Source organism: Staurois parvus, unplaced genomic scaffold, assembly GCF_062004578.1.
Source record: "Staurois parvus isolate SC_StPar_1 unplaced genomic scaffold, SC_StPar_1.0 ptg000243l, whole genome shotgun sequence".
NCBI classification, from domain to species: domain Eukaryota; kingdom Metazoa; phylum Chordata; class Amphibia; order Anura; family Ranidae; genus Staurois; species Staurois parvus.
Window position 1 is genome coordinate 15,989,923 of NW_028318039.1, and position 72,089 is coordinate 16,062,011.

The 72,089-nt window shown below is 44.7% G+C and overlaps 1 protein-coding gene across 1 annotated transcript; it reads left to right on the forward strand.

Moving 5' to 3' along the window:
- The first annotated feature begins 3,889 nt into the window (after positions 1-3,889).
- Positions 3,890-53,214, forward strand: CLDN10 (claudin 10). Its single transcript, XM_089680493.1, has 5 exons — positions 3,890-4,103; positions 23,564-23,725; positions 29,158-29,239; positions 41,824-41,931; positions 53,031-53,214. Exons 1-5 carry the CDS (start codon positions 3,890-3,892, stop codon positions 53,155-53,157), a joined length of 693 nt encoding a protein of 230 aa, XP_089536619.1. The 3' UTR covers positions 53,158-53,214.
- The last annotated feature ends 18,875 nt before the right edge of the window (positions 53,215-72,089 follow it).

Below are 72,089 nucleotides of genomic sequence, written 5' to 3' on the forward strand. Positions count from 1 at the left end.
AACTTTACAAGCTTCCAGGGGCACTTCTCCTGTTTTCAGTACTACAGCTCTGCCCCACATGTGATCACTCAGCTCCTGCACACTCTGCCAAATGAATGATCTGTGTAAGATAAAGGTACACAATGATCAATCACTGGCTGTGTTTTTTAGTGAGAAGAGATAATGATATATAGACTGATAATGATTGCATATGAGTACAGATGTGAGCAGGAGCAATCTCCTGGAGGGGGAGGACAGTTGCAGGGTGTGTGCTAACAAGGTCAACTGGTGAACTACTTTTTCTTTAGTTTTTTTACGTCCCAAATACCTAATTTAAGGATGGAGCAGGAAGTAATGGAGAAGTTTTCTATGAACATGCTGTAGGCTGAGGTAAGGCCTGTCTTAAAAGACACACAAAGTTTTTTATTCTCTGCACCAGTGTTACATTAATGGTATATTGGTACATAGGGGAGCTGGGATAAAAAAAAAAAAAAGAAAAGTGTATTCAGCCTTTAATCCAGGAGTCTTCTCTTCAGAACAAATGAGAAATCAACTCTGAGAGCATTGGTCACCTCATATAAAAAACTACATTGTAAACGTGAGAAGCATAATTGGAAAATCTCACTTTGTATAATGGTTGGGCATCATTATTTATGAACCATTGCAGTATGTATCAGGATCATCTCCAAGAGAGAAAACAACAAGAAAGGTAGCTTCCTAAAAGAAATAATTTACTAAAATTCCTTCTAAATTGGCTGAATAGAATATTTTCGATCCAAAATTCCTAAAGAATATGAAACACAACAACCATGTTTCTGTAATTAGATGCTCAGGGTTAATGCTCTTACCCCTGTTTTAGTATGATTACATTTGTATTATTAATGCAGCTTTAGAAACCAACAGAAATCATCTTTGTGGCATCAAATAAACTACAGTCACAATCTAGCCAATCTCCAGCTGAAACTGCAATTATCTGTAAGTATATCCTAGTGTTAGCAGTATTTCTGCTATAGGGCGGCCGGGAAGCGGTTAACATATAATGCAAGAAGCCTAGCTTCTAAATATTTAACCTTTAGTTAAAGCCAGCCATAGATGGTGCAAATTTCAGCTGGTTCAACAGGGAATCGGCCGACATTTTAACCATCTATGGGCAGACTGATTGTTGATCTATCAATCGAATTGGGTACAACCAAGATTTCTACATGCGATTATCACTAGCGGCTATAGCGAATAACAAACAATGTGTTCTCCCGTCTTAGATGGCTCCCTGAACGGCCAGCTTTTTATCGGACCAGCTGCTGTACACACGGGCTGGATGTCGACTGGTTTCTCTACAACCGGCCGACATTTGGCTCGTGTGTACTAGCCTGCAGACAGTCTTCAAATGTAGTTTACAAATGATAATGATAAGAGCTGCATACACAGTACAGATAGGGTTAATTATAGCAAACAGCTGCCCAGCCCCCTCATAAATAAAAGAACTATGTAGGCTTTTACAGTCCTGGAACAGAATTTCCAGAACAGAATATCTAAAAAAGTAAGCTGCAATTTTTATTCTATTTTAGTAAGTTATACTTTATGAATAAGAACGTGTAGAAAATTCAAACCAAAGGAAGTTCTTTCTTATCAATGCCAGCACTTACCAGCAGGGAGCAGTTACAGCATAGGGAACCCACTACTATGTTATAACATGAATCAATTGGAAGAATTTTTTTTTCAATGAACACATATTTTATACAACATACATCCTTTAATTAACCTTTTTGCCACTCCTTTATGGATTTAATTGCATATGTAGTTTTTAGTCTAAGTATAGATCTACTGTATATTTGTCCAAAGCATGTCTGAACCCACTTACAATTTACTGATTCACTGGGGTCTATTTTATTATCAGCTTCTAACCTTAACTTGTTCAATTAAGCATTGGCAATAAAACCTGGAAGCTCATTGTTTTCTATGCAGAAGTGAGCATGATTTTGCATTCTCCAGCTTAAGGGTTGGTTCACACTATAGAAACGCAGTCCATATGCAGTCCAGATGTGTTTTTGCATGTGCATTTTTAACACGTTTTTTGGCACATTCCGGTGCATTTTTTATGCGTTCTTGAAGCGTTCCAGTGCGTTTTTTATGCATTCCAGTTCATTTTTTCCCCTATTTTTATTCAATTTAAATAGGTACATGTGCATTCCAGTGTGTTTTTGGTGCATTCCAGTGCATTTTTTATGCGTTTTATCGCATTCCAGTACAGTTCTGTGCAGAAAAAATGCAGCATGTTCTACTTTTTCTTCTGCAACTGGAATGCAGTGGAACTGCAAGCACCGATGTGAATTATTGCATTGACAACCATATAACCTACTTTCTGTGCGTTTTGGATGCAGTAAAAAAGCAACTGAAACGCATGTAATGTGAACTGGCCCTTAGTAAATAAACCACCATACCTCTACTGGAGGTCTATTCCAAGTATCAACAACTCTTTTGGTAAAATAATATTTTCTAAGATTAGTTTCAAACTTTTGTTCTGCAGCTAGTTTGAAATATTGTCCTGTGTTCTTGATCTTAGCTTCTACTCTACACTTGAGCACAGGTTAGAGTGTCTATACACTGAGTTTTCTAACAAGTGATGTTTACACTCCAATGTCTAACACCCCTGTCACACCGGGTGCGACTTGCCATGCCATGCGAGTTGCAAATCGCATGGCAAGTCACACCCTACTGTCTGCAATTGGTTGGAGCTGCACCAATTTCTAAAGTAGTGCAAGTCACACCTCAAGTCGGAATGTCATCCAACTTTGAAATTGTGCGACTTCACTGGAAGTGACCGGGGTGTAACTGTACATTGGCTAGGTGCCATCCTTAAAATAAAAATGTGATTTTTCCTGATGTTTTTTAGTCTATTAGACCGCTGTTAGGAATTTTACATGTGCATCTCATGTAGAACAAAATAACTACAAATTCACACTATCTTTAAAATGTGACTGTAATAAACCTGTAGAAATAAAAAAAAGAGTAACTGTACTGTCATAGTGCATAATACTCAAAAGGATTAGAATGTATATGCAATTTCATACATAATCACCTCATTACAGGTTCCCACCAATGCCTAAGTAGTAGGATGTGTCAATCCAGCTCTGCCAGAGAGTATTTATTTCAAATATATTGGTGTATGTTATTTACCAGCAGTATTTTTTTCTTTTCACTTATATTGTGGGATCTTCTATGAGGGCAACTACTTGTTAGACTCCACATCATCTGTGCCCTTAAATGGACCACCATGGCTGAGAACTCTGTAAGCAAACAATGGAGTTGATTTGCTAAAACTGGAGAGTGCAGAATCTGGAGCAGCTGTGCATAGAAACCAATCAGCTTCCAGGTTTTATTGTCAAAGCTTAACTGAACAAGATAGAAGCTGATTGGCTACCATGCACAGCTGCACCAGATTTTGCACTCTCCAGTTCTAGTAAACCAACCTCAATTAATCATTAGATTGTATTTTGCTGTAAAAGCTTCCTTGGTTTAAATATTTATTAAGAAAATATCGATTCTTAATGAGAAAGTTACATATGTACACAAAATGTAATACATGAATGGTTTATAAATTCACAGAGATAAACTTAACTGAATGTATTATTATATGAAAAGCTTATTACTAATACAGGTAAAGTCACTAATGAATTTTGAACAGTGTTAGCCTGTATTACCTAGGTGAAACACCCCCTACTGGGATGTACTTTGCTCTTCTGCATGGCTGGCTACCTCTAGTAAAGAAAACTATGTTTTACAAGCATCTGATGTTTTTGTAGCAGATGTAATTTAATCAAGTTGCTTATAATGCAGAGCACCTGCTTTTTATCTTTATTCATGCAATATTGCTGTTTATGGCTTACTTGATACTATTTCAAAAAGATTAAAAATGTCCGGAATGCAGATTTTTGCTTTGATATTTTGCATTTCTGGCATTGGGGCTGTAATTGGGGCTGTTGTTTCTAATGAATGGAAAGTGACCAGCAGAGCCACCTCTGTGATTACAGCCACTTGGGTTTTCCAGGGGCTGTGGATGAACTGTGCAGGGAATGCCCTTGGTTCATACCACTGCCGACCCCACCTAACCATCTTCCGTGTAGAAGGTAAGCAGAACTTCACTGTTTCCATTTCCTTCTTTTTGGTTAATGCGGTCCTTTGTTACTTGACTAATACTTAAATTAGAGTTCTATTTTTGTATTTTGACTTTTAACTGCATGTAAATTTTAAACCAAATATGTCATATATGTAACAAAAGAGTATAGTAAAGTAGAAATCAAATTAAGTACCCGGTCACACTGGATGCAAATTGGCATGTGATTTGCATGCCATGCTTCTTGCAAATCGCATGGCAAGTCGCATCTTATTGTCCGCAATTACAGCGGGCATATCGGTGCTGTTCCAACGTGGTCAGAGTACAACAATTTCTAAAGTAGTACATGCACTACTTTTGGTTCAATTTGCATAGACATCTGTGTCAGATGTCTTGCAAATCACACCTGAAATCGGCATGTCATCCAACTTTGAAACGTGCGACTTCACATTAAGTCGCACGATTTCAAAGTCGGGTATGGTGTGACCGGGGTGTAACTCTTTCTGTAAATGCTGATGCCTTCCATTTTAGTAAAAAGTAATGTAGAGCTAGCAACTTTCAATGCTGTTCTGTGCCTGGACAATGAAAAAAAAAATAAAACTGATTGCACAAAGAATGAATAGTGTTTTATTTTATTGCATTATAATAAATTATTACCTGAAACTGGGCACATGCCATTTAATTTAGTGAGCTGCTAAATGTGTACATTCTAAGGTGCCATTGGATATTCCACTGAAAAGTATCTTTAAGTACAGTTAAACTCTATTATACATGTCTTCAGTTTATATATATCTAGTATTGCTGGGGAAAGTGAGCAATTGACATAAAAAAATCATATGTCTTGTAGAGTTCTGAAAAACATAGTAAACTATATAATATAAGCTGTATTTTCTAAAATGAAAGTACCTTTTTAAGTAAACGGTTTATTGTTTTATTCAGATTATTCATAAAAGAGAACTGTTATATAACTAAGTTTTGTCTTACCTAACTACTTTAAAATAATATATTATCAAAAGAAGATTCTATATAATTCAGCAAATATGGTTTTGTGAAGTCTGTCAATGTTCAGATTATTCTTTCAACATAAATATGAAGTTCATAGTAGGTGCTGCCATGTTGAATTAGTATACGCAATGTGTAAGCAATGTTAATGAGCAAAGGTAAAGCAGCATTGAATATCCTGCCTGCAAACAGTTTTTATGCAGCTTTCTGCCAAGGTGTTACGGATTTAAAGACTGTTGATTTTCCACTGCTAATTGTTAAAAAATGAGTCAATTTCAGAAGCAATTTTGAAAGTATCTAGTTTATCTCTACAAAGCTGTGATCTTGCATTCCATGCAAGCAGTTCCCTTTACATTTATATCCTCTTTGCCTTTTTTCTGTGTTTGTTTTTTTATATTGGAGTTTACAATATACGTAAAAGACAGGTTGTATAAAAAAGTGAGATAGGTCAGCTGGATACTGTACAGACATATTATTTCCACGTGTAGGCTTATCATTTAACTTTTGTTTTGTTTTTTATTTTGTTTTTTAATATGCAGTTAGGGTCCCCTTTTTATCATTTACCTTTTCTGGTCCTCTGCAGTTATGAGAATTAATTATTCATGTTGCTTATAAAGCAGACACTGACATATGTTGACAGATATGTTGACTTTTAAGCCTTTTCAGTGCAATGGCAGCAAAAAAACGAAAATGTTTTACAAACACAAACATTACTAACGCCACCGTGATGAAGCTTTCTACTTTAGCTTCCCTTTTTGAGAATAATTGATCTGCATGTTCAGAAGTAAAAGCAGATGATGTGTCCAAAATTACCTGTTTAAATATACACTTATTCCTTTAAGAAAATAGATCCTCCCCCTGCAGTCTATCCTATACAACCCCTGGACTTTGATAACCCACAAGACTTGGTTACTAATGGTATCATCCAACGACATAATCTTTGCTCAGCGCACGAGCACTTCACTACTATTCAAAAACAATTTAAACTTCCTTGTTCAGAATATTTAAATATATAATTGTATGCATGAGCAAACTCTGATAATCTTTAATTTATTATACTGAGCTTTTCTCTGTATTACTTGTATTTACTGTAGCTGGTATAACCTCAATAAAACTTAGTGAACTGAAAATTGATCTTGTGCTGATATTAATGAGGTCACAAAAATCTGTGTAACAAGAGAAAAAAAAAGATTGCATTTTATAAAGGATGCAAAAATTTGATTCTAATGAAACTGTAGCAAAATGTTGGTTTCACTTCTTTAAAATTTGTTTGTTTGGATACTTTTATGTGAGAGTTAAAAAATACTAGCAATAAACAATAGAACTAACTAACATTTTCTTTTCTCCAACTGTATATATATATATATATTGGAAGGACAATGTTAGGCCATGAGCATTCAAGAAGATTACATTAGAAATGTGGAGGAGCAAAAACCAATACTGAAGAATACCGACAAACTTGAGGGCTTTTACCTGCTTAGTGAGCTGGCAGTTCTGGTGGGCAGAGCAATGTTTTATGATGATTATTTAGGCAGTTGGGTTACTGAAGCTAAAGGGAATGACAAAAAGATCTTAGAAAAAGGAAGACTGCATTCAAACAAATTTACCAAGTTGAGTTCAGATGGCAAAAACATTAAAGACAGATCTAGATTTTACTGAGTAGAGTAGCCCATCACATAATAAGGGTTGTAGTGCAGTAAGACCTAGACAGGGGTGTGAATTAAGGATTTTGTGAACTGTAAGGTGGGTAGAATAATTTTTCCTGAGGGATGTCATAACTGAATGATTTGCCAGGGTTTGGCATGTGATGGACAAGCTAGACTAGAATTAGAAGTGGCTTGGTATGACCATGTTGTCTTGGTGAATCCTGGAGTCGATGACAGATTTCATGGAAGGTGAGGGATCCTTAGAATCATTTTATAAATTTAGGCTGTAAGGAAGGACCTCAAAGGTTGTATTCTCTAAAATACTTCCTGCGCTGTGTCCAACACATTAAAGACAGCAGAAGCTATGAGAGCTAAATTAATGGCCTAAATCCCATTGTAAGATGGAATGAATGTGGCCAGTTATAAGAGTGCTTAAATTAGGTTGGAAGGCATCTTAATAGAGTAAATAGTTAAGACCGGGCCAAGCACTAATGTAGAGGTTGCAAGTTGAAACAGATAGAAGTTATGGCAAGGGATAAAGATAGATCCTTATGTTATAAATACATAATGAGGTTTAACCACTTCTCGTCTTCCTTATAGCAGAAGTACTGCTACAGGGTGGCACAGGTGTGCAAAATCGTGTATTATATATGATTATGCCATTCAGTCACTGGGTCCCGGCCGGTAATTGCCAAGCATCTCCAACAGGGGGGAGAACTGTTTGTAAACAAAACAGTTCTCTCCCCTGTCAGCTCCTGCACACTGCTTTGCATGGCTGTGCACAGCCATACAAAGCAGTGTGCTTACAGTGAAGCACACAGACACCACCCCCTAGTAAAACACTCCCTACACAGTCAACCCTTTGATCACCCCACAAGTTATCCACTTCCTGTCCAGTGCAATTAGTACAGTGTCAGTGCTTTATATTAGCACTGATCACTGTATTGGTGTCACTGGGGATGTCAGTGACACCATGTCAGTTCCCCCCAGTGTCAGAATGCTGCCGCAGTCCCACTATAAGTCGCTAATCGCCGCCATTACTAGTAAAAATGAAAAAAATCCCAGTGTATATATACCTCCATTTGTAAACACTAGACCTTTCATGTAAACCAATTAATTTACACGTATTGGGATTTTTGTTGGCAAAGACGTAGCAGAATACATTTTGGCCTAAATTTATGATGAAATTTGATTTTTTTACATTTTTTTGCTGGACATGTGTAATTGCAAAAAGTCAAAAATATTTCTTGTCAAAATTGTCTGTCTTTTTTTTTTATAGCGCAAAAAATAAAAATCACACAGGTGATCAAGTGCCACCAAAAGAAAGCTCCATTTGTGGGAAAAATGGACGTAAATTTAATTTTGGTGCAGCGTTGCATGACCACACAATTGTTAGGTTGGTTAGGAAGGGGGGGTAAATCCTCTGGAGGGCAAGCAAAGTATATTTCAACTCCATATGCAAAATATAAAGGCTGTTTAAATGATCTAGTCTCAAATGCTAGAGTTCTGGCAAACCAAACTTGAAATACCTAAGTTTTGCTGTTGGAAGAACATTGTGATTTCTTTGGTATTGCAGACTCTTGGCTTGATTCTTCATAGAGGTGTTAATATGGCTATGCTCTCTTTCATAGAGACATGGTAAACAGAAATGTTGGTAGGATCTGTCTCTTTTTGATAAGTGATATAAAATTAAGTTTAAAAAAAGATTGTGTCCAATGGATAGTGTGATGATGCTTAGGCGTTATAGGTGGAGTTACATATTGGTGTACATACTGCAAAATTAATTATTGCAGTATATTACAAAATCTCTAATGTTTGTGAGGAGTTAGGGACTTGCACAAATCTAAAGTGCTGCACTAGCTGGGATAGTGGAAGTGATGAACGATTTAAAGTGGTAGTAAACCGGACCTATAAAAAAAAAATATCCCCTGCAAGGTAATGTCATAATGTGCTAGTATGCATCACATACTAGCACACTATGAAGGACTTACCTTCAAACAAATTCATCCAGTGGCGAGCTGTCACCACTGCAGAGGCTTCCATCTTTGCCCGGTCTTCCTTCTGGGTTCACGAGCTCCAGCTGTATGGCTGGCCAAACCAGGATGATGTCACAGGGTATGCTGTTCCTTCAGGGAGCATGCGCCAGCTCTCAAAATGAGCGAATATCTCCTGAATGGTGCATATTTCGGAGATATTCATTTTACCTACAGGTACTGTAAGCTTACCTGTAGGTAAAAGTTTACAAAGAGTTTGCTACCGCTTTAAACTATCCTAAAGTTGACTGCTGGAATGACACTGCTAGGAGAGCTAAAAAAAAGTGAAAACAACTGAACGACTTATTATAAAAATTAACTTAAATGAAAATTTGGATACATTACTAACCAGTTGACATCATACACCTGTTAAGCGTCACTTGATGTTCCCTGAGACATCCTCCACATGTTGGAGAGAGTGTGGTATGATAGCAATGCATGCCATATTTGATGGGAGTGTCTGCTTATACAACCATATTGGTCCTCTGTTATATGGCTGATACAGGCTATTCAAGGCTCAGCGGTGTCAAAGGAACCTGTAGGCCATTGTAGCACCTTTGTCTTAAGCAGGGCTGCTAGTAAATTTAGTTATGCTGGGTTGTATGCAACCTGATTGATTTATAGTCTTTGATCATGTGGGTTTTCTCCTAAGCCTGGTTTAGCTGTGGTTCCTCCGTTCTGTCAGTAGGTGACACTGTTACCTTTGGCACAAGTATGACAGATTACAGTAGAACCGTATTATGAATATGTATACTTTCCTCAGCTAATCAATAGGCATTTCATTACCACTGAGCATGCTGGGGGAAAGTATAAATATTTGGGGAGGTCAGGTGATTGGTGTTTCCCAACTCAGACCCAGGTCTGGTGTGGATGAGTGAGGAACTGCTCTAATGGTTAGGCCTGAAGCCTAGGACCTAGCCATGTGGTCGGGGCTCTGCTAGAGAGAGAGCCTGTTTATTACTTGGAAGCATGAAGGAAAGGATGGAGACCTGAGATGTAGTACCAGAAGTGGCTCTGCCAAAGACCAGGGAACTGTGGAGAGCCTGGGAACGCGTCAAGATGGCCTCATCTAAAGAATTCCTGCATGTCCTTGTGAATGTTTTTGTTGCTATGTGAGACAGATGTTGCTATTGAAGTACAGATTTCTGACCACAGCTTAAAGGCCCTTTCCCTGTACTGCTGTCTACTCCAATTTCATTTGTCTAAGGAGTCTTTCTGCCTGCTGTTTTTGATCTAGGGTGTCCTGTGCCCTAACCCTCTCTCCATGCATTTTCTACCATTGAGCAATAAAACTCATTTTGTGCATTCTAAAAGTGACTGGCTACCATTTTTGTACACTGTCCACCACCCACTATGCCTAGCAACCTGCACCCTGGGGTGAAATGTCAGCCCTCCCTGTCTTTGGGGTAACCACCATGCTCCCAGAGGTCAGGGGGGGCGCTACATTATTATGAAGATCCATTACGCTGCATTTATTAAATGCGGCCAAAACACTTATCCTTTCCTGTTGGAAACAAAAGACCATTCATTCACTGAAGCAATGGTTTCAAAACATAGATCAGATATGCTTAATGGAAGAACAGGTTCCAATCTACCTTTTCGTTTACTAAAATATGAGCCTTCTGGTTGGTTTTCAAATCCACACTCTATTTAGAAAAATGACCTGTGCAACACCCTGAATTAGATGAGTTTGTATTGTACAACATCTATTATTAGTACTGCTCTGGTTTACTTGTTAAGCTAGGACCAGACTCCCTATATCCCCCTCACCGCTCATTTTTTCTTATTTATGTTCTTTCAATCTATCCTCTCGTGGCTTCCTGGACCTTATATGTTCTTAACTACTTACCTTTTTACGAGAAGAGTGTACCAGTTATTATTGTGCCAAATGCCACTAAATATTGTTTGTAAATACTAGAGATGAGCGAATCGAACCAGGCGAACCGGAATTCGAGTCGAATTTCAGGAAACATTCGATTCGCGTCAAATCCGAAATTTTGCCTACTTCGGGTGCGCGAATCGAACATTTCCCGATCAGCCGGCAAAAGTGAGCTCCGCTATTTCTGACAGTTCTCTGACAGAAGGAACACATGTTTAGCGGTTGAAACATTGTATCTATTAGTTTACATTTAGGATACAGATGTTTCAACCGCTGTACATGTGAAGAAGCTGTGAGAGAACTGTCAGAAATAGAGGAACTCTGCACATACACTTTTTGCCGGCTTGGAATTATTCTTATTTTCATCCTACTTCTTCTTCTTCATCCTCATCCTCAGAAGAAGAGGATGAGGATGAGGATGAAGAAGAAGAAGAAGAAGTAGGATGAAAAGAAGAATAATTCCAAGCCGGCAAAAAGTGTATGTGCAGAGTTCCTCTATTTCTGACAGTTCTCTGACAGCTTCTTCACATGTACAGCGGTTGAAACATCTGTATCCTAAATGGAAACAAATAGATACAATGTTTCAACCGCTGTATGGAAGGACAGTCCCAGAACTGTCATTAATAGTCTATTTCTGACAGTTCTATGACATTCCCTCCATACAGCGGTTGAAACCGCTGTATGGAGTGAATGTCCCAGAACTGTCAGAAATAGACAGAAACTGTCACAGAACTGTCCTTCTTCTCATCCTTCTCCTTCTTCTCATCCTTCTTCTCATCCTTCTCCTTCTTCTCATCCTTCTCCTTCTTCTCATCCTTCTCCTTCTTCTCATCCTTCTCCTTCTTCTCATCCTTCTCCTTCTTCTCATCCTTCTTCTCATCCTTCTTCTCATCCTTCTTCTCATCCTTCTTCTCATCCTTCTTCTCATCCTTCTTCTCATCCTTCTTCTCATCCTTCTTCTCATCCTTCTCCTTCTTCTCATCCTTCTCCTTCTCCTTCTTCTCATCCTTCTCCTTCTTCTCATCCTTCTCCTTCTCCTTCTTCTCATCTTTCTCCTTCTCCTTCTTCTCATCCTTCTCCTTCTTCTCATCCTTCTCCTTCTTCTCATCCTTCTCCTTCTCCTTCTCATCCTTCTCCTTCTCCTTCTTCTCATCCTTCTCCTTCTTCTCATCCTTCTCCTTCTTCTCATCCTTCTCCTTCTTCTCATCCTTCTCCTTCTCCTTCTTCTCATCCTTCTCCTTCTTCTCATCCTTCTCCTTCTTCTCATCCTTCTCCTTCTCCTTCTTCTCATCCTTCTCCTTCTCCTTCTTCTCATCCTTCTCCTTCTCCTTCTCCTTCTTCTCATCCTTCTTCTCATCCTTCTCCTTCTTCTCATCCTACTTCTCATCCTTCTCCTTCTTCTCATCCTTCTCCTCATCCTTCTCCTTCTTCTCATCCTTCTCCTTCTTCTCATCCTACTTCTCATCCTTCTCCTTCTTCTCATCCTTCTCCTTCTTCTCATCCTTCTCCTTCTTCTCATCCTTCTCCTTCTTCTCATCCTTCTCCTTCTTCTCATCCTTCTCCTTCTCCTTCTTCTCATCCTTCTCCTTCTTCTCATCCTTCTCCTTCTTCTCATCCTTCTTCTCATCCTTCTCCTTCTTCTCATCCTTCTCCTTCTTCTCATCCTTCTTCTCATCCTTCTCCTTCTTCTCATCCTTCTCCTTCTTCTCATCCTTCTTCTCATCCTTCTCCTTCTTCTCATCCTTCTCCTTCTTCTTCTCATCCTTCTCCTTCTCCTTCTTCTCATCCTTCTCCTTCTCCTTCTTCTCATCCTTCTCCTTCTCCTTCTTCTCATCCTTCTCCTTCTCCTTCTCCTTCCTCATCTCCAAAGGCATTTAAATTAAAGGTACAGTGTTCTGCACTAATTTAAAGGCTCTCTGAAGCCTAGAAACCCTTTTAATAAGTTAACTTCGTAGCGAAGAAATTCGCATCGAATCGAATTTCATACTGGAATTCGCCGAATCAGCCGAATCGAATTTTTGAGAAATTCGCTCATCTCTAATAAATACCACTGTTCTACAAATAATATTGTAAACAAACCTTGTTGAAAAACTTGAAGGTACTTTCTGTATAGGAAAACATTTTTATTAATGAATAAAAATGTATTAAATAAAGAAACATTTGGGTAAGGACATAAATAACATAATTAAATACTTCAGTTCCTACACGTATACCTCCCCTAGGGACCAGAAGAATTTTTAAATTTCTGCTATGGGCCTGTTTATTCTACAATAACATTGTTATTACTGAATAACCAATTAATGCATACTGTACATACAGATTGTTTTTTATGCAATCCATAGACAAAAACATTACAAAAATTATTTTTTTTTCTACATTGGTCAAGTTAGCTGGTCAAGTTAGCTAAAAAAGAAAAAAAATAGTGTTATATATTTTATTCTATAATGTGTCTTGTTTAAAATGACACTAATTTTTTGATTCTGGTACAAAGCATTGCAAAGTTTTTTTAACTAATGAAATAAAGCTTTTCTTTTCAATTTTGCACTTTTTTAATGTGACACTAAAAATGAACAAAGGAAAAAATAGCAATGAAAAAGAGAATATATTAATGGTTAGAACAAAACTAATGAAAGGAAATTCAGCAGGAAAATAATTGCTTAGAGCAGAAGGGGAAGAAGGGGTTAATTAGGGCTCATTAGAGTGTATATAAACCCAAAAACAAATATTTAATATATTGTAGCTTACCAATCATTGAATCTGGTGGCATTGTTCAAACTTGAATTTCTTTATTTTTATCTGGTGATGGGCCAGTAAAACACCTCCTGTCTTAGGCCTCGTTCACACCAGTGTGCAGAGGCGTCAGTTTTTCTGCACACATTCTGCAAGGGCACAACAAAATCAATTGTTTTCTATGTGCTTTGTTCACACCATAACACTAGTATCGCATGCAGTTTTTTCTGCGCAGGAATCTGAAATGTGTATTAAAATGCTTGTAAAGGCTCAAAGTTTTTTACCTTCATGTATTCTATGTATGAAGGTAAAAAACTTTCTCTGTGCAGCATCCCCCCAGCCCCCCTAATACTAACCTAAGCCTCTCAATCCAGCGATGTGCACTGGAGTCTCAGCAATCCGGGACTCCCTCTCCACATTAGCTGAGACAGCAGCGAGAGCCATTGGCTGCCACTGCTGTCAATCACAGCCAGTGAGCCAATGAAAAGAGAGAAGGGGGGGCTGAGCCATGGCTCCATATGTGAATGGACACAAGGAGCAGCGGGTGCCCCCATAGCAAGCTGCTTGCTGTGGGGGCACCTGAAAGAAGGGAGGGGCCAGGAGCGTTGGCAGGGGACCTGAAAATAACCACTGCACACAGCAGGTAAGTATAGACATGTTTGTTATTAAAAAAAATGCAAGCCTTTAGAATCACATTAAACTCATTGAAGCATGCATGAAAACTGATGTAAACTGATGTCTCTGCAAGTGTAATCTGAACACCAGTTTGCATCAGTTTTCATGCACGTATGGTCTCAATGAGGCCTTAGATTGGCTACATTCACTCTTTCACTTTATCTGTGGAGGTGTAATGTAGCCACCCTTGGACAGCAGCATTTTCAATCAGTGAAGAAGGTAGTGTTAGATGGAATAGTAGATCTAGATGAACTTTACTTAAGTGACTAACAATTTAAAGCTGAATGTCACCTAACACTTATTAAGCAGTAATAGCAACAGGTTTTTTTGGGGGGAGGGGGGGAATAAAGGTACATAAATGAAAAAAGCTGAGCATTGTAAGAATTCCTGTCAGTGTTAAATGGTTTGTCTCAGCCTCTAACTGCCACGTTGCTGGACAGCTTGGTCTGTTAAAATGAGTTGGAAAAGAGCAAATTATTTTGCAGGAGGGCTCAGTAAAATGTGTTAATGCTAGTGACATATGGTATCTTATATGTCATTTTTTTTATTTTTGGCATAGTTACACTATAAGGTTTATTTACTTGTCAGGTTGCTTTATCTGACATCATATGCAGATAAAGCTCATTCTTTGATTTACAGATTAACAAAATCAAGTACAAAAGTAACAATACTACTTTATCGCCTATCTGAACAGTGTTTATAAACACTGTGGGTTATTTACTAAAACTGAAAAGTGCAAAATCTCATGCAACTCTGCATAGAAACCAATGAGCATCCAGGTTTTATTGACAATGCTTAACTGGACAAGCTGAAGATAGAAGCTGATTTGCTACCATGTACAGCTGCAGCAGATTGTGAGTGCATCCCTCCACTGTGTCAGACGGTCCATTGTTTGAAAGCAGCATCTGTAAGAGCTTTTGTATTTACAGAGCAATTGTGGGGAGGGGAGTGGGGTGTGCAGTGGGGCACATTAGTGCACTCTGATTAAGTTTTTGCTATACACATTCAAAATGCACAACTTTTGAGGTTGTAAAAAACATTTTTTTCCTTTATATATAGTTTATAAACAATCAGCCCAAAAAAGGAATAATGCACCTGGACCACACCCACAACTCTTCTAGGCTCATCAATTTGCAAGAATGTTCATTTGTTTCTCTACTTATTAGTGGGGTCAAATTGATGTTTATGGACTTCATGCGTCAGGTGGTAATACCTGTTTTTTATATAAAGCTTGTATTATTTCCATAGTGGTGTGCCTCTTTATACTTATGGTTAATGTTGTATGATGTTTACCGTAGTTCCTGTGTTCCTAATTACTTTGATTAGATTACTGGTTAATTCCCCAGGAAGGAAACAACCTCAGTTCACAGAGGCACTGTTCAAGGTGGAGGCATTGCTAACTTTATTCTCATCCCACTCTGGCACTTATTGTTTATTTTATTATTTATTTATTTCAGGTACTTATATAGCGCACTTTACGCAGCGCTTTACATATATTGTACATTCACATCAGTCCCTAACCTTCAAGGGGTGTACAATTGTACAATTGTTAGGTCCCTAACTTACATTCATACATACACATACTAGGGCCAATTTAGACAGGATCCAATTAACCTGCCAGCATGTCTTTGGAGTGTGGGAGGAAACCGGAGTACCCGGAGAAAACCCACGCAGACACAGGGAGAACATGCAAACTCCAGGCAGTTGTTGCCGTGGTTGGGATTCGAACCATCGACCCTAGTACTGCCAGGCGGAAGTGCTAACCACTCATATGCTACATATGTTTCTAGACATATCATTAACCAGTTCCCTACCACGCTATAGCTGAAGGACGGCTACAGCGTGGTTGTCTGGTTCTGGGATGACGTCTATGGACGTCATTCCAGTACACGCCCCCTGAACGCCCATAGCGGCGCGCACCCTGTGCCGCCAGTGATCGCTGTGTCCTACGGACACAGCTGATCACGGGATATGGTAAACGGACAATCACGGTGGCCTTTTACCACGTGATCAGCTGTGTTCAATGACACAGCAGATCACTGGGTAAATACAGTTGCTGGTTATCGGCTGCACTTTCCTCAATCTGTCACAGCGTGAGGAAAGTATTGCCGATAACCGGCAATTGTCAGAGAAGTGATTGGTGCCCTGATGATCAGTGCCCAACAGTGCCGCACACCTGTGCCATCCACCTATGCCCAGCAGTGCTGCCCACCTGTACCCATCAGTGCCACCCACATGTGCCCTGCAGTGCCACCCACCTGTGCCCTGCAGTGCCACCCACCTGTGCCTATTAGTGCCACCCACCTGTGCCCTGCAATGCCACCCACCTGTGCCCAGCAGTGCCACCCATCAATGCTGCCCAGCTGTGCCACCAATCAGTACTGCCCAGCAGTGCCGCCCATCAGTGCTCAGCAGTGCCGCCCATCAGTGCTGCCTATCAGTGCAGCATCATCAGTGCCAGCTCATCAGTGCTGTCTATCAATGCTGCCTATCAGTGTCTCCTATCAGTGCCTGCTGTCAGTGCCCATCAGTGCTGCCTATCAGTGCCCATCAGTGCTGCCTATCAGTGCAGCCACATCAATGCACATCAATGAAGGAGAAAAATTACCTGTTTGCAAACTTTTATAATAGAAACAAAGTTTTTTTTTTGCTCTTTATTTGCTTATAGCACAAAAAAATAAAACGCCCAGTGGCCAGTAAATACCACCAAAAGAAAGCTCTATTTGTGTGAAAAAAAATGATAAAAATTTCATATGGGTAGAGTGTGCACGCAATTGTCATTCAAAGTGCGACAGCGCTGAAAGCTGAAAATTGGCCTGGGCAGGAAGGGAGTACAAGTGCCCAGTAGGCAAGTGGTTAAACAATTCATTTAAAGCAGAACTCCATTTTTGAATAAAAAATGGAAAAATCTTTCCCCTGCATCTATTAAAAATAAATAATACACACTTTATATGGTTGATATGGTTTCTGTAAAATTCTGTGCTGCACACCATTAGGCTCCATGCACAATAACAGTTTTTTTTTTAAGCTCAAAAAATGCTGGGAAAAACGCTGCATAAGAACGCTGGTAATAGCATTTTTTAATAGCGTTTTAGTAGCGTTTCAGGAGCATTCAGAAGAGTTTAGGAGCATTAGCTGTAATTAGCGTTTTTACAGTGCATGTAGAGGGGAAAAAAAGCTAGCCAAAAGCTATTAGGAGCATTTTAGTAGTGTTTAGGAGCATTTAGCGTTATTTTCTGCTGTAAAAACGCTCAACAAAACTACAAAAACTTTTTTTTGCTTCTAGATGCTATGCTCAAAAAATGCTAATAGCCTAAAATAAAGCGCATGGACACATAGGATAACACTATTTAGCTTCTAGGAGCAGAAAAAATATGCTGATAATAGCTTCTAGGAGCTTAAAAAGCTTGTGTGCATGGAGCCTTATACTTGATGATCTTCTATGATCTGTATAGAAGTATTTAGAAGATAATTTATCAGAGTTTTCTACCTATTTTTTATTACTTTATAACACAGATGATATTATGTCATTCATGGGGAATTTTGTTTAGTAATTCTTGCAGAAGAAATACTCAGAGCCAATGGTATATTTCTTGGTATATATTAACAGTTTTTTGAACACATGTAATACATGATCATTTTTTAAGATTATTATTTTGTAAAATTAATCTACCAAACCTACTGTATGTGAAATCACAGTGAAATTCAATTTTTGTAACCTTCTAATTTAATTTATTTTTAAAAATACCAGGTTTACTTAGGATATCTAATTTAGACACAAAGCTGTTCATAGAAAAATATTTAATGACATTTATGATATTTGCATCTCCTAAAAATAATTCTATGACCTAAAGTTACACTGGCCTTTCCTCCTAACTCTTGTGATGGCTTATTAGTTAAGTCATTCCAGGGAAAATAGAATGAGTAGAGGCTTAGTCATTGAGATAATTATTAATCATTCTATACATTATATATATATATATATATATATATATATATATATATATATAGGTTTATGTTTTTATTACAGTGTACAGCTGAACTCCTGTAATGTACAATGGAAAAGTTCTAGTTTTCTACTAGCAATATATCACATGCAGTTTAATAACTACATTTACAGGATAAGTCCACTACCACTTTATGCCCAGAGCAATTCAAACATTTTTGACATATTGAAGAATCAGTGGTTTTTGCTATAAAATTACTGAGAACACCCAAATATTATATATTTTATGAAAGCAGAGGCCCTGGAGAATATAATGGTTGCTGATGCAATTGTTTATGTTGCACAATATTTGCACAGCCATTTATCAAATTAAAATTTTTGGTAAAATATAACAGATTATGTTGGGTTGAGTAAATAGATACCAAACATATCAAGATTTAAAATTTTGTAGACCTGTGAAATGGCGACAAACTAAGGTACCAATCTCCATAGGCAACACTTAAAAAGCCTTTCCAGTTTTCAATTTAGAGTTAACTGTGAGCTCTGGCATTTGCTGTCACTCTAATGTTCATAGCAATACCTCACATGTGCGGTGCAATCACTGTTTACCTATGTGTGCGGAACCTACATGCACATTTGCAAGTAAGTAAGCATGTCCCCCTTTGTAATGTACAGCGCTGAGCGAACTATTGGCGCTTTATAGATACTGTATAATAATAAGTAAGGGGGAATAGGAGCAATTTAATTTTTTTTTATGTATTTATTTTGTTTAAATTATTTCACACTTTCTTTAATTTTCTTTTTTTTAATGTTCCCTTATAGCTATCATGGGGATGAACGACATTCCTTGTGATAGCAGTGACAGGTACTCTTTACCTGGGTCTTTTAGTTCTCTGATCCCTCCTCTGCCCTTTGAGCTCACTAGCTGGATAACAGACAATAAGAAAAAAATAACCAAAACCGGAGTAATGAAATCCTTGACACTTCCGGTATCATTCATCACAGAGGAGGGGATGAACAGATGATCTTAATTAGTTAAGTTAAGAAATATATTTTCAATATTTGCACAGATTGAGTGTGCACAGGCCCAATCCTCCTAAGCTTTTTGCTGAAATTCATCCTAGAGAAAAGGAATTGAAAAAGAAAATGACTGTTCTGGCGATGGATCTTGCCATTTCAGTTCCTAATGAACAACTTGCAGTTCCTACTAACGATGTTACCTCTTTTAAGGATTTTGTTGATAGATGTCTGGAGGCTCTCCTAAAAAACCATCTTTGATCTTGCAGATCCTGCACTGCAGACCAAAAAAAAGACAGATTTAATGACCATGTTGCACCAACGTCAGGCAAAAGTAGTGCTTCTGAAGTAGTGCTGTGAAATCTATTCACAGTTTCAAACCAAATAAGGACTCTAAACAGATTTCTTTGTGTACCAATTTTCTGGATTAAATCAACAAGCATCAGTAGACTACAAGATGCTTATCTTCAGATCCCCATCTCCCTCTCAAATCAATGCTTTCTACATTTTACTGTGGGAGACCAACACTTCTGATTTGTAGCACTACCATTTGGGCTCTCCTCTGCAGTTTTTACAAAAGTGCTTGACCCATTTCTGCCTCTTCTATGAACCTGGACAACCTCCTACTGAAGAACTCCACAGTCACAACCTTGTCTTACAACATCCAAAGAACAATTGCTTCAAACCTTTGTCTGGATAATCAACTTTCCAGTTTACACAAATTCCTGTATGTTAGTCTGACAATACTTCATGCGCAGTGACTCAGCAAATTGAAATGAGCAGCAAGATTTTCCCCCACATTCATTTTCTAATAGAGCTTACAGAAGGATTTTTTTTTATTTAACTACTTTCTGTCCACAGAGGATTTTCAAAGCCATTTCATTTTAGGTACCTTGGCATTGTTACACTGCCACAGTATCCAGGTCTAATCTTGGACAAAGATTAGAATTTTCCTTTCTCAGGATAAAGTTGCTTTTGTAAAGTTACACACAAAGACTCCCTCAGTTTGCCCCTTTTCTAGGGTTCTGGGTTAGGGTTCAATGGCGGCCTTCTCTGAGGCAGTTTCCTTTGCCAAGTTTCACCCGAGACCTCTTCTACACAACATACTCTTGGTTTGCACAATGCTTCTGTCCAGCTAGACAAAGGTTTCCCTATCATGGTGGAGAACCAGTCAGGTCAAGCTGTTCTAAGAGAAACAAGTTGGATACTGTCCTGGGCAGAGATTCACATTCCAGCTCTCTTGTTGTCTGTAGTGCCAATTTCTACCGAACCATACCTGAGGGCTGTACCCCTAATATTTTTGGAAAAAAATCTGAATATGGAGATAGGGTGTAATGCAGAGAATGTGAGATTGAAAATACTTCTTTCAGCAGTCAGTCTCAGGTATATGTTGGATTTGTATTGTCAGCCCTGGGCATCAGTAGGATGCACATTGTTAGTCACTGATATCCATGGGATGATTTATAGGGGGAAATTTACTAAAACCGGTACACAGAATCAGGGGGGATATGTATTGTCAGTTCTAGGTATAAGTGAATGCATATTGTCAGAGAAGAGGTTTGTGCTGCAAATATTTTCCCTGAATTCTTGGTGGCATCAGGCATCAAGACAGAAAAAACATAAAAGTACATAACATAAGTTTTAACCCTTCCACACTCTGAAGTAAAAACTGCATTTTTTGTTGGAGATCTACTTTAATGCTAAACATAGTTATGGCCTACAAACAGGATAAACAGAAGAACATATTAGCTATACAATACATTAAAACATTAGGCAAATTACTAAATAAAATCCAAATGTCAAATAAAAGATAGGAAAAATAAAATTAGTATGTAAACATTAGTACAAAAAATAATACCAAGGTACCTAAAATGAAATGACTTTGAAAATCCTCTGTGGACAGAAAGTAGTTAAATGAAAAAAAATCCTTCTGTAAGCTCTATTAGAAAATGAATGTGGGGAAAAATCTTGCTGCTCATTTCAATTTGCTGAGTCACTGCGCATGAAGTATTGTCAGACTAACATACAGGAATTTGTTTTGATAATGTATTAACCAGCTAAAAGTCAATGTTTATAGGCTAGCTTCAGAGTTACAAGTAATCACTTATACTGTAGTTCATAGTAGTAGTATGTGTGTACCCCAGGGGCTACTTCTAACAGATCCAGGAGCCTGCTTCCCTCATTGCGAAAGATGCATGGTATCTGTAACAAAAAGACAACAGCTTTGTGATAGACACTTTGCACTTCCTAAGTTCCCAAATAAGAAGCCCAATTAACAGTTGTTGCATTCATTAAGGGTGTATGCAAAGCTCTGGGTTGGAGATATAAGGCAGCCGGGTGAGCAGCCCTGCATAGTCCGGATTGACATGTGAGCAGTCAGGCAGAAGTCTAATAGCACATGGCTTCACCAGAAGACCCAGCCACTGTGGGGAGCCCCTCCCCAATCACTACCTGTGTGTTCCAGTTAGGTGGTCCTTGGATCCCTTCAGCTCTTTACTTGTGTTATCATAGGTACCCAAGACTGTATTCAGAGAGATGCTGTTTGAGAATAACCACAAGTAGCTGTTTGTGTCCTGAACTGTTTTACTCAATTAGCGGTTTTCAGCTAGACGCTCTGCTGTTATGGAGTATTTTAGAGACTATGCTATGTGTAACGTAACCGACCCAGTCTGTGCTTGGGTAATTCTGTTATAATATCGCTTCCCTGTCTGAACACCGACCACAGACACCACAGCAGACCATACAAGACTAGTCGACACCAGTCTTCAAGTAAACCAGGAAATTTACTAATTTATTTTAACACAGATACAAGATATATACATTCAAGGGAACAACCCTCCCTCCCTGCATAATGACACAGGGCATGGCAATCTAACTTTAGTAACAAGAGACACACCAGCAGACAGTCCCATCAGAAGGGAGGGCTGCTGAAAACACCCCCCGCCAAGCCAATATACAAACACATACATCTCATAATAGTTTGCTCCCAAGCAAAACACACAATAGAACAATGGGATGCAACCACATGGCATTAAACAATCAACAACCCCCCACCCCAATATTAGGACAGATCACCCTGTACCCCTAACAACAGACACAGAGTACCTTACACATAATAGGGATATGGGAAGCTGAGACAGGGGTCTCCCCACCTCTCCAAAGTGAGCTGTGTTCCATGGTCCCCCCACCCAAAGTGACTCCTGTCACACTATGCAGTCACATGTTACCTTGATTGAGCCACAAAGCCATTGTTGTGAAGAGTACATGTTCATGCAGCTTTCACGTTTGGCAGCTTTCATTATGCTGAAATGTATGCATTCTGTTTCCCATCTTAAACCTGGTTCCCATTATTTCTTCTAACTTTGAACTTGTTTAGTAAACTGCAAGTTACAGTTACTCTCTATCTGTTCATTCAACTGATACATATTCTGCTGAACTTGGCATCACAAACTGAAAGCTGATTTCAGACTTATTTCAAACCCAGAGGGTTTTGCCTGCACATGTCCAATACCTAAGCTTAACCTTAAAGTGGTAGTAAAGTCACTTTGTATATTTGTACCTACAGGTAAGCTTTGAATAAAGCTTACCTGTAGATAAAATGAATATTTCTTAAACGTTCACCATTTAGGAGATATTCTACGGAGCAGAAGCGGGTGACAATACCGGCGTATGTGCTCTGAAGCAATGGCATACCTGTGCCATTCCTTGAAAGCTGTGTGCCATGGCCAAAACTTCCACACGTATGTGTGGGAGTAATCTCATGGGTGGCTCGGCCAGTCAAGCAGCCACAAGCCGCAAGCCCAGAAAGAGTAGTTATGCATTTGAGTTGTGATACAGAATGTCTCTCTAGTTTTGCTTGCCCATGATGATACTCTGAAAGCAAGCAAAGTGGGAAAACAATCGTCTCATATTATCTAAAGCTGATCTATGCCAATTGTGTTATATTCAAGGCCACTGCTACTACAAAAGGGGTTAGCATAACATGTATTGATTGTCCATCCTGCTGGCCCCTTCCAGTCAAAGTGATCAGCTGCTGTGACTTCCTTTTATTTATGTGGATTTCCTGATGGAATACAGTGATAAACGTTACATCTTTCTTCCAGCCACTACATAAACCAAAATGGTGGTACAGGTAACATCAGAACTGCTGTAATAAATAGCAAATACGTTTAAAATATAAATATCTGAAGACAAACTCACTTGGATACTTGGCTTAAATACCTTTTACTAAAACAAACTGATCACAATGTGTTCTAGATCTTTTACTGTTACAGCAGCAGACTCACCTGCACTGGAAGGTCTTGCAAGCTATTAAAATTACTGCCATGCAGTGTTCTGATAAATTTGAAAAGAATGAGGAGGGGAACTATAAAGATCTCTTGACCTTTGGAAGCATCCGTTCCAGCTTGTATGGCTGACCACTAATTAACAGACACATTCTTTTAAATACATTTTGTCATACTGAGAAAGCTCAAATATGTTTGCTGTAATACATTTCAAAGCATAGCAAAAATGCTTTAATAGATGTGTTTTTTTTCCTTATAGGATTTTTGCAAGCATGTAGAGCCCTTATGATCACATCCATTTGTTTGGGATTCTTTGGGACCATATGTGCATTTGCTGGCATGAAATGTACAAGAATTGGTGGGAATAACCACATGAAAGCTAAAATTGTCTGTTTAGCAGGAATCCTCTTTATACTTTCAGGTAAGATCCAGTCTAGTGTGTGCATGACATAGCTGAAATCAGTGGAAATCAGGCAGCAGCTGCAAAGAATCGCTCTGTGAAAAACTGCAAAATGTCTGCATTTTTCTGCACTGCTGTGCAGCTCTCTGTCTCACCTTGTGTTTCTCTGCACAACAGCTGAGCTGCAGTGCATACAGATGAATGCTGTCTCTTTGTGACTTTTCAATAAAGTAAAAAAAATAAGAAAACACAAGGCCCTTTTCCCAAAGCCCATCTAGCACAGACACTAGCCTACACAAGAAAACAAAACACTTTCCTGTGCGATTAGTGGGAACCAGCCTTAAGACAATAAACTAGATGGGTAGCTATGGAGAACAACTGTATTTGGCCCTTTTTCAGTCATGCCACACTGTACCCAAATTAATTTTTATACTTTTTTACATAGTTTGAGCTTTTATTGTAGTATTTATTAACCTTTCATTTTTTTCCTGATCCTAAAGAATCTCAATATCATTGGCAGTTTGGCACCCACCCCCTTTAAAAACACCTTTTTATTTTGCTGTGCACATTTCCTATACCCAAATTCAATTTATTTTTTGTGAAGCGCTCATCACTTCCCATGATCTCTAATGCCACCACAGGCCAAATAGCTTTATCGGGTCATGCAGCTTTCCCTTAGAGTTCTTCCTCCCACAGTCTCCACTGAGATCTTCTACCTGGCACTTTACCAAAACACTGTTGCAAGATCTTGAGATTGGGACTGATGTTCTTGAAGAACTAAACACCTAATTCAAAACCAACAATGACTCAGTGATCATCCCACTTTCTTTAGATGTCAATGTGACATACATGAACTTGAATTGCAACATATGGACCACTCATTGTTTGAGGCAAAAAATGTTTTGATGAGCGTTAGATCTTTTTATGAGTATGGCAACAAATGCAGGCACTCACTAACTGAGGATCAGATGGAGCCTATCATACACTATATTGCCAGTATTGGGACGCCTGCCTTTACACGTAAATGAACTTAAAAGGCATCCTATGTGGGGCACCAGTCTGAGCACAGTGGAGCACCTGTCACTTTAATACGGAGTTCGCAATCAAGAATCCAGCACGATTGCACTTTCATTTCACATATTGGGATTGTACCCTAAACCAATTTATAGCTGTGTGTTGTTTAATATTATAACTCTGGATATTAATTTATATTGTTTATATCATTTATGTGTGGTCTATATGGTATTTATTATTACAAACTACTAGACTCACAAACAAATTAGCTTGCGAGCCACTGAGGTATGTTATGAAGGAATAAGTACTAGATCGCTGGTTAATAAGCTCACTCTCTTCTGATATGCATTTTTAAGAAATTAATTTAAATGTTAACTGCGCTCTAATATCCACAAAACAAATAAATCAAAAGTGCTATGTGCTTATAAATAAATAAAATATAAGAATGAATGGTGTATCATGATTGAAATATGTGAAAACAAATAAATGAATATTAAACGTAGCTAATTATTCATATCTTATTAATACATCACAAAATGTGCAATCCTTATGACAATGTGCAAATTTCCCTCAGTGAAAAACTTGTAATTTGATAAATAAAATAAAAAAGTGGATAAGAAGTGATAAATGAAAAATATATAGGAAATGATAATAACATTTTTTTAAATAAATAAATAATAATCAAAAAGTTAAAAAGTCTCTGAATAAACGACAATTATATCCCACTGTGCAAAATGAATGTCCAGCTTTCATGGATATACTCTCCTTCTATATGAAGATCTGATCTTTGCTGTGATGTTGAGAACCTGTGTGGCTGCAGGACTGTGAGGGATACTCCCTTCTTTGATCCACTCCTTAGTCCTCTGCCTTTGTATTCCTTGTGTATAACATGTAAGAAAAGGAATAAAAGATATGAAACTACTAGACTCGCCCAGCTCCCCTCACTTCTGACACCCATCATAGGCCATCTGTATTTCTCCCCGGGACTCACAGATACAGTGCTCAGATCCTGGGCTGCTCCTGGGCTCCTTAAAGCCTCCAAACTCCTGAGTTCTGATAAGTGGAAGAACATTGACGATGTACACTTAGATTCCATAACTCAACAAGTCACTAATTTTCTCTGATCACTGCCCAAACCATTCCTTTTTCAAAGACAAGTTACTCGATTTCAGGAGCTGTGCTAACGTATAGGTGTCCTGAGAAAGACTCTTTCCGTATTTATCAAATACTAATGAGAGCACATTCTCAGGAAGATCTCACATACTGTATCTAGCCAAATGGGAAAGCGACCTGAATACCACATTTAAACAGCCAGATCTATTAGTAAAAGCAGCAAATATTACACACATTACACCTTGTTAGGCACAGAGTTAACCCTTTGAGTGCCCCAGATGTTAAACCCTTCCCGGTCAGTGTCATTAGTTCAGTGACAGTACACAGTATTAGCACTGATAACTGTATTAGTATCACTATTGATGTCAATGCCAGATAGTGTACCTCCCAGCCAGTGTTAGCTAGTGCCAGATTGTCCGCCACACTATCACAGTTCCACTATAAGTCGCTGATCACCACCATTAACAGTATAGCGTCATAGCTACATACTGTACATTCTAGTATATATATACATTCGTTTGTAGATGCTGTAACTTTCACACAAACCAATTAATATACACTAACTGGGATTTTTTTTTTTTACCAAAGTGCAATGCAGAATACATTTTGGCCTATTTATGAAGAAATGTGATTTTCTTATTGCATATGTTTTATAACAGAAAGTAGAAAATATTGTTTGTTTGTTTGTTTTTTAATTTTCAGTCTTTTTTGTTTATATAGTAAAATATAAAAACCCAATTGGGATCAAATCTCACAAAAAAGCTCTATTTGTGAGAAAAATTAATTATATAAATTTAATTTGGATAAAGTGTTGCACCACATGAGCACAGGTCAAAAAAATAGGAGCTCAAGTGGTTAAGCCCGTAAATTTATGGGGATCGGTGGAACTCTAAAAGAGAAGCATGGGATTTGTTAAATCATACTTACCTAGGTGTATGCAGCATTGGTCCGATGCTGCATCTGTGTCCACCAACTCTAAGGGTGAGAACTCAGAGATCACATGACCGCTGATCGCTGAGTACTCACAGCTGCTCTGAGCAGAGAGCGGTGAATGTCAGTCAATGTTCTCTACTCTGCCCCCTCTCCCACGCTCACTAGAGCTTTGGAGGGGAAGGGAGTGGCTGGTTCAGGCTCTAAGCAGATCACTGAGAGATTGAGCTGATGCCGCTGCAGACTCTTTAAAGTCGGGATCTTTCCGCAGCCTGGACCGACTGAGTGACTTCAGCCCGCTGTCATCTAACAATTCGGTCACCGGAATGCAGAACAAACTGCACTCCTGTGATCCACAGGAGAAATACAGCCAAAAGAGCTTTGGCTGTACTTCTCCTTTAACTTTCCAAACCCCCTTCCTTTAAAAAATGATCCCATCATTTTTGATGGTAGGTGCACTTTAAGATACCCACATCTACCTTTGAACTGTGGATTCACCAGAATGCAATAGAAGAATAGAAGAGGTGTCAGCGGGAGAAGTTTGAGCAGTTTCTTACAGAAGCTGGACTAAAGCTGGAAAAAGGCACTGAGTATTTTTTTCTTTTTCCACAAGTGTGAAAATATCTTTCATGACACCTTATGTAACATAGCGTTCTGTCGTCATCTCAGTGCAGATCTTTTTCTTTGGAGGTCCCTAGAGTTCCTGCTTCTGACACAGTGCAACAATTGGGACGACACCCCCTTTGAGAACTCTAGGCAAGGCCCAGCCTGGCCTAACCAGGATGCAGTCCCAGTATTGAGCTAGCACTTTAGCTGGCATAAGTCCCCCTGTCCCTGTCTACAGATCCATGTTCAGGGGTAACTGCCCCTTTTTGTAAATAATGACAGTTAAGGCCAGATTGCATATTGGCATTTTTTCAGGTGTTTTTTATTTCAGCGTTTTTGCTGTGGCCAATAAAAACCTGTGTAGAAGTGTCCTAGGCACATACAACTGGAAAACCTGAATCAAGAACATGGCTGCTGTTCACAGAAGTACTTTACCTTTCTCCTTGATCTGGGGAGCAGGGTAGCTATTCCACTGGGGCAGGGATTGTGGGAAATGTAGTATCTTCAGAGGAAGTGTCAGTTCTTAGACTACAGACAGAGATCATGTATTAAACTGTGCAGTACCACGCCTCATGTTTGAATACTAATTCAAATTGCTGGCACTGGAATGTGAAGATTTACTCTACTATAGGCAATGCTTACAAGGCAACAAATGACACCACAAAACTACATGATCCACCCACATCTTATGCATGTGAAAAACACAAGCTGCATGTATGAAGGTTTATAATGCCTTTATGAAATAGAACTGCTTGTTTAACGCAACAATGAATAAGGCTATAAGTAAAGTATTAGCTCATTGCCAAGCTAACTTTGTGTTTTATATTTTTTAAAGCTATTAGGGATTCCTCTTCCACAACCCTTAGGACTCTGAAGAGCAATCCATGTCTCTGAACAGCATTTCTCAGGTGCTGAGGAGGTGCTGTATCATCTCCTCCCTGCCTGCTTTAACCCCGCAGTAGTGTGCCACAACTTCGATCATTGCAGGGCTCTTACAGAGCAGCCTCATTCACTTGAATAGGTCACACTTGGTGGGCATAGCTCCCACAACAAGAGGTATAATGCCTGTCACAGCATATGCACATCCCATCCACTGCCTCTGCAGCTAAAGTATCAGGGGTAGAAGGTACATAGTAAACAAAACAGAATGCACAAAGGAGTTGTGAGCAGAGAAGCAAACTCAGAATCAAAACAATATGCTGGCACTTGCAGACATGTCAATAACCAGCAAAAAAAAAATACACCATGCATATGTTCAATAATCACCACATACACTTTGAAAGTATCCTGTGTAAAGTTGGCCATAGATGAATTGAAATTTGGGCCGGTTCAGCAGGAAACTGCTGAATTTCGGTCCATGTGTGGCCATTGCAGTTGAACAGAAATTGACCTGCCAGTCGACTTTTGTTCAACTGCCCTGTTGGATAAAAGCTGCTCGATCAGTATTCTGGCAGTGGGGAGACTATCCCATTGTCAGAATACACAGATCAGCATGGCAACCATTGGTGAAGTGCAGTGGGAAGGACTCCCCATCTACCTCGCCCATCCCAAAACAGTACTTTTTCTAGAAAATGATTGGGTGTTTAGAGTGAACATGTCTTCCACCCTTTTAGTGTCTACACTTTCAGGTAATCAATTCCAGTGGCTCACTGGTCTGACGGAGTGTGTAGGCTAAAAGTCCTGACACTGGTTGCATGCTTATTATGGATTGGTGACTCGCTACCAGGCCCTACCAGGCCTACCAAGCTCCAGTCTCACTATTCTCATTTGTCTATTCTCTCGTGTTTCAGGTACATGCTCCTTGGCTGGTTGCTCTCTGTATGCTCATAAGACCACTTCTGAATACTTCGACCCTACCATTGTAACTGCAAAGTAAGTTCTGTTTTCCTGGCATCAAATAGAAATATTTGGCATTAATAATTTCAGGCCTAAAACTAACATGTAAAAAGTGAAGGTCACTGACCAAAACAAACATGTAGCAAGTGAAGTCACAGTTATGCCAGAACTCCTAATCTGCATACTTGTTTTTGGTTAGTGAATTAAGATGTATTGAAACCACTGTCATTAAATTGTTAAGGTTACATTTCTCAAGAAATTCAGCTATATTATCTTCAATCATTCAGTCATCTGAAAATTGCTATTTTTTTACATTTCTCTGCAGATAATCGGTTGTTCAAAGTGAACACAGGCTTATTGAGCTCAGTAAAATTGTACTCCTGTAGTAACTCATCCTCACTAGATCAGTATTAAAGCCAGGCAACTAGCATTTTAAAAGGCGATAAGAAATGGAAGCCCGCATATTTCTGAGAGTACAGATTTCCTTTAATGCATGCTTATACCACAAGCACAACACAGTGTTTAAAAATATATTTGTGCATGTATTCTGAAACCACAGCTACAGCTGTAATTGAAAAGATCTGGGCTTCTTCAGAAACTGGCCATCACATCAATGCCTAGACATTTGTTACATTTGGGGTCTATGACATCATCCGCTCACCTCTCCACATCAGCTAATCAGAAGAAGTCCTACAGCTGATGCTACATACAGTTTATACAGGGCTCATGGTGGATGTATCTGTTAGTGAAGCAAATAGTTTGTTTGGACCAGCTTGGTTCAAACTATTTAAAGTAATAAGAAACCTGGAGTTAATCTTAGGGGCCAGTTCACACCAGACCGTGATGTAGGAAACCTTTGTTCCATGCATGTTTCCCACACCGCATTCAAAACGCACTGCAATTGCAATCTGCAGTAGGTGTCAGTATTAACCTCCCTGACGGTATTCCCGAGTGTAGCTCGGGGTAGAGTTTTAGTACCAAAAGCGGTAACCCCGAGCTACACTCGGGCTTACCATGCGGCACTGCATAGGGAGTCCCTGCAGCACTTACCTTGTCCTTCGCTCCCACGATGTGTCCCCTGAAGCGTCCCCGGCCATCTCCTCCGGCTGATGCCGGAATCCGGCTTCTGTGTTCCGGTCCCCGTGACGTCGGGACTAGAGATGAGCGAATCGAACTTGGCGAAGTGGAATACGTTTCGAATATTAGGAAAAATTCGATTCGCGCCGAATCCGAAAATTAGCAGACTTCGGATGCGCGAATCGAAATTTTTCCTAAAATGGCGGCGACATGTGTGGCGACGAAGCGGGGATCTCTGGGAAGGCGCGCAGACAAGGCGCGCTGACCCATAATGCATTCATTCATGACATGTGATCGCATTAGCCAATCAGCAGCCAGCCAGCCAGCACTGTGTAATGGTGGAGCTATAAATTGCGCCATCTTACATTCTCCATTTGCCTCCGGTCATTCAAGAGAGACAGACCTCTCTGTATTAGGGACAGAGTTAGGGCCACAGATACTTTAGGGACACAGAATCGTTACTTAGGGACACAGAATTGTTACTCAGGGACACAGAACTGTTACTCAGGGACACAGAACTGTTACTCAGGGACACAGAACTGTTACTCAGGGACACAGAACTGTTACTCAGGGACACAGAACTGTTACTCAGGGACAGACACAGAATTGTTACTCAGGGACAGACACAGAATTGTTACTCAGGGACACAGAATTGTTACTGAGGGACACAGAATTGTTACTGAGGGACACAGAATTGTTTCTGAGGGACACAGAACTGTTACTCAGGGACACAGAACTGTTACTCAGGGACAGACACAGAATTGTTACTGAGGGACACAGAATTGTTACTGAGGGACACAGAATTGTTACTGAGGGACACAGAATTGTTACTGAGGGACACAGAATTGTTACTGAGGGACACAGAATTGTTACTCAGGGACAGACACAGAATTGTTACTGAGGGACACAGAACTGTTACTGAGGGACACAGAACTGTTACTGAGGGACACAGAACTGTTACTGAGGGACACAGAACTGTTACTGAGGGACACAGAACTGTTACTGAGGGACACAGAATCGTTACTCAGAGACACAGAATTGTTACTCAGGGACAGACACAGAATTGTTACTCAGGGACACAGAATTGTTACTCAGGGACACAGAATTGTTACTCAGGGACACAGAATTGTTACTCAGGGACACAGAATTGTTACTCAGGGACACAGAATCGTTACTCAGGGACACAGAATCGTTGAATTAAAGAGTATGTCAGACAACACGCAGAGGAGTGGCAGAGGAGGCAATGTTTTAGGAGCGAGCAGACGTGGCAGCAGAGGAAGGGGTCGAGGCAGCACTAGTCGCAGCCAGAGGCCAGTGCTCCCGGTGTCATCCAGCGGTCGTGTCTCCACCGACAACCCTGCCGTCATCGATTGGTTGGCTCGGTCGTCTTCCTCTTCCCAGGTCACCTCTGACACCTACAGCCAACGGTCGGTGTGTACGTCAGACACAACCGTTAGTTGGCATGGCCCGGGAGCAAGCCCACTGAAATCACGTGTCCTCTACCTGCCCCTGTCCTTTGGTGTTCCCTCACCAAGCGAAGTATCGCATGCTGTGGGCTCAGCCCCACTGTACAGTGAGGAAGAGCTAACAGAGGGCGGTCAGGAACGGGGGGAGACATCCGCCTCTTCAGCAGCCAGGTGAAGAAGTACTGGCGAGGAGAGTGGCTCGGTAGCCGGTCTAGAGACAGGTCTGTCTCCTGACCCACACGCAGCCGAGGGGGCTAGTAGTGAGGCGGAGACCCTAATTGATGATGATGAGGCTGATCGCACTTGGCAGCCTCGTCGTCATCAGGCTATTGCTTCCGCATCATCAGGAGAAGAGGGTGCCAGCTTGGCAGCGAGCAAAACAGTCGGTGGGTTGCCCAGGAGGCAGCAGGGTCGCAGCAGTGTCAGTGGAGGCAAACGGCCACGGAGTAGAGCACCAGCTCCACTGCAGCCTACCACCACGGCCAGTAGTGGTGCCGGTGTGCACGGAGGAAGTAGCAGTCAGCCAGTGAGGAGTAGCGGGGGCAACGTTTCCTACTCGGCGGTGTGGCAATTTTTCCTCAAGCCGCCCGAGGAAGTAAACGTAGCCGTATGTCAACTATGTGGCCAGAAAGTCAAGCGTGGCCAGGGGGCCCATGTTGGGACTACAGCGTTGCGTCAGCATATGCAGCGTCGCCATTTGGTGGCCTGGGAAAACCGTGATAAAGATACGGCGGTTCTGCCTGCCCCAGCCCCTGCTCCATCACCCGCTCCGTTACTTGCTCCGTCACCCGACGTCAATCGCCCTCTATCAGCCAGTCAAGGCTCCAACACCTCTGCTGAGGGGAGTTGTCGCTCGTTGGCATCTTCCGCTCGTTCAGATGCTCCTTCTCCTGCTACTCCTCTTCACGGATTCCGTCAGCAGTCTTTCTTGGAATCCGTTTCCAAGAGACAACAGTTTGCGAGCACGCACCCGACGGTGCAGAAGCTGAACGTCCTCCTGTCCAAGTTGCTGGTGCTGCAGTCCCTCCCTTTCCAAGTGGTGGACTCAGCACCTTTCCGAGAAATGATGGCTTGTGCCGCGCCGCGGTGGAGAGTGCCAAGCCGGCATTTCTTCGCCAAAAAGGCAGTGCCAGCCCTGCATTCACATGTAGAAGAGATGGTGGGCCAGTCTTTGAGCATGTCGGTCTCTGCCAAAGTGCACGGCAGCGCCGACGTGTGGAGCTGTAACTACGGTCAGGGACAGTACATGTCATTTACGGCCCACTGGGTGAACGTGGTGCCGGCACAGCCGCACCAGCAACTTGGACAGGTCACGCCGCTTTTGCCTCCACGTTTGCACGTCCTTGGTCCAGAAAAAATGTCCGCTTCTACCACCTCTTCTTCCGCCGTGTCCTCAGCCGCCACCCCCGTGCCAAGTCCCATTACCCGACCGGCATATCACATGTGCAGGGCGCAACGGTGTCACGCTGTGCTGCACCTGGTATGCCTTGGCGAACGTAGTCACACAGGGGAGCAACTTCTGAGTGTAATGAACAGAGACATCAACAGATGGCTGTCTCCGCGCAAACTGAAAATCGGAACCATGTTGACCAACAACGGAAAGAACATGGTGTCTGCTCTGCGTCAAGGAAGGTTGTGCCATGCGCCATGCATGGCTCACGTGTTCAATCTGGTTGTCAAGCGGTTCCTAAAATCCACCATCCCACTGCAAGACATCCTTAAAATGTCACGTAAACTTTGCATGCATTTCAGCCATTCCTACACCGCAAAGCACACCCTCCTTGAGCTGCAGCGGCAGAACGGAATTCCACAGCATCGCCTGATCTGCGACGTTGCAACAAGGTGGAATTCAACCCTACACATGTTAGACCGGCTTTACGAACAGCGAAAGGCCATAACCGATTTCCTGATGTTACAAGCGGATAAAGGTACTCCCCTGTGTAACTTCGATGTCAGCCATTGGCAGCTCATTCGTGACACCTGCCGCTTGCTCAGGCCCTTTGAGGAGGCCACGCTATTCGTGAGTCGGCAGGACTATGGGATGAACGACGTCATTCCTCTGTTGCACGTCCTGGAACAAATGCTGTTAACAATGGCTGGTCAGGGTGCGGTAGACGTGGCGCACAGATCTCAACGCCACATGACCCCTGTGGGGGCAGGACAGGAAGAAGAGGAGGAGGTAGAGGAGGACATTGGTGATCAGGAATTATTGAGTGAAATGGGTGGTTTTTCCACTCAGCGGACAGGAGTGGAGGAGCAGGAGCATCTGGTAGAGGAGGAGGAGGAGACAGAGGACCCAGACGCACCGTGGCAGTATGCTGTGGAGATGGAGGCAGGGAGTCCCTCGCATTCCTTGGCACAAATGGCCCATAGCATGCTCGGTTGCTTGCGTAGCGACAGCCGAATAATAACCATCAGACAGAGGGATGACTTTTGGCTGTCCACCTTGTTGGACCCTCGCTACCGTTCCAAAATGGTGGCCTTTTTCACACCTGCTGAGAGGGAGGCCAAAATAACGTACTATAAAAACCACCTATGTAGTCAGTTGGTCTCTGCCTTTCTGCGCCAACGTCCATCCTCAGACACTGTGGGCCCTGTGCGCTCGCGTTCCGCTGCCATGGCAGCAGGGGAGGGGTGGGGTGGGGTGGTAGGAGCAGTGGCAGCTCCACCAGCAGCGGCTGCCTCAGTCTGCAGTCGATGATGAGTAGATTTCTTCACCAGCGCAGTGAGGAAACTACTAACCAGCCGCAGCAGCAGCAGCATCAGGTGGACCTGGAGCAGGACCTCAAACAACAGGCTTGGGCCTACTTGGACAGCACCCTGCCAACCGAGGTAGACAATCCCCTTGACTACTGGGCAACGAAACTTGACCTTTGGCCCCAGCTAGCTGAATTTGCCCTTGAAAGGCTGTCATGCCCGGCCAGTAGCGTGGCATCGGAGCGCGTGTTTAGTGCGGCAGGAGGTATTGTAACTCCGCGGAGGACACGACTGTCCACCCAAAGTGTGGAGAGACTCATGTTTGTGAAAATGAATCAGGCGTGGATTAGTCTGGATTTCAAACCACCAGTTCCTGACACAACTGACTAAATCCGCCATGAATCATGCCCCAAACATGTGCCACTTTCAGGTCTCCTCACACTGCTGGTGGGTTCCATTTTGTCATAGGGTGCTGGCAGATTACGGGCCTCCCATTGCTGCTGCCAGGCCCCTAATCTGCCATGGGCCCCTGTACCGCCTCCTCATGCTGCTGCCAGGTCCACAGTGTGTCATGGGTCCCTGTACGGCCTCCCATTGCTGCTGTCTCCATCGCCACACTCTGCCATGTGCCACTTTCAGGTCTCCTCACACTGCTGCTGGGTTCCATTTTGTCATAGGGTGCTGGCAGATTACGGGCCTCCCATTGCTGCTGCCAGGCCCCTAATCTGCCATGGGCCACTGTACCGCCTCCTCATGCTGCTGCCAGGTCCACAGTGTCTCATGGGTCCCTGTACGGCCTCCCATTGCTGCTGTCTCCATCGCCACACTCTGCCATGTGCCACTTTCAGGTCTCCTCACACTGCTGCTGGGTTCCATTTTGTCATAGGGTGCTGGCAGATTACGGGCCTCCCATTGCTGCTGCCAGGCCCCTAATCTGCCATGGGCCCCTGTACCGCCTCCTCATGCTGCTGCCAGGTCCACAGTGTGTCATGGGTCCCTGTACGGCCTCCCATTGCTGCTGTCTCCATCGCCACACTCTGCCATGTGCCACTTTCAGGTCTCCTCACACTGCTGCTGGGTTCCATTTTGTCATAGGGTGCTGGCAGATTACGGGCCTCCCATTGCTGCTGCCAGGCCCCTTATCTGCCATGGGCCCCTGTACCGCCTCCTCATGCTGCTGCCAGATCCAGAGTGTCTCATGGGTCCCTGTACGGCCTCCCATTGCTGCTGTCTCCATCGCCACACTCTGCCATGTGCCACTTTCAGGTCTCCTCACACTGCTGCTGGGTTCCATTTTGTCATAGGGTGCTGGCAGATTACGGGTCTCCCATTGCTGCTGCCAGGCCCCTAATCTGCCATGGGCCCCTGTACCGCCTCCTCATGCTGCTGCCAGGTCCACAGTGTGTCATGGGTCCCTGTACGGCCTCCCATTGCTGCTGTCTCCATCGCCACACTCTGCCATGTGCCACTTTCAGGTCTCCTCACACTGCTGCTGGGTTCCATTTTGTCATAGAGTGCTGGCAGATTACGGGCCTCCCATTGCTGCTGCCAGGCCCCTAATCTGCCATGGGCCCCTGTACCGCCTCCTCATGCTGCTGCCAGGTCCACAGTGTCTCATGGGTCCCTGTACGGCCTCCCATTGCTGCTGTCTCCATCGCCACACTCTGCCATGTGCCACTTTCAGGTCTCCTCACACTGCTGCTGGGTTCCATTTTGTCATAGGGTGCTGGCAGATTACGGGCCTCCCATTGCTGCTGCCAGACCCCTAATCTGCCATGGGCCCCTGTACCGCCTCCTCATGCTGCTGCCAGGTCCACAGTGTGTCATGGGTCCCTGTACGGCCTCCCATTGCTGCTGTCTCCATCGCCACACTCTGCCATGTGCCACTTTCAGGTCTCCTCACACTGCTGCTGGGTTCCATTTTGTCATAGGGTGCTGGCAGATTACGGGCCTCACATTGCTGCTGCCAGGCCCCTAATCTGCCATGGGCCCCTGTACCGCCTCCTCATGCTGCTGCCAGGTCCACAGTGTCTCATGGGTCCCTGTACGGCCTCCCATTGCTGCTGTCTCCATCGCCACACTCTGCCATGTGCCACTTTCAGGTCTCCTCACACTGCTGCTGGGTTCCATTTTGTCATAGGGTGCTGGCAGATTACGGGCCTCCCATTGCTGCTGCCAGGCCCCTAATCTGCCATGGGCCCCTGTACCGCCTCCTCATGCTGCTGCCAGGTCCACAGTGTGTCATGGGTCCCTGTACGGCCTCCCATTGCTGCTGTCTCCATCGCCACACTCTGCCATGTGCCACTTTCAGGTCTCCTCACACTGCTGCTGGGTTCCATTTTGTCATAGGGTGCTGGCAGATTACGGGCCTCCCATTGCTGCTGCCAGGCCCCTAATCTGCCATGGGCCCCTGTACCGCCTCCTCATGCTGCTGCCAGGTCCACAGTGTGTCATGGGTCCCTGTACCGCCTCCCATTGCTGCTGTCTCCATCGCCACACTCTGCCATGTGCCACTTTCAGGTCTCCTCACACTGCTGGTGGGTTCCATTTTGTCATAGGGTGCTGGCAGATTACGGGCCTCCCATTGCTGCTGCCAGGCCCCTAATCTGCCATGGGCCCCTGTACCACCTCCTCATGCTGCTGCCAGGCCCGTAATCTGCCATGGGCCCCTGTACCGCCTCCTCATGCTGCTGCCAGGTCCACAGTGTGTCATGGGTCCCTGTACGGCCTCCCATTGCTGCTGTCTCCATCGCCACACTCTGCCATGTGCCACTTTCAGGTCTCCTCACACTGCTGCTGGGTTCCATTTTGTCATAGGGTGCTGGCAGATTACGGGCCTCACATTGCTGCTGCCAGGCCCCTAATCTGCCATGGGCCCCTGTACCGCCTCCTCATGCTGCTGCCAGGTCCACAGTGTGTCATGGGTCCCTGTACGGCCTCCCATTGCTGCTGTCTCCATCGCCACACTCTGCCATGTGCCACTTTCAGGTCTCCTCACACTGCTGCTGGGTTCCATTTTGTCATAGGGTGCTGGCAGATTACGGGCCTCACATTGCTGCTGCCAGGCCCCTAATCTGCCATGGGCCCCTGTACCGCCTCCTCATGCTGCTGCCAGGTCCACAGTGTCTCATGGGTCCCTGTACGGCCTCCCATTGCTGCTGTCTCCATCGCCACACTCTGCCATGTGCCACTTTCAGGTCTCCTCACACTGCTGCTGGGTTCCATTTTGTCATAGGGTGCTGGCAGATTACGGGCCTCCCATTGCTGCTGCCAGGCCCCTAATCTGCCATGGGCCCCTGTACCGCCTCCTCATGCTGCTGCCAGGTCCACAGTGTGTCATGGGTCCCTGTACGGCCTCCCATTGCTGCTGTCTCCATCGCCACACTCTGCCATGTGCCACTTTCAGGTCTCCTCACACTGCTGCTGGGTTCCATTTTGTCATAGGGTGCTGGCAGATTACGGGCCTCCCATTGCTGCTGCCAGGCCCCTAATCTGCCATGGGCCCCTGTACCGCCTCCTCATGCTGCTGCCAGGTCCACAGTGTGTCATGGGTCCCTGTACCGCCTCCCATTGCTGCTGTCTCCATCGCCACACTCTGCCATGTGCCACTTTCAGGTCTCCTCACACTGCTGGTGGGTTCCATTTTGTCATAGGGTGCTGGCAGATTACGGGCCTCCCATTGCTGCTGCCAGGCCCCTAATCTGCCATGGGCCCCTGTACCGCCTCCTCATGCTGCTGCCAGGCCCGTAATCTGTCATGGGCCCCTGTACCGCCTCCTCATGCTGCTGCCAGGTCCAGAGTGTGTCATGGGTCCCTGTACGGCCTCCCATTGCTGCTGCCAGGAGGCAGCAGGGTCGCAGCAGTGTCAGTGGAGGCAAACGGCCACGGAGTAGAGCACCAGCTCCACTGCAGCCTACCACCAAGGCCAGTAGTGGTGCCGGTGTGCACGGAGGAAGTAGCAGTCAGCCAGTGAGGAGTAGCAGGGGCAAAGTTTCCTACTCGGTGGTGTGGCAATTTTTCCTCAAGCCGCCCGAGGAAGTAAACGTAGCCGTATGTCGACTATGTGGCCAGAAAGTCAAGCGTGACCAGGGGGCCCATGTTGGGACTACAGCGTTGCGTCAGCATATGCAGTGTCGCCATTCGGTGGCCTGGGAAAACCGTGATAAAGATACGGCGGTTCTGCCTGCCCCAGCCCAGGGTTCCATTTTGTCATAGGGTGCTGGCAGATTACGGGCCTCCCATTGCTGCTGCCAGGCCCGTAATCTGCCATGGGCCCCCGTACCGCCTCCTCATGCTGCTGCCAGGCCCGTAATCTGTCATGGGCCCCTGTACCGCCTCCTCATGCTGCTGCCAGGTCCAGAGTGTGTCATGGGTCCCTGTACGGCCTCCCATTGCTGCTGTCTCCATCGCCACACTCTGCCATGTGCCACTTTCAGGTCTCCTCACACTCCTGCTGGGTTCCATTTTGTCATATGGTGCTGGCAGATTACGGGCCTCCCATTGCTGCTGCCAGGCCCGTAATCTGTCATGGGCCCCTGTACCGCCTCCTCATGCTGCTGCCAGGTCCAGAGTGTGTCATGGGTCCCTGTACGGCCTCCCATTGCTGCTGCCAGGCCCGTAATCTGCCATGGGCCCCCGTACCGACTCCTCATGCTGCTGCCAGGCCCGTAATCTGTCATGGGCCCCTGTACCGCCTGCTCATGCTGCTGCCAGGTCCAGAGTGTGTCATGGGCCCCCGTACCGACTCCTCATGCTGCTGCCAGGCCCGTAATCTGTCATGGGCCCCTGTACCACCTCCTCATGCTGCTGCCAGGTCCAGAGTGTGTCATGGGTCCCTGTACGGCCTCCCATTGCTGCTGCCAGGCCCGTAATCTGCCATGGGCCCCTGTACCGCCTCCTCATGCTGCTGCCAGGTCCAGAGTGTGTCATGGGTCCCTGTACGGCCTCCCATTGCTGCTGCCAGGCCCGTAATCTGCCATGGGCCCCCGTACCGACTCCTCATGCTGCTGCCAGGCCCGTAATCTGTCATGGGCCCCTGTACTGCCTCCTCATGCTGCTGCCAGGTCCAGAGTGTGTCATGGGCCCCCGTACCGACTCCTCATGCTGCTGCCAGGCCCGTAATCTGTCATGGGCCCCTGTACCGCCTCCTCATGCTGCTGCCTTGTCCAGAGTGTGTCATGGGTCCCTGTACGGCCTCCCATTGCTGCTGCCAGGCCCGTAATCTGCCATGGGCCCCCGTACCGACTCTTCATGCTGCTGCCAGGCCCATAATCTGTCATGGGCCCCTGTACCGCCTCCTCATGCTGCTGCCAGGTCCAGAGTGTGTCATGGGTCCCTGTACGGCCTCCCATTGCTGCTGTCTCCATCGCCACACTCTGCCATGTGCCACTTTCAGGTCTCCTCACACTGCTGGTGGGTTCCATTTTGTCATAGGGTGCTGTATGGGTCCCTGTACGGCCTCCCATTGCTGCTGCCAGGCCCGTAATCTGCCATGTGCCACTTTCAGGTCTCCTCACACTGCTGGTGGGTTCCATTTTGTCATAGGGTGCTGTATGGCCTCCCATTGCTGCTGCCTCCACCGCCACACTGTGGCTCCACACTCTGGTTTTGGCCCCGTGACTGCCCAAATGAGTGAAGTGTGCGGTGATTCTAAGATCGACGGCACTCATCTGCATGTCATACTGACTGACAGTATTATTTCTCTTCCCCAGCAGACTCCAAGGGCATTTAAATTAAAGGTACAGTGTTCTGCACTAATATAAAGGCTCTCTGAAGCCTAGAAACACCCTTTTATAAGTTAAATTCGCAGCGAATATATTCGACTCAAATCGAATTTTTTCCGCGAATTCGCCGAATCAGTCGAATCGAATTTTTGAATAATTCGCTCATCTCTAGTCGGGACGTACGGGCGGCGGCGGCGGGAAACTTGAAAATTTTAAAAAATGTCATTTTTTTCAAAACACATTTTTCACAGTAAAACATTGCTGTTTCAACCCATTTCACATACATATTGTCCCTAGTGCTTTGTCCTGCGCCCTGCCTACATTTTGTCTGTCTTTCTGCCTGGAAACTTAGAAAAATCCATGGCGTCCAAAAAGTGTCCCTTTAGGTCAAAAGCGGGTTTAGATCAGCTAGAGAACAGCGATAGTAAATCAGAACCACTTGCAGAATTGAGTGATAATGATTCGTGGGGGAAATTCGTCATCAGACACTGAAAACGATTTTGCGACTGCTCAGCAATGTACGAACTCTATTTCAAATTTCAGTGTTTTCGGTTTGATTATATTATTGAATTAAATGTATTATTATTATATTATTATTTTTTATGATTATCTATTAAATTATAATTTACGATTTCGTGTTTCAAATTTTATCATACCCGGGATGTTTAATAGACTCTTGTTCGGACAGATTTCAGTGAGTTATTCCTAAAAATTACAGCCTACAATAAAAAAACTACATATTTCCATGCAAAATAATGGTACTGCTTTCAGCACCAAAAATCTAATCATACCGCCAGGGAGGTTAACTTAACAATACCTCAAACGCAGGTGAAAAACGCAGTGCATTTGCCTGCACTGGATCACATGGTACAGCAGTACCATGCAATCCGTTTGCTGTGCGTTTTTTAACCACTTGCCTACTGAGCACTTATACCCCCTTCCTGCTCAGGCCAATTTTCAGCTTTCAGCGCTGTCGCACTTTGACAATTGCGCAATCATGCAACATTGTACCCATATGAAATGTTTATCATTTTTTTTCACACAAATAGAGCTTTCTTTTGGTGGTATGTACTCGCTGCTGGGTGTTTTATTTTTTTGCGCTATAAACAAAAAAACAGCAAAACATCTGAAAAAAAAAAGTTTTTCTTTTGCTTCTAGAATTTTGCTGCTGGGCTGCACTGATGGGCACTGGCGGGTGGCACTGGTGGGCACACGTGGTGGCACTGCTGAGCACTGATGGGCACAAGTGGGTGGCACTGCTGGGCACAGGTGGGTGGCACTGCAGGGCCCTGATGATTGGTGCTGATCCCTCCTCTCACAACTGCAGAACTTTCCTCATGCTGTGACAGTGCAGCAGATAACCGGCAATTGCATTTCCCAGTGATCAGTGTGTCAATGGACACGGCTGATCACATGGTAAAAGGCCGCTGTGATTGGCTTTTTACCATATCACATGATCAGCTGTGTCCGTAGGCTATCTGCAGTCAGCAAGTAGTGAAAGTAGTGTATGCACTACTTTTTATTCAGCACAATTTCAGCCCATTCAAATAAATGGGCTGAAATCGCACTGTACCCACATCGCATGTAAATCTCACAGTGCATTGCTATGGTATGAACAGGCCCTTAATGACATTTGCTTATTTGCTTGTTCTTGCAGGTATGAGCTGGGAGCAGCTCTGTTTGTTGGATGGGCTGGATCTGTCCTTTGCTTAGTTGGAGGATTCATTTTTTGCTGTACATTTCCATTTGACAATGTCATCCAAAGGTATGATGTAAAAGGCTTAACCATTCAATAATACACAGTGTAGGGCCCATAGAAATCCCAGTTAATGTATCTTATACTAATCTGGCTCCAGTAAACTGGTTTCTGTGGGTCACTGCACTTTCTGTGAGCTTTGTTACTTGCACTAGTTCATGAAAGGACTTTATAATGTATATGAACTTTTTGATAATGTGCCTTGTTTACATACACTAAAATATGATCAATGGACACATTAAAGTGGCTCTAAAGTCTAAAGTTTCTACCCTAATGCACTCTGCGTTAAGGTAAAAATCCTTCCACTGTCTATCCCCCTCCCCAGCCCTATTTGCATGGTTCCTGTATAGATGGAGTGCTGTGCCCTGCTGCAGCACCTCCATCCCTCTCTTCCTGGTTTCACAGGGTTTGCTAAGGGCCCCGCTGCTGCCAGTGAAATCCAATGAGCAGAGAGCGGGGCTGAACTGACTCTATAGATGCACACAGCCCAGCCTGAGAGCAAGGCTGCACATGCGCCCCTATAGCAGACAGCTTGCTATGGTGCTACATTGGGAAGAGAAGCCTAAAACAATGGTGGGGGACCCCAAAAGAGGAGGTTCAGGGAGGCTCTGTGCAAAATCATAAACCTCTTTATTATTTTACCAATAAAAAAAACAGACTTTGCAACCACTTTAATATCTTTATAACACCTCATAATCCTAGACAGAGGAAGCCATTTTTTTGGCCGATCTGTAAAACAAGCAGCTAGGGACAGTTTATAGCTACCAGTAATGATACAAATGGGTCCCAGGTGTTTATTGTATTTTTCTTTACATTCTTTGTATACAAGATATATTAGCCTTTTTCTTTTACAATGGATTTCATTGTAGAGTAGACAATATCAGAGAAACAGTCAGAAACAAAATCAGTGACCAATAGAAATAAAGCATACAAGTTTTCTGATGAATAACACAATAAATGCACTGAAGTATAGGCAAGGAAATAAACTGAGTACACAAGCACAGTATATGAAGAGAGAAAATAAAACATAATGATTTGCAAAAATGGCATACAATTAGAGACCAATGAATTAGTAAACAAAGATCAAAGATTATCCCAGAATCTGCATAGAGAAGGCAGGAAAAATAAAACACAATCCTCACTGGATGCACATTGGTACTCCACACCCAGGACTCCCGAGAAAGTCCAGCAGGTAAATATAGTATATGCTGGTACGGTTCTCAAAAAAAAAAAGAGGCTACAATCAGCACAAATATGATGAAAACAGACAAAACAAAGAAAAGAAAGGGAGGAACAAAGAAAGGAAAAACAAAAGACAAAGAAAAAAAAAAGAAAGGGCTCCAGGGGACCGCGACAGAAACTAAATCCTATATCGACAAAGGGGTCTGGTCAAATCTAGATGGTTGGTCTATAATATTAGCCTTTTTCAACCAGGATGCCCATTACCTTCTGCAGATGCGCACAGGTGCCATTAATTCCTAATGGGATTCCCATACATCTGGAAAATTCATGTGATGTTCATGTGCTGCTATTTGATCACTTAAAGTGTTTGTAAAGGCTTAAGGTTTTTTTACCTTCCCTGTGCAGCAGCCTCCCCAGACCCCCCTAATACTCACCTAAACTCCCTCTCGATCCAATGATGTGCACTGTAGTCTTGCCTATCCCAGGACTTCCTCTCATCATTGGCTGAGACAGCAGCGGGAGCCGTTGTCAATCACAGCCAGTGACCTAATGAGAAGAGCGAGGGGGTTGGGCCGAGCCACGGCTCAGTGTGTGAACAGACACATAAAGCAGCGGGTGCCCCTATAGCAAGCTGTTTGCTGTAGGTGCACCCGACAGGAGGGAGGGGTCAGGAGAGCCAGCGGCGGGACCCGAGAAGAGGAGGATCCAGGCTGCTGTGTGCAAAACCACTGCACACAGCAGGTAAGTATAACATGTTTGTTATTTTTAGAACAAAAAATGGAAGCCTTTAGTATAGCTTTAAAACAGCCCCTTCAAACAGATCTCTGGAGCTGCCCACATTATGGTGGGCATTATGGGAACTGTAGTGTGCAGGGAGACATCTATTTCACTAGTATGTGATAGGCACAGTAAGGAACAACCTCCCAGAAACTAGCAAGATTCAGAGGATATTTGCATGTTAATCATAATGTGACTGGTTTTAATAAAATAATTTCCCTACATTTTAAAAAATAACTCTTTTTATTTCTTAGAGTGGGTTAAAGTGATACTAAAGCTTTGTGTTTTTTTTTTAAATAACAAACATGTCTATACTTACCTGCTCTGTGCAGTGATCTTGCACAGAACAGCCCCAATCCTCTTCTTTTTGGGTCTTCACCGATGCTCCTGGCTCTTTCCCCCCAAGCAGTGCCCTAGGGAATGCCGCTCACCCTGGGTGCATGCTCATCCCCGAGCCATTGCTCTGTGCATGCATAAGACACATAAAGCCGTGGCTCGGCTCCACCCTCTTCTTACTGGCTCTCTGGCTGTGATTGCCAGTAGCAGGAACCAATGGGCTCCCGTTACTCTCACAACCAATGAGGAGGAAGAGTCCCCAGACAGCAGAGGCTGTCTAGAACAGCGCTGAATTGGAGGAGGGGGGGCTGGGGGTCCACTGTACACATACGTTTTTTTACCTTTATGCATAGAATACATGAAGGTAAAAAATCATCATAAACACCTGATGTTTAGGTAATCTTACCCTAGGTATATTTTATTACAGCTTTGTTTGCCTAACACAAGAATACATTGCAGGTTTTTTTTTTCCAAAGCTTCTGCATTTTTGTATTGCATAGAAAACATTTTTTTATGTAATGTTATATGCTCAATCACCAAACTTAACACACCAAGAAAAGGATCACAGGTTAAAAAAATTACCATAATTGTCAGTCCAATGAGATTTAAATATTATAGTCCCATGTCTAAAATAAAGAGCCTTATCCTTGTGTTAAATCTTTGTGAATTAAGCCTTTTATATTACAGTATGGTAGTTTCTGTACATTGGTGTTGCTTGCAAGAGGCCTGATAACATGACATGCAGTATAACTTATGCAGGCCATAGATGGGTCGAAAATCGGCCGATTTTTCGGCCGAAAATAAAATCAGCTGATTTTCGGATCGTTAGTGGGCTATTTGTTCGGCCATTTTTCGGTATTTTGGGCGTTTTTTTTAATCGGTAAAGTTGGGGGAAAAAATCGGCCGATTTTGCCGATCGGCCGATTTTCGTGGCAATAAAGGGCAAATCGGCCGATTTTTTACCGATAAAAAATCTGCGCATGAGCAGTGACCTGCAAGAGGAAGACAAAAATAAGAGGAAGAAGAAGAGAATGAAGATGATGATGATGATGAAGAAGAGGATGATGATGATGATGAAGAAGAGGATGATGATGATGATGAAGAAGAAAAAGAGGATGATGATGAAGAAGAAGAAGATGATGAAGAAGAAGAAGAAGAGGATGATGATGATGAAGAAGATGATGAAGAAGAAGAAGAAGAAGAAGAGGATGATGATGAAGAAGTAGAAGAAGAAGAGGATGATGATGAAGAAGAAGGAGGATGATGAAGAAGGAGGATGATGAAGAAGAAGAAGAGGAGGAGGATGATGATGAAGAAGAAGAAGAAGAGGATGATGATGAAGAAGAAGAAGAGGATGATGATGATGAAGTAGAAGTAGAAGAAGAGGAGGATGATGAAGAAGTAGAAGAAGAAGAAGAGGAGGATGAAGAAGGAGGATGATGATGATGATGATGAAGAAGAGGATGATGATGAAGAAAAAGAAGAAGAAGAAGAGGATGATGATGAAAAAGTAGAAGAAGAAGAAGAGGATGATGATGATGAAGAAGTAGAAGAAGAAGAAGAGGAGGATGATGAAGGAGGAGGATGATGATGATGAAGAAGAAGAGGAGGATGATGATGAAGAAAAAGAAGAGGATGATGATGATGATGAAAAAGAAGAAGAGGATGATGATGAAGAAGAGGAAGAAGAAGTAGAAGAAGGAGAAGAAGAGGATGATGATGAAGAAGAGGAAGAAGAAGAGGATGATGAAGAAGAAGAAGGAGGATGAAGAAGAAGAAGAAGAAGAAGAAGAGGAGGATGATGAAGAAGAAGAAGAGGATGATGATGAAGAAGTAGAAGAAGAAGAAGAAGAGGATGATGATGAAGAAGTAGTAGTAGAAGAAGAAGAGGATGATGATGATGACGAAGAAGAGGATGATGATGAAGAAGAAGAGGAGGAGGAGGATGAAGAGGAGGAGGAGGATGAAGAGGAAGAGGAGGAGGATGATGATGAAGAAGAAGAAGAAGATGATGATGATGAAGAAGGAGAAGAAGAGGAAGGATAAAAAATAAGAGGAATTCCAGTCCGGCAAAAAGTGTCCCTGCAGAGAGCTCTGCTATTTCTTTGACAGTTCCTTGACATTTACAGAGGTTGCAACATTGTATCTATTTGTTTCCGAATAAAAACATCTGTATCCTAAATGGATACAAATAGATACAATGTTGCAACCTCTGTAAATTATTATTATTATTATTATTATTATTATTATACAGTATTTATAAAGCGCCAATAGTTCGCTCAGCGCTGTACATTACAAAGGGAGACAGAACAATACCAATACAATGCAAAACATGAGGGGATCAAGGGTCCTGCTCTTTCGAGCTTACAATCTAGGAGGGGGTGGTGGCACAGGAGGAGATAGCTGTGGGGGATGGAGTAGTAGGAAGAGTGGAGGAGGTCGGCAAGTTAGCAGGGGGTGGGGTAGGCTTCCCTGAAGAGATGGGTTTTCAGGGTGCGCCTAAAGGAGAGGAGAGTAGGTGATAATCTGATGGGTTGGGGCAGGGAGTTCCAGAGGATGGGTGACACCCTGGAGAAGTCCTGGAGGCGGGCATGGGAGGAGGAGACCAGGGAACTAGAGAGAAGGAGGTCTTGTGAGGAGCGGAGTGTGCGTGCTGGGCGGTACTTGGATATTAGGTCAGAGATGTAGTACGGGGCAGTATGGTGGACAGCTTTGTACGTCAGCGTTAGGATTTTGAATTTGATCCGTTGCGCAATCGGAAGCCAGTGGAGGGATTGGCAGAGGGGGGTGGCGGAGACAGAGCGGTTGGAAAGGTGAATGAGTCTGGCAGCCGTGTTCAGGATGGACTGAAGAGGGGATAGCCAGCGGCGAGGCAGGCCAGTGAGGAGGGAGTTGCAGTAGTCGAGTCGTGATATGATGAGGGAGTGGATGAGCTGTTTAGTGGTTTCTGGGGTTAGGAACGTGCGGATTTTGGCGATGTTGCTGAGGTGGAGTCTGCACGAGTTTGTTAAAGATTGGACTTGGGGCTGGAAGGATAGGTTGGAGTCCAGAATGACACCCAGTACTCTGGCCTGCAGGGCGGGTTTGATGGTAGCGTTGTTGGATGTGACGGAGAAATCAATGGGGGGTGGTGTCCGGGCTGGGGGGAAGACAAGAAACTCGGTTTTGGAGAGGTTCAATTTAAGGAAGTGGAGCGACATCCAGTCTGATATGTCGCTCAGTAGGTGTGTGATTCGGGCTGAGACCAAGGGGGTGTGGTGGGGGGTTGAGAGATAGATTTGTGTGTCGTCGGCATAGAGGTGGTAGTTGAAGCCGTGAGAGTGTATGAGTTGGCCAAGGGAGGAGGTATAGATGGAGAAGAGAAGGGGCCCGAGGACAGAGCCTTGAGGGACCCCAACAGAGAGGGGGAGTGAGGGGGAGGTGGTAGCATTATAGGTAACGCTGAAGGAGCGTTGTGACAGGTAGGATGAGAGCCAGGAGAGAGCAGAATCTCTGAGGCCGAGGGAGTGTAGTTTTTTGAGGAGGAGGGGGTGGTCGACTGTGTCGAAGGCCGCAGAGAGGTCAAGGAGTAGGAGCACTGAATAGTGGCCATTAGCTTTGGCGGTTAGCAGGTCGTTGGAGAGTTTGAGTAAGGCAGTTTCGGTGGAGTGTAGGGGACGGAAGCCGGACTGTAGGGGATCGAGGAGGTTGTTGTCGTTGAGGTGAGAGCATAGGCGGGTGTAGACTAGGCGCTCGAGGAGTTTAGATGTAAATGGGAGCAGGGAGATGGGTCTGAGGTTGTTCGGGTCATTGGGGTCCAGGGAGGGCTTTTTAAGTATGGGGGTGATGTGTGCATGTTTCAGAGGGGAGGGGAAAGTGCCTGAGGAGAGGGAGAGATTGAAGATGTGGGTGAGGGAGCGTAGGATGGAGGAGGAGGAAGGTCGTAGGAGTTGTGAGGGGATAGGGTCGAGGGGGCAGGTGGTGAGGCGGGCATCAGAGAGGATCTTGGAGACTTCCTCGATGGTAGTAAGGTCAAAGGTGTGGAGTGTTGGGGGAGCTTCAGTATGAGGAATGTAGGGTGGGGTGGAAGAGGAGGTCAGAGCAGTGGTGGGGCTGTGGGAGAGGGGTGATGAGGGGGTAGCTGAGTGAGGGTGAAGGGGGTTGGAGAGAGTTTGAGCAGCGACGAAGTCCCTACGGGTTATGTCGAGGGGGAGGGGGGATGAGGGGGTAGCTGTGTGAGAGGGGACAGGTTGAGAGGGCATGTGAGTTGCGGCAATGTCCTTGCGAATTGTGTCAATTTTGTTTTTGAAGTGATTGGCAATCTCAAGGGCAGTGAGTGAGGTGCTGGGTGGAGGTGGGGGTGGAGAGAGTAGAGAGTTGAAGGCAGAGAAGAGTCGGCGAGGATTGGAGGTGAGGGCCTTGATGAGGGTCAAGAAGTAGGCCTGTTTGGCAGCATGGAGGGAGGAGGTGTAGGTGTGGAAGGCAGATTTGTAGCGGGTGAAGGCTTGTTTGGATTTGGTTTTGCGCCATAGTCGCTCCAGGGCACGACTTTGTCGTTTGAGGGTTTTGGTGTGATCAGTCTGCCAGGGCTGGAGCGGTCGGGGTCTGATGTTGCGTGTGGTTAAAGGCGCTAGTGAGTCAAGGGCTGTTGAGAGCGCATTGTTGTAGGCGGTCAAAGCCAAGTCGGGGCAGGACAGGGGGAGGATGCGGTCGTGGAGTTGATCAGTTGCAGAGTGGAGGGAGGCAGGGTTAAGGTTGCGGAGGTTACGGCTGGTAGTAGTGTGACATTTGGAGGGGTAGGCGTTGGAGGACGAGTAGATAGAGAAGGTGATCAGGTTGTGGTCAGAGAGAGGGAAGGGGGTGTTAGTGAGGTTGTGGGGAGCGCAGTGGTTGGAGAAGACAAGGTCCAGGATATTTCCGTCGGAGTGGGTGGTGGATTGTATGCACTGTGCAAGTGCAAAGGAGGAGGTTAGGTGGAGGAGACGGGCTGTGTCCGGGTTGTCGAGGTTGACAGGGATGTTGAAATCCCCAAGAATTATGGTGGGTAGCTCAGAGGAGAGGAAGAAGGGTAGCCAGGAGGAGAAGTCATCCAGAAAGCGGGGTATGGATCCAGGAGGCCGGTATATCACAGCAATCTTCAGGGGGGTTGGGGAGAATAGTCGGAGGCAGTGGGCCTCGAAGGAGGAGAAGGATAGGGAGGGGGGGTTTGGGAGGACTCGGAAGGTGCTCTGCGGTGGCAGGAGCAGACCAACCCCACCACCTTTACGACCGTTAGGCCTGGGTGAGTGGGTCCAGGTGAGACCTCCGTAGGAGAGTGCAGCAGGGGAGGTAGAGTCAGTGGGCTGGATCCAGGTTTCCGTGATCGCTAGGAGGTTGAGGGAGCGGGAAACAAAGAGGTCGTGGATGGCGGTAAGCTTGTTGCACACCGAACGGGCGTTCAGGAGTGCACATGAAAACGGGGGGGAGATTTTAGGGAGCAGGGGGACAGATACTAAGTTGTGGGGGTTGCAGTAGGACGTGGAGGTGGGAGGGTGTTGAGCGGGTGAGGGAGGTGGAGGGCCAGGATTCGGGGAGATGTCCCCCGCGGCTAGGAGGAGGAGAAGGGTGAGAAAGGTGGCATGGGAGCGGGATGTGCAGGAGCGTGAGAAACTCCTAGTGGAGGTGTTGGGGTCAGTGGGAGAGCAGAGTAATAGGAGGAGGTGGTGGGTGCCATAGAGGGGTGAGGGAAGCAGTGAGGACACAATATACAAATGTTTGGGAGGGGCAGAGGGATATAGTAAATGGATTTTGGAAACGGAGGAGAGGAAAATGAGAAGGAGGAGTGGAAGAGACATTTTGGGGAGGTGAAGAGAGCAGTAGTAGGGAGATGATAGCAGTGAGGGGGAGATGTACAGGTTGTGGGGTGGAGCAGAGGGGTAAAGAAATGAGATTTAGGAACAGAGGGTAGTAATATGATAAGGAGAAGAGGGGGTGTATTATATAAAGGTACACAGAGTGGGTCTCAGGCATGTAAGAGGTTTCCCAGGGTGTTTGCTTGCAGTCTTCCAGCATGCAGTAGAGCTTCTGGCTATTGTTGTGTCTTCCTGCTGCTTGAGTTCAACTGCTGCGTTTAACTGCTTCTTCTATGCACTCGTTCGAAGCCGCACTCCATCATAAGCAGCACCCCATCAGAGACTGTGCCCCCCATCAGAGATTCCCCCCCATGAGCTGATCTAAATGCTCAAATGAGCATTCAACTCCACCCCAATTAGAAGCTGATAAAGATCACATGAGGAGTCGGGGATGATTCTCTCAGGAAACAGACACCAGTCGTAAAACGGGTGCAGCTGAAGGTGAGAGCTGGTCAACATATACAAAAATATAAATACACCATTTGTTCTGAATATAGCAAGAGTCAATGCGTTTTGGAGTTAAGAGTGGAGGTAGGAGAAAGGTGCATTTACTCAGGAGGAAGGCAGCAGGAGTCAATGCGTTTTGGAGTTAAGAGTGGAGGTAGGAGAAAGGTGCATTTACCCAGGAGGAAGGCAGCAGGAGTCAATGCGTTTTGGAGTTAAGAGTGGAGGTAGGAGAAAGGTGCATTTACCCAGGAGGAAGGCAGCAGGAGTCAATGCGTTTTGGAGTTAAGAGTGGAGGTAGGAGAAAGGTGCATTTACCCAGGAGGAAGGCAGCAGGAGTCAATGCGTTTAACTGCTTCTTCTATGCACTCGTTCGAAGCCGCACTCAATCTGCAGCAGCACCCCATCAGAGACTGTGCCCCAAGGAACTGTCAAAGAAATAGCAGAGCTCTCTGCAGGGACACTTTTTGCCGGCTGTAGATGGGATGAAAATCGGCCGTTTTTTTTTACCATTGCTGGTAACGTCGGCCGCTTGAACGACCGATTTTTCGTTTTTTAAAAGAAAAATCGGCCGTTTTTCTCTCCGTCTATGGCCTGCATAAGGCTTGATTCACACTGCCGTGACTTAAGAGAGCTGTCTTAATTAGCACCTGAAGTTGCTCTATTGAAAAGGTTCCTGTACTACTTCAAGGTGACTTCTATCTGACTTGAGTCCCCTTAATAGAAGTTGCTTCCAAGTTGGATCCTCATCTATATTGATGTGATTTGGATCTGACATTACAGGAAGATTACCTGTAATGTCGGATTAGTTGCTTCAAAGTTGCATCAAAGTAGTACTCATCTTGCCTGGCAAAGTCGCACTGCAAGTCGTGTGACTTTCAGGTGGGAGTAATGTGAACTGAGACTAAAGGAGAATCTTTTTCTTTCATTTTAAAGATAGAGTAGAGAGAGAGAGATTAGAACACCTGTCAGGTTTCTATTGCTGTTTGTGCCACCTGTTGGGGAGATGTATCCTCTCTATTTGTCTTGTTTACTGTTATTCCCAAAAGTAAAAGAAAACTCCAAATTTTGGGTTGCCCCAGAATGAGAATAGAGGGGAAATATCCAATGGAGAAACAGTTCTGGTGACCCTGGTGACAGTCAGGAATTCCCTTACTTTGGAGGGATTTCCTTTCACTTCCTGTTTTGGCTATAGGACAGGAAGTAAGGGAAACCTTCCCCAATGAGACACATATGGCAAATAAATATCTGACAAAAGGTTAAAACCAATCCTTACTCTATCCAAAATGATAAAAAAAGTTTTACCAGGAAAAAAAACTTTGAAGTAGAACTAAACCGTCCTATCCTGCAAACTGAAGATGTTGCACCTTAGCCTCTACTTAGAACGGAGGTTATCATGGTGCTGCACATGTGACCAGCTATGACACCTGCCAGTTGAGGGCTTGAAAGTTTATTTCAAGCTTACATGAGCACACAGGTAAATGTGATAGTTCTCACAAGAGGCATACCTTGACTTCAAGTGTTTTGGGAAACAGTTACCTCCTCTGCGTGTTTAGTAAATTCTGGAACAAGTCTAGTTGGAGCTGTTGAATGGCTGAGGTTATGTAACCCAGTAATATGTACTGTAGCACTGGAGCTAGTTTTTAGTCTAACTGCAAGACCTGCAATCTTACATACAAATATTGAACACTGCCAACTATATTTGCAACACAATTATTAAATTATATGAACATGTTCCCTCAATTGCACTGCCTTCTGTCACATAATAACTCACCCATGAATAGCTTGGGAAATTCTTTAAACACTAATGTTACAACTGCGTCATCAGGCAATTGAGGCAATAAATACTATATACATTATATATACACTCACCGGCCACTTTATTAGGTACACTTTGCTAGTACCGGGTTGGACCCCCTTTTGCCTTCAGAATTGTCTTAATTCTTTGTGGCATAGATTCAACAAGGTGTTGGAAACATTCCTCAGAGATTTTGGTCCATATTGACATGACTTACTGTTGCCTTTCTATCATCTTTAACCAGTCTGCCCATTCTCCTCTGACATCTGACATCAACAAGGCATTTTCATCCACACAACTGCTGCTCACTGGATATTTTTTCTTTTTTGGACCATTCTCTGTAAACCCTAGAGATGGTTGTGCATGAAAATCCCAGTAAATCAGCAGTTTTTTAAATACTCAGACCAGCCTTTCTGGCACCAACAACCATGCCATGTTCAAAGTCAATAGATACTGTGTATGTGTGTGTGTATATATATATATATATATATATATATATATATATATATATATATATATATATATATATAAAAATTTATCTTTATTTATTTTTTACTTAAGCTATTTTTTTCTTTCTATTATGATTTGGAAACATCATATCTCAATCAAAAATATAACAATTGGTCTCTTGTAAATATAGCTCTTCTGGTTGAATACAAAAGAATGACTTTTTATATTTTATGAATATTTTATTCTTCTAGGTCAGGTTATCGACATGCCACAGCTTCAGCCAATTCCTTCCACTCACTGGCAAAAACAAAAGGACCATCTAAACTGATGCATCGTGATGAACTGTCACAAACGTATAATAAAAATTCTTATGTGTAAATGTAAAAGTCAGTGCTTCCAGCAGTACAAACTTCTATAAAAACAATGGCATTAATAGTAAAGAGAATGCACATCTAACTTTATTCATACAGGTAGATTAAAAGTTTGAGGCATCACTTCTGTTCAGTAAAAGATCATGTGGAATGTGGTACATTTTACTTGCTTGTAGTGACAGTCCTAACGCGTCTATTTCTTTGCTGATAATACCTCACTCCTGTAAATTTCAGTGTTGTCTACCTCCTGGATGGTAATTTCAGATATATGAAAAATGAATGTGTGAGAATAAGATTGTCTTAGCCATACATAACTTGTAGGCCAGTGGGTCATCAGATGGAGCAGCTTTAAACTCACAATGTATACACCAAGGTTGATTTACTAAAGGCAAATTTACTGGGATTTACTAAAACTGAAGCACTCAGAATCTGGTGCAGCTGTGCATGGCAGTCAATCAGCTTCTAACTTCAGCTTGTTCAATTAAGCTTTGGCAATAAAATCTGGAAGCTGATTGGTTTCTATGTAGAGCTGCACCAGATGTTGCACTCTAGTTTTAATACATAACCCCCACTGTGTACTTTGCAAGTGCAGTTGTATTCATTTTGCTTAGTAAATGTAATGTGGTAATGCTTTAATTTGTAAAGAATAACCAGTAAAGTGCAAGGAATAGACAAGTGCGATTAATTTCGTTTTGATTTGTTTTTCTGAATCTCCTAATAGACACAGAAATGAATGGCAATGAATCCAAAAAAAATTATAATGAAACTAACAAATGCATTAATTTCATTTGGATGATGTGATAGTAGTTCGGGCCCATGGGAAAATTAATTAAATTTTTGAATTTATTTGATAATTCAGATATGGATAACGAATGGATCCAAATTTTTTTTCATTTATTAATTCGGATGTACCTGACGCCAGTTAATATTGTCCATTCAATTCATGCCTTGGTGGGTTGGAGTAGCGTCCAAAAATATAGAATCCATCTGATTCGATAATATATCAAATATATAGCTATCTTCTGGAAAATTTTTAGGTGTGCACTTGTCTAGCAAGGAAACAAAAACAAAATTTTTGCTTACACATGATTAGATTATGTAAATCAGCAGAGCTTGACCACATTTATCAAGCTCCAAAGAAAATGAGGGAAATTGCACTTACAAAGTCCATACTTACTTACAGTCCATTTGACTTTAGTAAATCAACAGTTTTATATTTTCTTCTAACAGAAAAGTACATCTGTCTTCTGTAGACTTGAATGGGGGCTGCCTTTCATCATTACAAGAGCATATGGAAAGGTGATCAGATTCTGAAAATATTTGTATTAGAAGCAGAACTAACAATAGAGTGCCAAAAGAACAGATCAATAAGGTGATCAGATATAAAGGAATTGTTTTTTATATAAAGCCTGTAACCAAATTAAAAAAATAATATTTTATACATAATTGTGCTATTGATCTGCGCTCCATTATAAGTTGTAGTTCAAACCTTCACCCAAGGATGGAGATTTACTAAAACTGGTGTACTCAGAATCTAGAGCAGCTGTGCATGGTAGCCAATTGGCTACCATGCAGAGCTGCACGGTAGCCAATCGGCTACCATGCACAGCTGCATCAGATTCTGAGTGCTCCAGTTTTAGTAAACCCCCCCATACTGTTGCCACTAGGTAATCTGTCCAACACCCACCATGCGGTGCACTGCAAGATCATGGTTTTGACCAGCTGGAAATGCAAAATGAAAATGAAATAAAAGATCAGCACAATAATCGAAAATTCTCCAAATGCTGGAGAACGATTTTAGCATTAATAACATATATCAGCTATAGTGGTGGAGTGCCTTGATGCATTTTACACCATAGTGCTTAACTAAAAGTCCTCATGATTAAAGTGGCATTAAACTCCACAACAAAAATGGAATATATTGCAGCTTACCAATCCTTAGATGTGGTGGCTACATTCGTTTTTTTTTTTTTAGGCTTTTCTCTTTATTTTACCTGGTGATCCTGCCAGCAACACACTTCCTGTCTTAGGCCCCGTAAGCAGCAATTGTTAGGGTTAGCAGTAATTTTTCGAGTTGAGACACGAAGCCTAACAATTACTGCTAACCCTAACTCTAACCATTAACCCTAACCCTAGCTCTTAACCCTAGCCTTAAACCCTAACCCTAACATGCGAGTCATGGCCACATAAAGGTTCCTACACTACTTTGATGTGACTTTGATGCTACTTGAGTGCCAGAGAGTGTAATGTCGCATCAAAGTCACACTACATAAACAGAACTGTCATACTTTTCTATTAGCAAAAAAAACACATAAAAAATGCATGTTCAAAAACAATGCATCAACCGCAACCTGCATAGATGTGAACCTAGCCTTACAGCCAATGCAAGCATTGATTTGTGTATTCTGGTGGGGGGAGTTCCCCCTGTCAGAATACAACAGTATGGCAAAGGAGTAGCATCGTTCATGCTGATGCAGGGATTTGTCAGCTTATTTTTCAGTAAACCTGCTGGTGGAATGGAAAAAAATAATACATGTGAATAGCCTGCTTTAGACTGGCAGATTTGGATGGACTTGACTTCCAAACTGAAGCTGAACTCCAGCTAACACTTTATAAGCAGTTACAGCAAGCAGTTTTGTTTCTTTTGGGAATAAAGATTTTACATAAATGAATAAAAGCTGATCATTGTAAGCACCCTTGTCAGTGTTAAAGTGGTACTAAGCATACACTGTTTAAAAGAGAAGTATGAAGGTTTTTTTCTCCTTATGAGCTCTTAGTACCTCCAAATCTTTCCTGCCCTCTGAGAAGTGCACCATTTCTGTTAAAAAGAGTTAACTTGATATTTCAATTGTGCTCCATCCACAATAAAGCCTTCTGTAATAGTACCGTTTTATGTTGGGCACCTGCAAATGCGAGGGCCCCTTATCTGTCATTTTTATATACTGTATGCTTTGAACCTACCTGGTGTGTGGAGGAGGAGAAGCAGCAGAGATGAGCCTTGCCTTTATTATGCACTTTCTAAATGTGCTGCAGACCTTTAGAATAATAAGGTCCATCTTTTCTGGTAAGTGATATTTGTCCAGAGGGTCGATCACAAGAGCACTGTGGTCTGTGAACATCGTTATTGTGGATGGAGCACAATTGAAATATCAATTTTGAGTGGAGCATATCTGTTTTCTGGAATTTTGAGCGGACACTTATTTGTACTACTATTTATTCATCATTGTGGATGCAGCATTATTGAAAATATCCATTTTGGGAGGAGCACATTTTCTGTATGGACACTTGTTCGTTTGCACTTTATATATTATGTACTTCATGTTTTTGAGCACTTTATCGATATTTGAATTCATTTTTGTACAGTTCGTTTTTATGATTTTTCATGAGCTACCAATATTATGAATTATTAATATTTGCTTTGTACTGAAGCACTTCATTTCTTGTAGCACATGAGGGATGCATACTGTATTTTACGCTCCATAGAGGAGGAAAACAAGAAAAAAAAATTCTAAACCAATGGACTGCAGACATAGTACAGGAGATGACCAGAGACTGCAAATGTACTACAGGAGATGACCAGAGACTGCGGATATAGTACAGGATATGACCAGAGACTGCGGACACAGTACAGGAGATGACCAGAGACTGCGGACACAGTACAGGAGATGACCAGAGACTGCGGACACAGTACAGGAGATGACCAGAGACTGCGGACATAGTACAGGAGATGACCAGAGACTGCGGACACGGTACAGGAGATGACCAGAGACTGCGGACACAGTACAGGGAATGACCAGAGACTGCGGACATAGTACAGGAGATGACCAGAGACTGCGGACACGGTACAGGAGATGACCAGAGACTGCGGACACGGTACAGCAGATGACCAGAGACTGCGGACACGGTACAGGAGATGACCAGAGACTGCGGACACAGTACAGGACATGACCAGAGACTGAGGACACAGCACAGGAGATGACCAGAGACTGCAGACACAGTACAGGAGATGACCAGAGACTGCGGACACGGTACAGGAGATGACCAGAGACTGCGGACACGGTACAGGAGATGACCAGAGACTGCGGACACGGTACAGGAGATGACCAGAGACTGCGGACACGGTACAGGACATGACCAGAGACTGCGGACATAGTACAGGAGATGACCAGAGACTGCGGACACAGTACAGGAGATGACCAGAGACTGCGGACACAGTACAGGAGATGACCAGAGACTGCGGACACAGTACAGGGGATGACCAGAGACTGCGGACATAGGACAGGGGATGACCAGAGACTGCGGACATAGTACAGGAGTAGACCAGAGACTGCGGACACAGTACAGGGGATGACCAGAGACTGCGGACACAGTACAGGAGATGACCAGAGACTGCAGACACAGTACAGGAGATGACCAGAGACTGCAGACACAGGACAGGAGATGACCAGAGACTGCGGACACAGTACAGGGATGACCAGAGACTGCGGACACAGTACAGGGATGACCAGAGACTGCGGACACAGTACAGGAGATGATTAGAGGTAGCTACTTGTAATTACAGTAAAGTGGTTTTTGGTGAAGATGTTTTTATAATATTATCAAAAAATAAAAAAGCCAGAGCTAATATTGTGAATGGATCTTTTTACGGACTATCCAGATTGTTATATGTGATCTAGGCAATGAAACCTTCCATTCACATCTGCTTAGGCTGGTTTCACACTCCTGCACTGTGGTTTGACTGCAGCACAGGTGTATCTGAGGTTTTTGTGCAGTTAAGCTGCGGCTTCCCATAAACTTTCTATTAGGTTGTGCATTTGTGGCAGGTTTTTTCAGTGCGTTTTCTGAAAGTGCACCATGGATGCAGCATGTAGAACTTTTGGTGCGCTTTCAGTAAACTTACCAAAAATGTGTGTTCAAATAGAAAATCAAGGGGAACCACAGTCCAGGGAGAATGGTAAGTTGTGCAGGGAAGGGCTGTGCAGCTGTTTTGTGGAATAGAGGTTCATTTACCACTATACTCCACCTCACTCACCACTCACCTCTGAACTCCACCTCACTCACCACTCACCTCTGAACTCCACCTCACTCACTGTCCTCTGAACTCCACCTCACTCACCACTCACCTCTGAACTCCACCTCACTCACCTCTGAACTTCACCTCACTCACTGACCTCTGAACTCCACCTCACCACTCACTTCTGAACTCCACCTCACCTCTGAACTCCACCTTACTCACTGACCTTTGAACTCCACCTCACTCACTCACCTCTGAACTCCACCTCACTCACTCACCTCTGAACTCTGCCTCAATCACCACTCACCTCTGAACTTTGCCTCAATCACCACTCACCTCTGAACTCCACCTCACTCACCTCTGAACTCCACCTCACTCACTCACCTCTGAACTCTGCCTCAATCACCACTCACCTCTGAACTCTGCCTCTCTTACTACTCATCTCTGAACTCCACCTCACTCAGCATTCACCCCTGGATTCCGCCTCACTAACCACTCACCTCTGAACTCTGCCTCACTCACCTGTGAACTCCGCCTCACTCACTACTCACCTCTGACCTCCACCTCACTCACTGACCTCAGGAACTCTGCCTCACTCACCACACACCTGTGAACTCCGCTTCAATCACCACTCACTTCTGAACTCCTCCTCACTCACTGACCTCTGAACTCCACCTCACTCACCACTCACCTCTACAGTGGACATAAAAAGTCTACACACCACTGTTAAATTGTCAGGTTTCTGTGATTTAAAAAAATTAGACAAATATAAATCATTTCAGAACTTTTTCCACCTTTAATGTAACCTATAAACTGAACAACAAACTGAAATACAGGTGGAGGGAAGTAAAAATAAGAGACTAAAATATTATGGTTGCATAAGTGTACACACCCTTAAACTAATACTTTGTTGAAGCACCTTTTGATTTTATTACAGCACTCAGTCTTTTTGGGTATGAGTCTATTAGCATGGCACATCTTGACCTGACAATATTTGCCCACTCTTCCTTGCAAAAAAACTCTAAATCTGTCAGATTGCGAGGGCATCTCCTCTGCACAGCCCTCTTCAGATCACCCCACAGATTTTCGATCGGATTCAGCTCTGGGCTCTGCCTGGGCCATTCCAAAACTTTAATCTTCTTCTGGTGAAGCCATTCCTTTATTGATTTGGATATATGCTTTGGGTCAGTGTCATGCTGAAAGATGAAGTTCCTCTTCAGATAGCTCCGTTGTGTTCGGATTGAACATGCCTAGGCTCATTTCTAGTGGAGGGGGTTAGGGTTTTATTTTATTTTTTTTCCCTAAAAATAAATATATATATATATACAGTGTATACACACACACTATATTGCCAAAAGTATTGGGACACCCTTCCAAATCATTGGAAGGGTGTCCCAATGTATGTGTATAAAATCAAGCACCTAGGCATGCAGACTGCTTCTGCAAACATTTGTGAAAGAATGGGTTTCTCTCAGGAGCTCAGTGAATTCAAGTGTGGTACCGTGATAGGTTGTCACCTGTGCAATAAGTCCATCTGTGAAATTTCCTTGCTGCTAAATATTCCACAGTCAGCTGTTAGTGGTATTATAACAAAGTGGAAGCAACTGGGAACAACAGCAACACAGCCACTAAATGGTAGGCCACATAAAATGACAGAGCGGGTCAGACAATGCTGAAGCACACAGTGCGCAGAAGTCAACAACTGTCTGCAGAGCCAATAGCTAAAGACCTCCAAACTTTGATTGGCCTTCAGATTAGCACAACAACAGTGCATAGAGAGCTTCATGGAATGGGTTTCCATGGCTGAGCAGCTGCATCCAAGCCTTATATCATCAAGTGCAATGCAAAGCGTTGGATGCAGTGGTGTAAAGCACGCCACCACTGGACTCTAGAGTGGAGATGTGTTCTCTGGAGTGACGAATTATGATTCTCTGTCTGGCAATCTGATTAACATGTCTGGGTTTGGCAGGAGATGGTACTTACCTGACTGCATCGTGCCAAGTGTAAAGTTTGGTGGAGGGAGGATTATGGTGTGGGATTGTTTTTCAGGGGTTAGGCTTGGCCCCTTAGTTCCAGTGAAGGGAACTCTTAAGGTGTTGGCATAACAACACATTTTGGACAATGTCATGCTCCCAACTTTGTGGGAACAGTTTGGGGATGGCCCCTTCCTGTTCCAACATGACTGAGCACCAGTGCACAAAGCAAGGTCCATAAAGACATGGTTGAGAAAGTTTGAGGTGGAGAAACTTGTCTGGCCTGCACAGAGTCCTGACCTCAACCCCACAGAACACCTTTGGGATGAATTACAGTGGAGACTGCAAACTAGGCCTTCTCGTCTGACATCAGTGCCTGACCTCACAAATGCGCTTCTAGAAGGTTGATTAAACATTTCAGTTCCATGCACATGGGGTGTTTTAATAACGCTGGTAACGTTAGCTGTGTAAAGTCACATTAAAAACATGAGTTTTTCAGCATTTTTTAGCTTTTCTGTATTAGCGTTTTGCCGCATTTTTTTGAGTTTTTTTTTGCCAAAAATAAATTTTTTGAAGTAAAAAAAAGTCCAAAAATGCTGATTTGCTGCGATTTACCACGCTTTGCTGTGTTTTTCAGTGTTAGAGCATTTTTACAGCTAAAAAACTCCTCTATAAACCCACTAGCTCTGGGGTTTTTTCCCAGCCAAAAAACGTTGATTACAGTCTATGTGTGAATGGACACATAGGATAACATGCTGGGGGGTTTACTGGCTGTAGAAAAAAACGTCAACAGCCAAAAACAGCCGCTGTAAAACGTCCCGTGTGCATGAGTACTTCTATAGACACACTCCTAAACCTTGTGGACAGCCTTCCCAGAAGAGTTGAAGCTGTTATAGCTGAAAAGGGTGGGCCAACTCAATATTGAATCCTAGGGACTATTTTTTTCCATCTTTAATGTTTATTATTTTACAGTGCAGGAGGAGGGAAATATCTGAGGTTTTCGCTTTATTTAGAGGAAGGGACTGAAGTCAGTTGAACACAGGTATGCCCTATACATAGGACTGTGTTCATTCACAAAACAGAAACAGTAAACAGGGGACTGATGTTTCCCCTTGGAATGAACATAGTTCTGTGTAGAGGGCATACCTGTGTTGATGCAGAGGTTCCCTGAGCATGATAAATTCACTGACACTTCCCCCCACCACCACCCCCACCAATCTAACAACCCAATCTCCCCCTGCCCCAGCTCACACTGGCTGGAGGGAGGGGGGAGGCGGAGGACAAAAGGGAGGATGTCAAAGCCCAAGGAGAAGTTGCAGAGAGGAATTCAAGTACAACACACAACACAGGTCGGCAGAGCTGCTGGAGGTAAGGAGAGTCCTCAGCTTGTCATGTGCCTCCACTTCCTAACTGCTTGGTATGGAAGTGGAGGCACGTGACAAGCTGAGCACACTCTAGCTTGCTGCTGAGGAGTGTGCCTACTTGACAAGCATGGCCACATGGAGGGACTGAAAGAGTGGATGGATTGCTGGACCTGTATACACCCCCTCTAAACTTTCAAACAGAAAGAGGACCTGTTACTTGGTGTTTTGTGACAAATAAACTACATGTACAGCACAAACTAAAGGACTGAGGAAAGGAAGAAAGGTAATGGAAGCATTAGGGTAATATGCACTATTTATTTTTGTTTTCTCATACTTCTTTAATTTACATTAATTCATTCTATTCATGTATATGAATGATAGCACAGTATTTATTTTAATAACAAAAAATCTAAGTACCTGTAACGGAAGCGTAGGCAGGACAGAACACACAAAGAAGATGGGAAACACACAAAGCTTTATTGAACTATGAAAGGCACTCAATCAGGACAGTTCATGGCACTCCGCAACATGCGGCTTGTAGGGACATTCACGGTAAGCGGGCTCACGGGGACCCAACGTGACTTTGGCGATGGGGTCTGACCTCAGCACAACCCCCACACAGCTTTCTAGGGACAACATCAGGCTCACGGGGACTAAGCGGGACCTTGGCTGTGGGGGTCTGACCTCAGCACAACCCCCACACAGCTTTCTAGGGACAACATCAGGCTCACGGGGACTCAGCGGGACCTTGGCTGTGGGGGTCTGACCTCAGCACAGCTCCTACACAGCTTTCTAGGGACAACATCAGGCTCACGGGGACTCAGGGGGACCTTGGCTGTGGAGTCTGGTCTCAGCACAGCTCCCATACAGCTTACTAGGGACAACATCAGGCTCACGGGGACTCAACAGGACTTTGGCTGTGGAGTCTGGTCTCAGCACAGCTCCCACACAGCTTACTAGGGACAACAACATACTCACGGGGACTCAGCGGGACTTTGGCTGTGGGGCCTAGCCTAAGCACAGCTCCCACACAGCTTTCTAGGGACAATGTCATGCTCACAGGGACTCAGCGGGACTTTGGCTGTGGGGCCTGACCTCAGCACAGCTCCCACACAGCATTATAGGGACAACGTCATGCTCATGGGGCCTCAGCGGGACTTTGGCTGTGGGGGTTGGCCTCAGCACAGCTCCCACACAGCTTTCTAGGGACAGCAACATACTCATGGAGACTCAGCGGGACTTTGGCTGTGGGGCCTGGCCTGAGCACAGCTCCCTTACAGCTTTCTAGGGACAACAACCTGCTCACGGGGATGGCTCAAGCACTCAGGGGGGCAGTCCAGGTAGCTATACTCCGGCCACGGCATGGGGCAGTTCAAACAAAGGTAGTCTAAGTGCACAATAGGGGCAGTTCAGGACAAGGGTGGTCTGAGCGCACAATAGGGGCAGTTCAAACAAGGATAGTCTGAGCGCACAATAGGGGCAGTTCAGGACAAGGGTAGTCTGAGCGCACAATAGGGGCAGTTCATGGCAAGGGTGGTCTGAGCGCACAATAGGGGCAGTTCAAACAAGGGTAGTCTGAGCGTACAATAGAGGCAGTTCATGACAAGGGTGGTCTGGGCACACATTAGGGGCAGTCCAGGGCACATGCGGTGTGTAGGGACACTCACGGTAGGTGGCTTGCAGACACTCAGCAGTGGGCAGCTTGTAGGGACACTCAGCAATGGACAGCTTCCAGGGACACTCCCAGCGGTCAGCTTCCAGGGATACTCGGCAATGGACAGCTTCCAGGGACACTCAGCAACGGACAGCTTCCACAGACACGCAGCAGCAGTCAGCGTGCAGAGACACTCAGTAACAGGCAGTGTGCAGGGACACTCACAGCGGTCAGCTTCCAGGGACACTCAGCAACGGACAGCGACCCTCACAGTGGTCGGCTTCCCAGGGACCCAGCGATCAACATACAGGGGCGGCTTCCCAGGGACCCAGTGATCAGCCGGTAAGGACACAGCAGGCTTCTGCAGGTAGGGACACAGCAGGCTTGCGGGGACTCGGCAGGGTCTTGGCTGTGGGGCCTGGCCTCAGCACAGACCCCGCACAGCACAGTGGGTAATTCGGGCCCCAAAGTATTAGGGGGGTGGCAGCAGATACTCCCAGCCCTGGAGTATTAGCAGAGGGGCAGCGGATACTCCCCACCCTGGGGGTATTTAGCAGAGGTGCAGCGGGTTCTCCCCACCCTGGGAGTATTTAGCCGAGTGGCAGCGGGTACTCCCAACCCTGGGGTATTGAGCACAGTGGCAGCAGATAATAGTCCTGACCTTTTGGGGCGGTCTCCTGCAGAGTGCTCAGCGGGGACGGCTGTGGAGGCCTGGTCCCCCACCCAGACCTCCCAGCGGCTTGTATGTCCTGCAGCAGCGGACAGCACAAGAGGTAGAGACCGTCCGGCTCCGGCACCAGCCTTTTAAACCACCCAGGATGCTTCCGGGTTGCCCCAGCAATGCCTGGCACAGCACCGCGTTGCCGGGGCAATGAGGCACGCCCCCTTGACTCGGGCCATGCTCTCGTGAGCGCGGCCTTTGTCACTGGTGGGCACAGAGCGCGAGAAGCCCCTGCGCCCATGCTGCGTCCGTCGGGGTGCACAGAGACACCTCGGCGGTCTGCCGCTGGGGTCTCCTGGAGGGGGGGTCACAGCTCCTCTGTCTAGATTGCCAGATGGGCTGTGATCCTCGCTGCAGGGGTTCCCTCCCCCCATCCTGAACAGCCTGGCTTCAGAGGCTGTGTGCAGGATGAGAGGATGCGGCAAGGGGGAGAAGGGGTGAGGCTGAAGGGACGGCAGGGCACACCGTGACAGTACCTTTTTTCATAATTGATATACAGCTGTCATGTGACCCAGCTCTTTCCCAGTACATCAGCAGGGAAACATTGGCAGGAAGAGGTTCTAGTCCTCTACTGCCAGTCACGTTTAAAAAAAAAAAACAGCCTTCAAAATACAAAGGAAAATAAATATAAAATAAATGTATATCATAAAGGTGCCACGCTGTAAACTCATGAAATAAATATCTTATATCACACTCGAATATATAAAGTGCAAACAAGTGCGTGAATAGTGCAATCAAATAAATCACTGAGAGTCCGTGACGACCACAAATATTATACTGAAGGCAGTGAAAACTGCTAATTTCCTTTATCCAAGTGTGCAAGGTGCAAACGTGTGGTTATTGATGAAGAGAATCCACCGCCTCGGATGGATGTACATTCACCAGACTGCAAGTAAATCAGCACATCTGTTTATATCACACATCTGGCGGTATAATGACAGCTCCGGATTTACTCCTGCAGCTCCATCCATCCAGCAGTTAGGGCAGGTGTCATCAAATCCTGGGGGGGGGGGAATCAGCTCAACCACAGAAGCCAGAAAGTGCTTATATAGTGCAGTATTTATTGATGAGTTTAAATCACAGTAGTAAGAAAACATCCATGTGGAGTAAATAAATAGTAAAATCAAATACCAAGATGGCTGCCGCTCACGCGTTTCGTGCAACAGCACGTCCTTAGCGGTATGACCATTGTGTCTTGTTTAAACACCCTTTATAAAGCCCACAAGGCTCCAAATGGCAAATTGAGTGACGCCATTTTGCTGGTGATTTTTGGTCACGTGATCGACTGCGGCCATTTTCCCGTAGTCTCCAATGATTCTATCTTGTCACATGGGAGATTGCAGCCATTTTCTTGTAATCTCAATCTGTAACCTACAGTGGCCATTTTCTTGTGGATAATTTACAATGCCTATTCGGTTATAACCAAACATCGTTGGATGTTTGTATTTCCATTTATATTCATTTAATCGCTTTGCGAAATGGTGTTAAAATCTTTCTCTCTTCAATATATATCTTTGAATCCTGCATTATAGGGATGTATGGGAGAGTAATGTTACTCCTGGTTGCCAGAATTACTCAATTACACCAGGTACAAATTAAGAGTATTAGTATTAATAGGTATATTATTGAAATATGATTAAGAGATAAATGTGGAAATGGCTAACAGTAATAAGCACCTTACAGGTGTATACTTGGACATCATATATAGTTACAAATTATTATAAATTATATTATGACAATAAACGCATGGTAATACATTATTATAAAATTATTAAGAAGTATTTTATGAAAATATAAAATTTAACATCATATATAGTCCATATAAAAATTGTTATAAATATATATAAAATCATGAAAAAAATATGAGAAATTTATGAGAATAATTGGGTATATAATCGTAAAAAATAATATGAATCCTGGAATTAATTATCTTAAGAGATGTCTAAATATGATATTAGTAAAAACAAAACTCATGGTTGTTAAAATGATTCTATACATTAATTAGGCCCAGAATTGTTAAACCTTATTCAGGATATATATTATAGGGTGTGGGGAAACAGGTACTCAATGCTAGCTAACTTTTGTCTATAAAACTATTGATATCTATTACACTACAGAAAGAACACCCTAAGCAGTTCTTCTTCCATGGAAGATGAAGAAGAATACACTATAACCACGATATCAACCTCTACAAGAACTTCCTGAGAGTAATATAGGAATGAGGGACTTACTGTCAGGGCGGGGCTGTGGAACGGACAGGTAGGCCTAGTGGCAGGGTAACGCACTGGCTGACGACCACCACCACCAACAGACCGAAGTCCCTCAGGGCGCGGAGTCTAAGTCCCAGGCTGCCCTTCACCAGGGCCCCTGATGGTGGGGATGGACTTGACGCAGCCAGGAACCAGGTCGCGGCCCCCGAGACACCCTGGCTGCGGTAATGGCCGCCGCCAATGGCGTGTAGCTGGTGAGAATGACAATAGCGTAGTCAGGCAAGCCGGGTCGACAACAACAGGACAAAACGGTACAGAACAGTAGACAGAGAATAACAGGTCACGGGCCGGGTTCAGCAACGGAAGGTCAGATCGAAGGAAAACACAGAGAATGGTCTTAGTCACAAGCCGAGTCAAATACCAGAAGAGTCACGAGCGTATACACAGAGCTGTAGCAAGACAAAGACACAAGACACAAGTGCAAAGAGCATGTGCGGATCACAGGCTTATATGTACTCAGCCACACCCCTCTGGGGGATGGACCTCAGAGACCTGAAGGCATAAAACATTCCCACCATGCTCAGCAGAAATCCAAGATGGATGCCAGCACATGGAGTAACATAACCTCTGGGAAAAGGTAGGACCTTGACAGTACCTCCCCCTCAAGGGCCCCTCCCCCTCCGCGGCTCAACAAAAGGTTTCTGAGGAAAGCGGGTATGAAAAGCGCGGAGGAGGGCAGGAGCATGGACATCCGCGGAAGGAACCCAGGAATGCTCCTCGGGACCATAACTGCGCCAATGAACCAGGAACTGTAATCGACCGCGCACCAATCGAGAGTCCAGGATCCGGCTCACCTCATACTCCTCATGACCGTCAACCCGAATGGGACGGGGCCGAGGCAGAGAGGTAGTGAAGCGATTGCAGATCAGAGGTTTCAACAGCGATACATGAAAGATATTGGAGATCCGCATCCCAGGTGGAAGGGCAAGGGCATAGGCAACCTTGCGGAGAATGCGAAAAGGACCGACAAAACGGGGAGCTAGTTTGGGTGTGGGCACCCGAAGATTGAGGTTACGAGTAGACAACCACACCCGATCACCGACCTGGTATGAAGGAGCGGGCAACCGTCTGCGATCAGCCTGGAACTTCTGACGCTGAGCAGAGTCCCTCAAAGCCCTCTGGATCTGCCCCCATGAAGAACGCAGGGCAGCCAGATGTTTCTCCACAGCCGGAATGTCCTGTGGTGAGAACCTCTCAGGTAATACCGCGGGTTGGTACCCATAGTTGGCCATGAAGGGAGACATCCCGGAGGAGGAGTTGACCGCTGAGTTCCTGGCAAACTCTGCCCAAGGCAGGAGATCGGCCCAATCGTCCTGATGGTCCGAGATATAACACCAAAGGAATTGTTCTAAGGCCTGATTGGAACGCTCCGCAGCCCCATTGGACTGCGGGTGGTAGGCTGAAGAAAAAGAGAGACTAATACCCAACTGGGAGCAGAAGGCGCGCCAGAATCTGGACACGAACTGACTCCCGCGGTCCGAGACAATCACCTTGGGCAACCCATGCAGACAAAAAATCTCCCTGGAAAAGACCGTGGCCAGTTCTTGCACTGTTGGTAATTTCTTGAGTGGAATACAATGGCACATTTTGGAAAAACGATCGACGACCATGAGAATGACCGTATGACCCCGAGACACAGGGAGGTCTACAATAAAGTCCATGCCCAGGTGTGACCAAGGACGCTCCCCATTGGGAATGGGTTGCAGAAGACCCATTGGAAGATGCCGTGGAGATTTATTCTGGGCACAGATCGAACATGCCGCTACATAAGAGGCGATGTCGGCACGGAGAGTTGGCCACCAGAACAACTGAGAGACGACCCAAGACAACTGGTTCCTCCCCGGATGCCCAGCAGTTTTGGAGTTGTGGTAGGTACGCAGCAGACGGGTGCGCAACCCCTTGGGTACAAAACATCTACCCTCCGGTCTCTCGGGAGGAGCGTCAGTTTGAGCCGCCAAAATCTGCTCCCCAAGGGGAGAAGTCAGACTGGTGCGAATGGCAGCCAGGATCTGATCCGGAGGTATGACCGAGGTAGGCTCAGAGTCCTCCCTGGACAACTCAGAGTATTGCCGCGATAATGCATCAGCCCTGACATTCTTGGAACCAGGCAAATAGGAGACCACATAGTTGAACCGCGACAAGAACAAGGCCCATCTGGCCTAACGGGGTGTCAGTCTTTTGGCCTCCGAAAGATAAGTCAGGTTCTTATGATCGGTAAGAATGAGGACCGGAACCGCGGAGCCCTCGAGCAGGTGCCTCCATTCCTTGAGAGCCAGAATGATTGCCAACAACTCCCTATCTCCAATCTGGTAGTTGCACTCTGCAGAGGAAAGCTTCCTGGAGTAGAACCCACAGGGAAGTAGGGGTCCATCGGGCGACCGACGTTGAGACAGGAGAGCGTCTACTCCCGTCTTGGATGCATCAACCTCAAGGACGAAGGGCAATCCAGGATTGGGATGAGACAGTATCGGAGCCGAAGCGAAGGCGGATTTCAGAGCCTTGAAAGCTACGATGGCCTCGGATGGCCACTCGTGAGGATTACTGCCCTTCTTGGTTAGGTCTGAGAGAGGCTTTGCCAGCGTGGAGAAGGTCCTGATGAACTTCCGATAGTAGTTGGCAAAACCCAAAAAGCGCTGAATGGGCCGAAGACCATTGGGACGAGGCCACTGCAGAACCGCCGAAACCTTCTGAGGGTCCATGGAGAATCCCTCCGCAGAAATGATGTAGCCTAAAAAGGCAACTTGGGATCGATGGAATTCGCACTTCTCAAGTTTACAAAAAAGTTCGTTCTCACGTAATTGTTGCAGCACCTGCTTGACATCCTGGATATGGGACTCCATGGAGGCAGAGTAAACCAGGATGTCATCCAAGTAAACTACAACGCACTGCTGCAACAAGTCACGAAGGACATCATTTATGAATTCCTGAAAAACTGCGGGCGCGTTACACAACCCAAAGGGCATCACCAAGTATTCGTAGTGACCGGTTCTGGTGTTAAACGCGGTCTTCCACTCATCCCCCTGTTTGATCCGTACGAGGTTGTACGCCGCCCTAAGGTCAAGTTTGGTAAAGACTGTTGCCCCCTTAAGGCGGTCGAACAACTCAGTAATCAAGGGAATCGGGTAGGCATTCTTAGTGGTGATTCGATTGAGACCCCTATAATCAATGCAAGGCCTCAATTCACCACCCTTCTTCTTTAGAAAGAAAAAGCCCGCTCCTGCTGGGGAAGTAGACTTACGAATGTGCCCCCGGGAAAGCGCATCCACAACGTACTCCTCCATGGCCTTATTCTCCACAACCGAGAGAGGATACACCCTGCCACGCGGAGGAGTGGCACCAGGTTGCAAGGATATGGCGCAGTCGTAAGGATGATGAGCAGGTAAGGCACCAGCGCGTACCTTATCAAACACGTCCTGGTCCTCCCCATAATCAGTGGGCAACGCAGAGTCCGAGGAGGCACACAACACCTTAACCGGCCCACGGATGCACCCGGCCCCACACTGTGGAGACCACGAGAAAATCTCGGCTGTTTGCCAATTGAAGGTTGGATTGTGCATCTGGAGCCAGGGATACCCCAAAACCACCGAATAGTGCGGAGAAGAAATCACCTGGAAACAGGCCAACTCCCTGTGAACAGCCCCAATAGCTACTTCAACTGGCATAGTCTCGTGGGTAACCTGCGGTGGTTGCAGGGGCCTGCCATCTATCGCCTCAAGAACCAATGGGGTAACTCGAGCCTGCAAGGGAATGGAGTGCTGGGCAGCAAACGAGCTGTCCATAAACAACCCGCCGGCCCCAGAATCTACCAACGCCTGGGCCGTCACCGAGCCCTCCGCCCAAGAGAGGACAACGGTGATCAGTTGCTTATCTCTGCAGAACGCCGGGGACGAGGAGACTCCACCCAAGATCTGTCCCCGACAGGATCTCAGGTGCGAGCGTTTCCCGGACGGACCGGACAGGACTGCCAAAAGTGCCCACCGAGGCCACATTACAGGCAGCGACCCTCCCGACGCCGAGCGGCCCGCTCTCCCTCGGAAAGGCAAGCAAACCCCAGCTGCATGGGCTCACCACCAGACAATCTATCCCCAGGAGGCGTGGGAGGAGAGGGAGGAACGGGTGGGACAGAAAAAGCAAGTGCTAGTCGATTGGAAGACCTCCGCAGGCGTTCCTTGAGTGAAGGCCTCTCCCTGAGCCTGGTATCAATCAGGATCAGGAAGGAAATTAGTGCTTCCAGCTCCACAGGCAATTCCTTGGCTGCGATCTCGTCCTTCAATGCATCAGAAAGACCCTGAGAAAACGCAGCCACCAGAGCCTCATTGTTCCAACCCACCTCTGCTGCCAGGGTACAAAACTCTATGGCGTACTCGGCAACGGTCCGTGTACCCTGATGCATAGACATGAGCAGCTTGGCAGCCGAGGCGGAGCGAGCCGGTACGTCGAATACCCTATGGAAGGCATCGACAAAACCGGAAAACTCGTGAATCACTGGGTCATTCCTCTCCCATAAAGGATTCGCCCAGACCAAGGCCTTGTCTGAGAGTAGCGATATTAGGAAACCCACCTTTGACCTCTCAGTCGGAAAAGCGTGGGGTATTAATTCGAAGTAAATCCCCACCTGGTTGAGAAACCCACGACACTGACTCGGCTCACCCCCAAAGTGCTGTGGAAGAGGGGCTGAACCAGTCATACCACTGGGCGCCGCGGGTGCCGCAGCAGTGGCGGCGGTGGGCGCAAAAGCGGAACAGCAGCGGGAGCGACCACCGGAGTGACAACCGGCCTAATAACACCAGGAGTAAGGTGCGCAGTGCGTGCAAGCAGAGTTTGCAACGCCTGAGCGAACTGATCCAACAGGAGATCCTGTTGATCCAGTCTGGCGACCAACATTGGAAGCGAAGGCGTACCTGCACCGTCAGGGTTCATGGCACTTGTGTAATGTCAGGGCAGGGCTGTGGAACGGACAGGTAGGCCTAGTGGCAGGGTAACGCACTGGCTGACGACCACCACCACCAACAGACCGAAGTCCCTCAGGGCGCGGAGTCTAAGTCCCAGGCTGCCCTTCACCAGGGCCCCTGATGGTGGGGATGGACTTGACGCAGCCAGGAACCAGGTCGCGGCCCCCGAGACACCCCGGCTGCGGTAATGGCCGCCGCCAATGGCGTGTAGCTGGTGAGAATAACAATAGCGTAGTCAGGCAAGCCGGGTCGACAACAACAGGACAAAACGGTACAGAACAGTAGACAGAGAATAACAGGTCACGGGCCGGGTTCAGCAACGGAAGGTCAGATCGAAGGAAAACACAGAGAATGGTCTTAGTCACAAGCCGAGTCAAATACCAGAAGAGTCACGAGCGTATACACAGAGCTGTAGCAAGACAAAGACACAAGTGCAAAGAGCATGTGCGGATCACAGGCTTATATGTACTCAGCCACACCCCTCTGGGGGATGGACCTCAGAGACCTGAAGACATAAAAGATTCCCACCATGCTCAGCAGAAATCCAAGATGGATGCCAGCACATGGAGTAACATAACCTCTGGGAAAAGGTAGGACCTTGACACTTACATCAATTCCCACCAGGGAATAGAAATAATTTCAAAGGTAAACCAAGGAATCAGAATTATAAGAGTCATAACCTATATACACCTCCACAATACAGAGGACAACAAAATAGGGACAATTATACCTACAACCCATACCCCAGAGGCCCACTAAAGGGACACAAAGGATGGAAAATCAACAGAATCCATATTATGGTTCCCCATATGTGAAAAGGGACTACCATCAAAACGGAGAACACTGGAAACAAACATATAGTAGAGGATCCACACAAAGACGAGAAAATGATTACTATCATGAACAACTGCAAGTATACCACAACGAATATCATAACTACAGAACACCACAACAATATACCAATTACCCCAACAACAAGAAATTTTTAGGC

Coding starts and splice junctions, on each gene's coding strand:
- CLDN10 (XM_089680493.1), top strand. CDS start 3,890: ATGTCCGGAATGCAGATTTTTGCTTTGATATTTTGCATTTCTGGCATT. Junction 4,104..23,563: donor AACCATCTTCCGTGTAGAAG/GTAAGCAGAACT, acceptor TTTTCCTTATAG/GATTTTTGCAAGCATGTAGA. Junction 41,932..53,030: donor TTTGACAATGTCATCCAAAG/GTATGATGTAAA, acceptor TTATTCTTCTAG/GTCAGGTTATCGACATGCCA.